The following is a 60948-nucleotide window of genomic DNA, read 5'->3' on the forward strand; positions in this document are numbered from 1 at the left end:
CTGCTTCCCAGAGGATGCATTCATGGATTGAATGGCCATGGTGCTGAGAATAACTTAAAGCTGAATTTTTCTTAGTTCTGTAGAAAATAAAAAAAACAATTCTTAACAGGCTGTTTTCCCAGGGCTCAGCATAGAGGTAGCAGACAGAAATGCCCATCTCCCAATCTGTCCATGAAAGAGGCCTATTTGCACACTTTAAAAGCTGCTACCTGATATATATATACAATGGAATACTATCAACCATAAAAAAGGACAAAGTCGTCCCATTCACAGCAACATGGATAGACCTTGAGGGTATTATGTTGAGTGAAATACGCCAGACAGAGAAAGACAAACTCTGTATGACTCCACTCATAGGTGGTAGTTAACATATAGACAAAGAGAACTGATCGGTGGTTACCAGGGGAAAAGAGGGGTGGGGGGAGGGCACTAAGGGTGAAGTGGTGCACCTACATCATGACTAATAATAATGTACAACTGTAATTTCACAAGGTTGTTAACTATGATAATCTTAATTAAAAAAAGAGAAAAAAAAAACCCTGCTACCTGAGCTCTGGCTTCCAATCAGCCTGCATGCAGTGGTGAGATCTTGTCTTTCCAGCCACTAACAACTTTTGTCACACCCTCAACTACTGGGAGCAACTAAGAACAAAGAAAATGGCTTGAAAATCACAAATGCTTGAAAAATCACAAAAATAACCAAGAACTCAAGCTACACTAAACAACCAGATTCATTCCTACACAGTACAATCAAGACTGGGAGAGGTGGCTATTTTAACTAAAGCTTAGAAGTCAACACAGAGAGTCAACGACAATGAAGAAATAGAAGAATATGTTCCAAAGAAAAGAACCAAATAAAACTCCTGAAACGTAACTCAACAAATCAGAGATAAGTGATTTATCTAATACTAAGTTAAAATAATGATATGCTAACCACGGTCGGGAGAACAATGCATGAACAAAATAAGAATTTCAACAAAGATATAGAAAATATAAGAAAGTAGCAAACAAAAATCACAGAGCTGAAGAATCCAATAATTAAATGGAAAAATTCAATTGAGGGGTTCAAAATAAGATTAGATCAATCAAAAGACAGAATCAGTGGATTCAAAGAAAGGGCAGTTAAATTAATCCAATCAGAGTAGCAAAAAGAAAAAAGGAATAAAAAAGAAAAAAGGAATAGTTGAAGGGACTTATGGGGCAACATCAAGCAGACAAATATTTGCATTATAAGGTTTGCAAAGGAGTAGGGAGAAAGAAAGATGCAGACATCTCATTCAAAGAAATGATGGCTGAAAAGTTTCATAATATAGGGAAAGAAAGAGTCATCCAGACCCAGGAAGCCCAGGGAGAACCAAAAAAGATGAATCTAATAAGACCCACACCAAGATGCATCATAATTAATTTTTCAACAGTTAAAGACAATGAGAGAATCTTGAAAGCAGCAAGGCATAAGCAACTTGTTACATACAAGGCAACCTCATAAGCCTATAAGCAGATTTTACAGCAGAAATTTCGCAGGCCAGACGAGATCACACTATATAGTCACATTAGTGAAAGAAAAAACTGCCAATCAAGAATATACTGCCTGTCAGGATAGTCCTTCAAAACTAAAGGAGAGATATTGAAATTTCCAGACAAGAAAAGCTGAAAGAGTTCATCAACCCTAGCAAGCTTCATAGGAAATGTTAAGGGAAGTTCTTCAAGCTTAAACAAGAGGATGCCAACTAGTAACAGGAAAAGATATAAAAGTATAAATCTCACTGGTAAAGGTAAGTATGTAGTTAAATTCACAATACTCTGATGTAATGATAGTGGGTAAATGATTTATGAATTTAGTATGAACATTAAAGACAAAAGTAATACAAAATAATTGTAACTACAAAAATTTGTTAATGGCTACTCAAGGTAAAAAGATGTACGCTGCAACTTCAAAAACACAAAATTTGAGGGGCAAGTAAAAATGCAGAGCTTTACTATGCATTTGAACTTAAGTTATATTAGTTTAAAATAGGTTTGCTATAAATATAAGATGTTTTATGTAAGCTTCATAGTAACCACAGAACAAAAATCTATAAGAGATGTGTTAAAGATGAACAGAAGGAAACCTAAGCATACCACTACAGGAATCATTGAAATGCAAAGGAAGAGAGAAAAAGAAGAAGAAAGAAAAATAACAATTATAAAATATCAAGAAAATAATTAACTAATTGGAAATATAAAGTCCACACCTATCCATAATTACTTTAAATATAAACAGACTAATTACCCAATCAAAAGACAGAGTGACTGAAATGATAAAAATGCAGATCCAATAATATACTGCCTAAAAGAGACTTAGTTCAGTTTTAAGGACACACATAGGCTTAAAGTGAAGGAATGGGCAAATTGACAAACATTTTGTTAGACTCACTAAGAAAAAAAGAGATAAGGTTTAAATAAAGAGAATGAGAATAAAAGGAGAAATTACAATGGATACCACAGAAATACAAAGGTTAATATGAGAATATTATGCAAAGATATATGGATACCCTGGAAGAAATGGATGAATTCTTAGAATTATCCAACCTCCCAAAACTGAATTGAGAAGAAATAGAGAATCTGAATGGACCAAACACAAGTTAAGACATTGGAACAGTAGTCAAAACCTCCCTAAATTCAAAAGTCGGAGACCAGACAGCTTCTTTGGTGAATTCTACCAAATATTCAATGATGATTTAATACCTATGCCTCTCAAACTATTCCAGAAAGTTGAAGAGGCTAGCGTGCTTCCTAACTAATTTTATAAGGGAAATGTTACCTTGAAACCAAAATCAGACAAGAACAACAAAAATAGGAAAAACTACAGGTCAATATCACTGATGAACATAGATGCAAAAATCCTTACCAAAATATTGTCAAATTGAATACAACAATATGTGAACAGGATCATACATCACAATCAAGTGGGATTTATTTCAGAGACACAGGGATGGTTCAAAATCCATAAATCAATGTGATACACCACATTAACAAAATGAAGAATAAAAAATCACATGATCACATCAATAGATGCAAAGAAAGCATTTGACATATTGCAACATCCATTAACGATAAAAACTGTCAATAAAATGGGTATAGAAGGAGGGTACCTCAACATAATAAAGGCCCTATATGACAAACACACAACCAACATCATGCTCAACAGTGAAAAACTTAAAGCTATTTCTCCAAGAACAGGAACAAGACAAGGATGCCCATTATCACTACTCTTATTCAAGTAGTATTAGAAGTCATAACCAGAGTAATTAGGCAAGAAAAAGAAATAAAAGAGATACAGATTGGAAAGGAAGAAGTAAAACTGTTACTATTTGTGGATGGCATGACTCAATATTTAGAAAACCTCAAAGACTCCACCAAAAAACTATTAGAAATACAATTAACTAATACAGAAAAGTTGCAGGGTACAAAATTAACAAACAGAAGTCCCAGTTACAATCACAACAAAAAAGAAAAAAGAAACCTAGGAATAAATTTAGCAAAAGAGGTGAAAGATCTGAACACTGAAAACTATAAGGCATTATTAAAATAAATTGAAGAAGACATAAAGAAATGCAAAGATATTCCATGCTCATGGATAGGAAGAATAAACATAGGTAAAGTGTCCATATTACCTAATGCAATCTACAGCTCAATGCAATCACAATTAGAATCCCAATGACATTCTTCATAGAAATACAGCAAAGAATCCTAAAATTTATATGGAACAACAAAAGACCCCAATTTTCCAAAGCAACCCCAAGGAAAAGCAACAAAGCTGGAGATATCACACTCCCTGACTTCAAAATATACTACAAAGCTATAGTAAAAAACCCAGCATGGGGGGCTGGCCCCGTGGCCGAGTGGTTAAGTTCGTGCGATCTGCTGCAGGCGGCCCAGTGTTTCGTTGGTTCGAATCCTGGGTGCGGACATGGCACTGCTCATCAGACCACACTGAGGCAGCATCCCACATGCCACAACTAGAAGGACCCACAACAAAGAATATACAACTATGTACCAGAGGGCTTTGGGGAGAAAAAGGGGAAAAAATAAAATCTTAAAAAAAAAACCAGCATGGTACGGGCACATAAACAGACCCACAAGTCAATGTAACAGAATTTAAAGGGCAGAAATAAACCCACATATCTATGGACAGCTAATTTTCCACAAGGAGCCAAGAATATACAATGGAGAAAGGAAAGTCTTTTCAATAAATGATATTGGGAAAAGTGAACAGCCACATGCAAAAGAAAGTAGATCATTATCTTACGGCATACAAAAAAATTAACTCAAAATGGATTAAAGACAATGCAAGACTTCAAATCATAAAAGTCATAGAAGGAAACATATGAAGTCTGCTCTTTGACATCTGTCTTAGTGGTATCTGTTTGAATACCATGTTTCCTCCATCAAGATAAAAAAAATAAACAAAAGGGACTACATCATATGAAAAAGTTCTGCATGGGAAATAAAACCATCAACAAAATGAGAAGACAACCCTCCAACTAGGAAAAAATACTTAAAAATCATATGTCCAGTAAGGGGTTAAGTTCCAAAATATATAACGAACACGTACAACTCTACACCAAAAAAACAAACAAACTGATCACAAAATGGGCAGAGGATATCAGCAGACATTTTTCCAAAGAAGATATGTAGATGGCCAACAGGCAAATGAAAGGATGTTCAACATCACTAATTATTAGGGAATGTAAATCAAAACCACAAGAAGATAACTCACCTCCTACTCATCATAATGGCTGTTATTAAAAAGACAAGGAATAACAAGTGTTGGAGAGGGTGTAGAGAAAAAGGAAACCTTATGCACTGCTAGGAATGCAAAGCAGTGTAGTCACTATGGAAAAGAATATGGAGACGTCAAAAAAATGAAAATAGTGCTACCATATGATTCAGCTATTCCACTTCTGAGTATTTATCCAAAGAACATGAAAGTAATAATTTGAAAAGATATTCACCCCTATGTTCATTGTAGCATTATTCACCATAGCCAAGATTTAGAAGTAACCTGACTCCCATCAACAGATGAATGGATAAAGAAGATGTGATATATTTATGCAATGGAATAGTACTCAGCAATAAAAAAGACAAAATTGTGCCATTTGTGACAACACGCATGGACCTTGAGGGTATTATAAGAAGCGAATTACATCAGACCAAAAGTCAAATACCCTGTGATCACTCTCATAAGTGGAAGATAAAAACAACAACAAAAACACCACATAGACATAGAGATTAGATTGGTAGTTACCAGAGGGGAAAGAGAAGGGAGGAAGACTAAAGGGGTCATAGGGCACATGCATGCAGTAACAAATGGTTATTAGTATTTGAGTGGTGAACATGATGTAGTTTCCATGGAAATCAAAATACAGTGGCATACACCTGAAATTTACACATTAAACCAATGTTAGTTCAATAAAAAATAAGTAAATAAATAAATAAATAAATACAAATGGAAGATTTCACCTACAAAAAAAATCCTTTGAACCATCATCCAGGAAATTCTGAGTCAGCTGTAAAACAGCTCTATCTCTGTTTCTCCAGTCAAACAGACTACAGGTACAGTCACCTCTCACTTCATATAGTTGTTACACTCATCTGTAATATATTACATAACACAGTGTCTTGTATATGCAAGGTCATCAAGTTTTAGTTAGATGATAGCATTTGTAGACATTAAACAGATTTATATAAAAACAAAGTCATCGGGGCTGGCTCCGTGACCGAGTGGTTAAGTTCGTGCGCTCGGCAGCAGCAGCCCAGGGTTCAGATCCTGGGCGCGGACAGGGAACCGCTCGTCAGGCCACACTGAGGCGGCATCTCACATCCCACAGCTAGAAGGACCTGTAGAACTAAGATATACAAATCTGTACGGGGGGTTTGGGAAGATAACGCAGGGAAAAAAAAAAAAAAAAAAGATTGGCAACAGTTGTTGGCTCAGGTGCCAATCTTTAAAAATAAAAACAAAAGAAAACAAAAACAAAGTCATCTACCTGTCTTTTTGACTTGCTGTAATAGTGCTCTGACTGTTCATATAATGTATGTACTTTGCGGTGTAGGAGTTATATTTTAACTTCCTGATTGATTCTTCCTCAGATAGAAGCATGAGCAATGGCAAAAGGAAACAGCAATTTGAAAAGAAGCATTGCATTCCACCAGGATGGCTATGAAATGGATTTAAATTATGCTGCTGCAATGGCTGAGTTGTTACTTTAGCCCTGGGAGTGCTGGAAAGGTGCTGGTGTGGCCCACAGAATACAGCCACTGGATCAATATGAAGACAATCCTGGATGAACTTGTCTAGAGAGGTCATGAAGTGAGTGTTCTGACGTCTTCAGCTTCCATTCTGGATAATCCCAACAAACCATCTGCTATTAAATTTGAGATTGATCCTACAACTTTAAAAATAATATGAACACTTTTTCATGCAGATAACCTCTAAATGGATTTATGATCTTCCAAAAGATACAGTTTTGACGTATTTTTCACTAATGCCAGAAACCCTTTGAGAATATTCTGGTTGGATTAAAAAGTTCTGTAAAGATGTAGTTTTGAAGAGGAAACTTCCCAAAAAAACTCCAAGAATCAATGTTTGATCTCCTTCTTGCAGATGCCATTGGACCCTGCGGTCAGCTGCTGGAGGAGCCACTTTAAACACCAGCAGCGTATACTTTCTGCTTCTCTCTTGGCTGTCCTTTTGAAAAGCATAGTGGGGACTTCCATTTCCTTCAACACACATAGTTATTTTTTTTTAATTAATGTTATGATAGATTACAACCTTGTGAGATTTCAGTTGTACATTATTGTTAGTCATGTTGTGGGTACACCACTTCCCCCTTTGTGCCCTCCCCCCACATAGTTATTTTTATGTCAGATTTAAGTGATCAAATGATATTCATAGAGAGGGTATAAAATATGATTTATGTACTTTATTTTGACTTTTGGTTCCAAATGCTTAGTGAGAAGTGGAATGAGCTTTACAGTGAAGCACTCGGTAAGTCATGGTTTTAGTTAGCACCTTGAAGTCCTGACTCTCTTAGTGTCTTGGAAGGTGTGTTTATAAAGTCAGAGGAATGTGTTTCCTATAAGTGGAATGAAGAAATTATAAAATGATCTCTCAAGCTGATAAATGTTACGGAAATGTTTAAATTTTAGGTCACTGAGGAATTGTTTCCTATGGTATAGCTTAGTTTCATTTAAAAATTAAGCTTATTTACCATATTAGTTGAAGGATTCCTTTATAATAGAGAGATTTATTGGCTCTTAAGCAGACTCAGGAACTTATCCTTTGAGGTTTCTAATGGTTTCACATTTCTTCAATAAGTATTTATACATCATCTCTTTAAAGATCTAAAATTATTTTGAAGGTGGATATATACATTATTAAACAATATTTCTTGAAAATTATATATTCATTAAATAAAAAATGAGCCAAAATTCAGAGTGAGCACATCCATTGCCATAATTTATAAAAATTTTCCACATTTATTTGCAAAACATTTTATTTAGTAAGAAAATAATATTAAGCTTCTAACAAAGCAAACGCGAGAGTAACCCTACTTTCCAAAACCTCACAGTTTACCTGGAAAATCTGGGATCAAGGGAATAGCTTGTTAACTTGTAGGAACTAAATTGAGTCCTCTGGGGAAAGATGTTCCCATGCACATGGTAAGGTTAACTGAGGAAGTGAAATCATTGTTTACATGTGCATTTGATACTTCTGCGCTTTACTGAGTAAACAAGTGTATGTTTAATTCTTTAGGGGCTTAGGTATAATAAATGTTTTATGATTCTGAGAGATCTGATGTAACTTTAGAGACAAAGTCTGTTACACTTTGTCTTTGTGTATATATATATGAAAAACAAGTGTAAAACATAAACATATACAAAACATATATATATATATATATATATTCAAACCACAGACAGGTTTAAATATCTTTGACTATGTCATTCTAGGTTCTTTTAGAAAATTACCTGTTATATCCACATTATGATATTCAAGTTTCCTCTACCTTTGCTTTCCTTTTTCCCTTCAGGAAGACCCACTAGAATAACTGAGTTAATGAAGAAAGCTGAAATGTGGCTCATTCGAAGCTACTGGAATTTAGAATTTCCTCCTCTACTCTAATCACATTTTGAATTTGATGGAGGACTCCACTCCAAACCTGCGAAACCTCTGCCTAAGGTGACCTATTCCTGTTTGCTTTTTTTTTTTTCACTTTGCATTTTCAGTAAGATTGATTCTGGGTTCTTCATTTAGAATGTTTGACTCACAGTGAGAGAGATAGAGAAAGTGACCTGGCAATGAAAATCTCATATATTTCTAAGTTGCAATTATATAAATTTCCTTATCATGACAGAATAAAGAATTATACTTTGGAGACTTTGGGAATAGGGTCAGTTAAATCAAGGCCTCATTATTCAAAACATAAGAAAGTGTCAGCAATTTATTCGGAAAACAATCTTAAAGTGACTAGCATAGGTGAGGCACAAGTGAAGGATAAGCAGAGAAACGTTGCAGAGCCTGCTTGTGCCCCACCGCACCAGACATTTAACTTTCAAAGAGAGAATATAATCAAGTAATAAAAATTGGGTGAAAGGTAAAACAAGGACAAAACATAAAGCTACCATAATGCTAGAGAACATCCCATAGGATTGGATCATAATACCTCAGGAGTGACGTCAGCAATCTGGTGGCATAATGAAATGTCTGGGGTTTCTCCCCCGCTTCAGCAACAAACATTGTTATCTACCCATGAACAAAAGGGCCTTAATGGGAGTTTGGGGATCCAGCACCATAGCCAGGGGACCGTGGAAGAGTCTCATGCATCTGTGCTTCTGGTAATAGGTAGACAGACTCCATATTGGCCGTGGTACCTACAGAAGACTGGGAATTGTTTACAGCTCCTCACGGCTGCAGTCCAGGAGCACCTACAGAACACTGACTTGGGCAGTCACCTGTGTATTAGAGAGCCTTTGGAAGCCCAGATTTCCAGAAGAAGTCCCAGCATTTGGTTGGAGCACAAAATACATGAGTTTCAATGCTTTGGAGTGGGTGAGAGGAACAACTGGACTTTGCCAGCATCACCCCTCCCCTAAGGGGCAGCACAGCTTAGGGCTAAGAGAAGTCTCAAGATTTCTCCTGCAAGGGAAAAGGAGAGCCGGTGAATGGATGCCAAGCTTCGCCACCTGTTAGGATGCTTCCAAAGACTCGTTTCTCTCTCACAGCATACAGAGTATTAAATTATCTCTTCAGGGGCCAGCCCCATGGCCAATTGGTTAAGTTTGGCCCCTCCGCTTCAGTGGCCCAGGGTTTTGCTGGTTCAGATCCTGGCTGCGGACATGGCACCACTCATCAGGCCACACTGAGGTGGCATCCCATATAGCACAACCAGAAGGACCTACAGCTGGAATATACCACTATGTACCTTGGGGGCAGGCTTTGGGGAGAAGAAGAAGAAAAAAAAAAAAGAGAAGATTGGCAGCAGATGTTATCTCAGATAGATACCAATCTTTAAAAAAGAAAAAAATATGAATTTGGTGACTGGTGGGAGGGAATAGATCAAGAGAGTGGCATATAAGATTCCCTGAGGGAGTTAAAGGGACTTGGTTCCTCCTGCTGTGTTCCAGACTCACCAGGAAGCCGGAGCACAAGCCACAATGAAAATCTCTCCTACAGATACCCCAGCTGGCCTGTAGGCACCCACAGAGCACTGAGTTCTAAACTCACAACTCCTACAGTCAGTTCCCTGCAAGAGGAAGCTTTGACAGACGGCTAGGGAGCATGAGCAGGAAGCAGTTAAGGGTCTGGGGCAAGAGAGAAACCACAAACTTGAGCTGTAGCAACACCTCAGGGAAAGAAAAGGGAAGCCAACAGCATCTGGACAGGTGCTTTATAGGGTGGTGAGAAGACATACAGTCTTTAGAAGCCTTCCACAGGAGGGAGCAAGAAGCATGATGCAGGTGTGTCCGTAAAAGCTCTGTGAAAACCACATCTACAGCAGGACCAAAGAAAGTCTTCTCTGCCTGAAGACTGTTAGCAGAGATGGAAGTAGGTGACTGCCAGTTTAAGTGCAAAAACAACAACATAAAACTCCAAAGAACAGGAACAATCAAGGAAATATGAGATGAAAAGTTGACATTAATCCTCCAGTAACCCAATGCAAAGATATGGAGATATACTACTCACTCAACAAAGAATTCAAAATAGCAGTTTAAGGAAACTCAATGATCTTCAAGAAATTCAGAACACTTGTACACTGTTGGTGGGAATGTGAATTGGTACAGCCTCTATAAAAAGAAATATGGAGCTTCCTCAAAAGCAGAACTATCCTATGATCCAGAAATCCTACTTCTGCATATATATCCAAAGGTTAGAAAAACAGAATATCCAAAAGATATCTACAATACCATGTTTATTGCAGCATTATTCACAATAGCCAATATATGGCTAAAACCTGTGGATGAAGGAGTAAAGAAGATGTGATACACACACACACACACACACACACACACACACACACACCGGAATATTATTCGGGCATGATAAAGAAAGAAATCCTGCCATTTGGAACCACATAGATGCCCTTGAGGGCATTATGCTCAGTGAAATAAGTCAGAGAGCAAAAGACAAATAATATTTGATATCACTTATATGTGGAATCTAAAAAAGTTGCACTTGTAAAAACAGAGTGGAATGGTCATTACATGGGCTGGTGGGAGGGAGGGGATGGAGAAGATGTTGGACAAAGGGTACAAACCTGTAATTCAAAGATACATTCTGGCAATATAATGCACATCATAGTAATCATAGTCAACAGTAGTCTATTAAATACTTGAAACTTTCTAGCGAGTACATCTAAAATGTTCTCACCACACACACAAAAAATGATAAATATGTGACCTGATAGAGCTGTAACCTAATAGTACAGCGGTAATCCTATTGCAATATATAAATGAATCAAATCCGCACACTGTATACCTTAAAACTTACGGAGTGTTATATAACAATGATATCTCGGTAACTCTGAGGAGAGGAGGTTGCTTGCCCTTTGTTGGGAAACATTTACATTTGTAACGGAGACCTCCATCTGTAAGGATGCCTCCCTCTCTGTGCCAGGAAGACGGGGGATGACCTTATCTCTAGAAACTCTTAGTGGGGATGATGGACTTAAGTTGGTTACTGTCTGGCAACCTCATGTAACTGACCACCCCCCAACATCCTCCTTTGTCTTTAGCTGAAGATAATATTTAAGTGGTGACTTCTGCCATTTACTCAATCCGGTTTGATTCTTATCTAAAAATTATAGGACCACCCAATAACCAGAACCTACAGGCACTGATATCATTTTAACAACTTTTTTACATATTCTTTCCTTCATCTTGTAAAGAGATAACTCAGATACCTATGCTTTAAATTTAGCCCTATGCTCAGCTCATTTTTGCAGCAGCTGCAGTGGCAGCAGCAGCAGGGGCAGCAGCGGCTCCTCCTGCCCATGGGTCCTGTCCCGACGCAGCAGCTCTGACTGCCCTTGGGTCCTGTCCCCATGCACCAGCAGCAGCTCTGACTGCCCATGGATCCTACCTCCTCGCTATTCCACACTATTTTCTAAATAAAAGAGCACTACTGCCAGACCTTGAGAGTCCAAGAAATCTTTCTTTCGACTCCTCGGCTCACCAATCCCGCGTCAGTAATCATATTGCACTATATAAATGAATCAAATCCGTGCATTGTACACCTTAAAACTTGCATAGTGTTATATGACAATGATATCTCAGTTTTCAAATATGGAGATTTAAACAATGATTAGGCTAAGACAGTAAACATTTTATGTTGGAAAGCTTAGGTCATTAATTTCCAGGGGGAAAAAAATCAATTTAAAACAAAAGCATCAAAAAAAACGAGTAAGAAGTTTTCACCAGGTATCCAGGAAACATTTCGCGCCTTACATTTTTGAGGGAGGTGGAGGGGCAAGATCTGCATTGAGCTATGAAGAATTTACTTGGTATAGAATGTAATAAAATTTGGAAGCTGGTAAGGATCAGGGACCACAAGTAAGGACAATTCTGAAACAATTACACGTGAACAGAGCTTTATCAGGAACTTTATATATTATATATATGCTATATATTTTTATATATATTGAGCTACTCGGGGAGGTGACCAGCTCTCTGCCGCAGGAAGCCTGCTGTATCTCTCCCACTGTGAGGCAGCTGCTCCCTGGGGGACTCAGTGAGGTGAGGATGAGGACCTATCACTGTCAGTTACACATAGCCCATTCTACCAGGACATCCACTTTACAGAATGATTTCAGGGCCAAATATGTCATACATAAACAAGTCAGAAATATGGTCACTCATTTAAATAACAAATATATTTCTGCATTACAAACAGAAATCTGAAGGCTGTCTAATGGAAACTCCAAACAATAATATCAGACTCATGAATAACAGTGATTCCTAACTTCCAGCCTTTAAAGAGTGATTTAGGGGAGAGCTTGGGAAGTACTGACAAAGATTAAAGTGAGGTATAAATTATTACAGAACTTAGAGGAAAAAGATACAAGTCATCCCAATCATAATTAACTTTTACCTAGTGCTCATTGTCAGAGAAATAAAATACTAATGACTAAACTAAAATAATTCTCCAGAAAACCTGCCGGGAATAAACACAAATGTTTTAGTAGAACTATAAGAATAAAGAACTAAAGGTGAGTTAATATTCTGCTGTGTGGCCTCCTTCCAAGGATCTACATTCATAAGTATTAGCAGTATAAATGTAGAGTCTGAGTATACTATTTTCCAAGAGTTATCTCCTCCTCACTACTGTGTAGCGGCTCTCTTCAGTTTCTTGCTTAACAAACGCAAATACACACATACTTGCAAAAAGATACATAGTAAAGGAAATTAATCCCATATTACTTGTATCCTTACAAACTGAGAGATTAGGTCTGTTATGTAACAGACACTGATGAAAACATAATGGAGTTTCCTCAAAAAATTAAAAATAGAATTACCATAAGGTCCCAGAATTCCACTTCTGGGTATTCATCCAAAAATTGAAATTAGGATCCCAATGAGATATTTACACGCCCATCTTCATAGCAGCAGTAATTGCAAGAGCCAAAACATGGAAGTAACTCACGTGTTCAACGACGGATGAATTAATTAAAAAAAAATGTGATATTTACACACAATGGAATATTATTCAACCTTCAAAAGCAAGGAAATTCTGACACATCCTACGACATGGACAAACCTTGGGATATTATGCTGAGTGAAGTAGGCCAATTACAAAAAAGACAAATACTGGATGATTCCACTTATATGAGCTAACTAGACTAGTCAAATTCATGAAAACAGCAAGTAGAATTAAGATTGCCAGGAACTGGTGAAGAGGGGAATGGGGAATTGTTGTATAATGGGTGGTCCCAGTTTGGCAAGATGGGAAATTTCTGGAGATAGGTTATACAACAAGGTGTATATACTTAACACTATGTAACCGTACACTTAGGAACAGTTAAGATGGTATATTTTGTTATGAGTATTTTACTACAATTAAAAAAAAACAGCCACTACTTTGTAATTCTTGATAATTCCTGATTCCCTCTCTTTAGCTGTTTTCAGCAATCATTTCAATAGTGTTTGCTACACTTTTGCTCTTTCATAATGGAGCAAATCTTTCTCTTCAAGAAATGGAAGAGTTTGCCCGAGCTCTGGAGAAAATGTTACTGTGGTGTTTACTCTGGGGTCATTGGTCAGTAACATGACAGAAGAAAGAGCCAATGTGATTGCACCAGCCCTTGTCCAGATTCCAGAAAAAGTTACATAAAGTATCTTACAGTGGACAACTACTTAACCAGTCTGTTAAACTCTGTAAAGGGTCTGATTACAAAAATTTCTTGCATAAAAGTTACCTATTGTGATCGTTCCAATTTAGCTCAGATATCAGTTTAAAAACCATAATATGAATGGCAGGTACTAAAGTAGTACAGAGACTCTTTTTGATGGACAATAACTTTGGCATTCACATTATGATCAAACAGAAACATATTTTGGAGGTGCAGTGGGAAGTTTCAACATTATAATGATATTGCAGGCAGGTACAAAAATCGCTGAATTCTGCCTTGCCGTTTTCTCCTTTTACTTGCAGCATTCCTGAGGGCATTGTACACACTACAGATTCTCTCAGAAAGAACTTAAATTTCAAAAGTAACATTAGGCAGGAACTGATAACAGTCTGAAAGGGATCCTGCAGTTGAGGCTTCCCAGGTAATCCAGGCCTCATTTACTTCCCCTCAATTTCAGAAAAGGACTATTCAATGTGCTGTTCAGGGAGCTATACAAAGAAAAGACGGCCAAGGTTTACCAAGCAGCATTTACAGACCTATCCAGACATGATAATATAGAGAGGAAACAAAACAACATGACAAAAAGAAAGTGAAAAGCTGCCCTGGTGGACCTGGGCCCTGCTGGAGTTTGAAACAGGAAAACGCAGAAGAAAGGGTGGAGGTGGGTCGGCCATTAAGGTGACCCTGTGTTTTACAAAATATGGATCTGCAAGGACCCTGCTTGCAATGCATCTGAATAATTACTCCTCTCAACTGAAGAAGGAGAAGGGAATCTAAAAGGGAGTCGATTAGAAGCCAGGGTAGCATAGGAAAGTTTGAGTCAGTCTTTTGTCAGTAAACTATGGTAGTAAATTATTTCTAATATATAGAATATACCTGGAGTCTCTGTGTATTTGTGAAGTACATTTCATTTTCCTAAATGATAGAGCTTTCTGCTTATCACCTATGCTGACTTGCTGAGAACTGAAGTTGCTTTAACACTCACTTAGCAAATAGACGTTAACCACTGGTAATTTAGAATCCATCTTATGAGGATTGTTTAGCAATTTCAAAATCTGTAACTAATTTTGGTACTACTTGAAAATGGCTCGATATAAGAAACCATATTCATCAATGCTGTCCAAGTTTGGAATGCATCCTTAAAGTGTTAACAGTCAGTTGAATAAAATTTAGCACCATCCTGATATTCAAGTTTTTTCAACAGCTATACTGTTATTTATGATGTACTAAGAGGCTCTTCTTTTCTACATTTAAAGAATTGTCAAGTCTGGCAATAGTGATAATACTCTGGAGTTTTGTAAAAAATTACTACGTGAATTTTTTCTTGGAAGTAGTGATATTGATAATTAGTAATTTCAAAGGAGCTAAATGTACTTACCAAGCAGAAATTATTTGTTATTAAAATAAATTGTTAATAATCAGAATTATTTTGTTCTCACAATGAGATTGCACACATTTCCCATTTGGCAAATCAAAAGATGTAAAACTATAATGATATAACTTACAGAATAAGTGGATATAAGTAAGCCACTTCTCCCAACACACAAAAGGAAATAAATACACTAATATTAAATTTGGAAGGTGAGAGCTAGTATAATAAATAGTTAAAATAAATTAGCAGATTATTCGTAATTTGCAATTTTTTGCACTAAAATTAAAATGACTGCCTAAAAATGTTTATGTGCTTGAATTTGTTATTGAAAATCTCATTTGTCTAATCCAAGTGAGAAACATCATGATTGCAATCATAGGTGATTGAATGTAAAATAAGTGCATGGAGGATGAGAATTCCTATTAGATGAGTGTTACTGGTTCTCATTACTTAGCATTTCTTCTCCTCATTTCCTCATCTGTCATAATGAACAGGTTTAATTAGAGACTTCTTAATCTATTTACATCCTAACATGCTATCTCTTAGAAGTTTGACTCACGGAATCAGGCATTTTCTTTACTCTAGCATGTTATATGGAGATCGGATGGCAAGAAACCATATACCTTAGGGCCAAATACCTGACTGTAAGTGGATTTCCCAGAATGAACTTATTGGTAAGATTCTGGAAAACGAACATTCAAATAAGAACAACTCCAACCAGATCATAATAGTTCAGCAGGAAAAAAATTTATTTGAAATTCATTATTGAAAATCTGAAAATTAAAAATTAACTGTCTTATATTTATTTCCCAGTCAGAGGGAGAAAGGATAAGTGTAACCTTTCCTTCTTCTGATTCCTGCACCACCACCATCAACTTCCTGCTGTCTTGACACGATACTTCCAAGACTGAGTCACTTCACTAATTCATTAAGAGAATATATTCTAATATACCCCCTCCCCGATTTTTTTCTGACCTATTCTTCTTTTATCCAGCATGTTCTCTTTCAATTTTGTCCACCCGGCAATCTTGTATTTAGTTTTCACATCTCAGGCCGTACACTAATCTTCTATATAGTCTTCACTTATCTTGATAGCAGATTTAGATGTTTCTTCCTCTAAGCTCTGAAAGACATTTTAATGTAGATTCATGGGTATAATAATCTGTTATTTGGAATACAATGCCTCTTTCAGTGTCTTATATTGCCCTACTCTCATTTTATTCTAAGACTTATACTTAATAGTTTGCCAAAATTCACTCAATCGTAGGTCATCCCAAATCCAAAGCCTTTATAACTCATGGTGGAGCCAATGTCATCTATGAGGTGATTAACCATGGGATCCCTATGGTAGGAGGAATTATACTAATTGAATTCAAAGCCAACTACAAACTACACTACGCAAGAGAGTGTAATACAGGCATACACAAAAGCAAATAAATCCATAAAGTAGACATTAGAATCCAGAAATATACTCACACCTTGATGGTCAATTGATGTTTGACAAAGGAATGGGCACTCTTCTAAACAAATTCTTTGAGACAAACAGATTATCTACATGTAAAAGAATGAAGTTGGACTGTCTACCTCAAACCATACACAAAAATGACTCAAAATGGATCCAAAGCCTAAAAATAAAAATAAAACTATAAGACTCTTAAGGAAAAACATAGGTAAACATTTTGGTATTGAATTTGGCAATGATTTCTTATATGACACTAAAAGCACAACAACCAAATTACAAATAGAGAAACTAGACTTCATCAAAACTTAAAACCTTTGTTCTATAAAGGACATCATCAAGAGAGGGAAAAGATAAGCTGCATAATTGAAGAGATATTTACAAATCGTATATCTCATAAGGGATGTATATCCAAAACATATTTTGAAAAGCTCTTATAATTGAATAATAAGAAGAAAAATGATCCAATTACAAAATTAACAAAGGTTATGAATAGACATTTCTCCAAGAAAGATATACAAATTTTGAACAAGCATATGCAATGGTGTTTTACATAATAAGATCAGAGATGTGACTCAAACCACAATGAGATATGACTTCACTCCAACTAGCATATGTACAATTAGACAAAATAGCAAGTGTTGGCAAGATTATGGAGAAATTCGAACCATCAGATGTTGCTAGTGGAAATAGAAAATGGTGCAGTCACTTTGGAAAACACTATGCCATACCCTCAAAGGTGAAACATAGAGCTACAATATGACCCAGCAATTCTACTTCTAGGTATATATGCAAGAGAAAGGAAAACGTGTCCACTCAAAACATTCATGTGGACGTTGGTAAATAATATTATTCATTATAGGCGGAAAATGTGAGTAAAAAATGTTGATCAACTTACAAATGAGTAAACAAAAGATGGGATAGCCATACTATGTAATATTATTTGCCAATAAAAAGGAATTAAGCTCTGACATGTTACAACATGGATGAACCTTGAAAACGTTATGGTAAATGAAGCAGCCAGTCACAAAAGACCATGTATTGTATGATTCCATCAACCGGGAAATGTTCAGAATATGCAAATCTGAAGACAGCAACTAGATGAATGGTTGAATGAGGCTTGGAGGAGGCAGAGATTAGGGAGCTCTGACTAAAGGGTAAAGGTTTATTTATAGATGATGAAAATGACGTTCAATTGATTGCTGTGGTCATTGCACAGTTCTGTGACTACACTATGAACTATTGAACTGTATACTGTAAGGTTCAAGAAGACTGCAGACACAGTTTCCTCTCACTTGCCACTGTTCTTAACAGTCTTCCAAATACAGTTGACTTACACATACAAGGGCATCGCCACTTAGTAGATGACAGCACTTTTACCCTTAAAACATATACGAAACACATGTACACAAACAAAGTCATCAACCTTTTGCTTTTTACACTTGCTATCCAAATTCTCTGAATGTCCAGGTCATCTATTTACTTTGAGCTGTAGGAGTTATATTTTAACTTCCTGATTGATTTCTCCTTGAATATAAGCCTGAGCAATGGTACAAGAGATCAGCAATTTGAAAGGAAGCATTGTGTTCCACCAAGATGTCTCTGAAATGGATTCCACTTCTGCTGTTGCTACAACTGAGTTGTTACTTTAGCCCTGGGAGTGCTGGAAAGGTGCTGGTGTGGCCCACAGAATACAGCCATTGGATCAATATGAAGACAATCCTGGATGAACTTGTCCAGAGAGGTCATGAAGTGACTGTTCTGACAGCTTCAGCTTCGATTCTTGTGGATCCAAACAAACCATCTGCTATTAAATTTGAGATTTATCCTGCATCTTTAACAAAACATGATTATGAGGTTATGTTCAAAACACTGGTTGATACATGGACACGTCTGCCAAAAGATTCATTTTGGACACATTTTACACTAATGCAAGAAATCATTTGGCAATTTTTTGATAATGCTCTAAAGCTCTGTAACGATGCAGTTTTGAACAAGAAACTTATAAGAAAATTACAAGAATCAAAGTTTGATTTAATTTTTGCAGATGCCGTAGGACTGTGTAGTGAGCTGCTGGCTGAGCTACTGCAAATACCGTTAGTGTACAGTCTCCGCTTCTCTCCAGGCCATACAATTGAAAAGTATGGTGGAGGACTTCCATTCCCACCGTCTTATGTACCTGTTGTTATGTCAGAATTAAGTGATCAAATGACATTCATGGAGAGGGTAAAAAATATGATATATGTGATTTATTTTGACTTTTGGTTCCAAACATTTAATGAGAAGAAGTGGGATCAGTTTTACACTGAAGTACTAGGTAAGTCATGTTTTTAGGTGGTAGCTTGAAGTCTTAATTCTCCTAGCGCCTTGAAAAGTGAGTTTGTATAAAGTCAGAAGAATTTGTCTTTTATAAGTGAAATGTTGAAAGAAAAGTAGAAAATGATCTCTCAAACTCACAAATATTATGGAAATGCTTAAATTATAGGGTCAGTTAGAATCCCACGGTCCATTCCTAGTACAGGACCCTCCAAGAAATCATAAACTAAAAGTTAAAGCACTGAGGAGTTTGTTAAGCAATTGCAGGTCAATCCTTGCGTATTTGTTTGCTTGTAAGAGGCTTTATTTCATAGAGGTGTTTTCAGTCTGGAGCAATACTGAGTAGAGATTTTTCATATATGCCTTGCTCCCTTCCATGCATTGCCTCCCCTATTATCAACATCCCCCACAGAAGAAGTACATTTGTTACAGTTGATGAAACGATATTGACACACCGTTATCACCTAAAGTCCATATTTTATATTAGGGTTCTATCTTGGTGATGTACATTCTTGGAGTTTGGACAAAATTATTTTGTCACCTGTCCATCATTAGAATATCACAAACCTAGTTTCACTGCCCTAAAAATGCTCTGTGCTCTGCCTAATCATCCTACACATCAACTTTACTATATGTTTTTTTCATCTTCAATAAAAGTCATTGGAAATTTTACCAAATATCTTGATCAAAACCGACATATAGAGTGAGGAGCAATATATTTTTAGCACAATAGTGGGTGGAGCATTGAGAAATTGTTCCCCTTATGTAGTTAGGATTCATTTAAAAAACATTTTCTGCCATATTACCTGAAGGAGTCCTTCACAAATGAAAGACATAATGGCTCTATCTCAAACATGTGAAACTATTATTAGAGATTCTAATGATTACACATTCCTGCACTAAGTACTGACAAAATATCTGCTTCGAAGGCCCAGAATTTTGTCGAAAGGTGGACGTACAAGTGACTAGTCCATATTGTTTAAAAACAATGTCTCTCCATTAAAGATAAAATGAGCCACAATTCATGGTGAGCACATCTATTTCCATACTTTATGAAAACTTTCCAGCTATTTTTTGCAAGGACATTTATTTAATATGCAAATATTATTAAGCCGCTTACGTGAGCCAAATACCAGAGCAACCATATTTTCAAAACCTTAGTTTACTTGGAAAATCTAGGATTAAGGGAATAGCTTGCTAAATTGTAGAAACAAGATGGAGCACTTCAGGGAAACATGTCTCCATGGGTATGGTAGGGAGAACTGATTGAGCAGTTGAAATCACTGTTTACATTTGTGTCAATTAACTTTTGCAGCCATACAGAGTAAACAAATGCATGTTTAATTCTTTGGTGTCTTAGGTCTAATAATTGTTTATGTTTGTGAATGCACTGACGTGATGTTAGAGATGAAAGTCTCTTATGCATTGCAGTATATATATAAACAACATATATAAAACATATATATTATATGTAGACACACACATAATACTATTGTGAAACCACAGAAACTTTTAAACATCTTTGAGTCTGTTATTCCAAGCTCTTTTCAGAAAACTACCTGATATATTCACATTACAAAACACTCATTTCCTTACTTTTATTTGCTTTTTTCCCTTCAGGAAGAGCCACTAAATTATATGAGTTAATGAGGAAAGCTGAAATGTGGCTCGTTCGAACCTATTGGGATTTTGAATTTCCTCGCCCATTCTTACCACATTTTCAATTTATTGGAGGATATCACTGCAAACCTGCCAAATCCCTGCCTAAGGTGACGTACTTCTGTTTGTGTGGTTGGTTTACTTTGCATTCGCAATAGAAATTATTCTGTGTTCTTTATTTAGAATGTTTGATTACAGTGAGAGATATGGGAAGCTGCGTAAAGGGACCTACAAATTGGAAACTCATATATTTCAATACCATTACAAGACTCTGAGTTTCATTATCATTGAAGAATAAAGTATTATCCCTGGAAGGCTTTAGGAATAGGGTCAGTTAAATTAAGGCCTCATTATTCAACACATAGGAAAGTATCAGTCACTCATTCAAAGGTATTCTTGTTTTTGTTTTTTCTGGCTGAAGAAGATTTGCCCTGAGCTAACATCTGCTGCCAATCTTCCCCTTTTTGCATGTGATTTGCCACCACAGCAGGGCCACTGACAACTTGAGTGGTGTAGGTTCGTGCCTGGGAACCATGCCCAGACCACCAGAGTGGAGTGCACCAAACTTAACCACTAGGCCACCACAGCTGACCCTCAAAGAATATTCTTAAAGTGACTAGCATAGTTCAGAGATATGCTGGATATGCAGAGAAGCAGTGTAGACACAATTTTTCTACACAAACACTTAACATTCTACTTGGAAACATAGGATATGAGCATGTAATAACAGCTGTGTAAAAAGTATTATAACAAGGAAAGACCACAGCGCTAAAGGGCATCCAGTGGGCATCATAGAACAACATTGACTCGAATCAGAAAGTATACTCTTTATATTGGAAAGGTTCTGTCATTAATTTCCACAGAGAAAAGAACTAATAATGAATTTCAAAACAGAAGGACTGGAGAAAAACAAAGGATGAATATGCAGTTGTGACAAGATAGCCAGGAAATTTTTGGCTCTTCTACAGTTGTTTTTTGGGTATAAGAGTATACTGAGCCATAAGGAATATTCCAGTTCTGAAAGTAATACATGGATTTTATAGTGGGAATACAAATCAGAATAATTCAGAAACAATTGCAAGCAAGACGGTGACCAGCTCTCTGCTGCAGAAAGCCTGCTGTATCTCTCCCACTGTGGGCCAGCTGCTCCCTGGAGACCTCAAGGAGGTGATGAGGGCCAATCACTGTCAGTTACAGATAACATATTCGACTAGGGCATCCTTTTTACAATATGCTTTCAGGGCAAAAGGTGTCATACATAAACAAACCAGAAATATGGTCACTCAAGTAATATACATGTATATTTCTGGATTACAAATAGGAATCTTAGGGAGATTTCATGGAAACTCCAAACAGTAGTATCAGACTCACGTGTCTGATGAGTGTGAAATTACTCATCAGCAATTCTTCAGCCTTTAAGGGTGATTTATGGGGAGCTCAGGAAATACTGACAATGGTTAAGGTGAGGTATAAATTATTATAGAGCTGAGAAAAAAAATATGTAAAGGCATCCCAATCATAACAAAATTTTCATAGTGCTCATAGTCGGCGAAAGAAAATACTAATGACTAAACTAAAATATTCCTCCAGAAGAGCTGCCTGGTATAAACACAAGTGGTTTAGTAGAACTAGAAGAATAAAGAATCAAAGGTGAGTCAAGCTCTGCTGTGTGGCCGCCTTCCAAGAATCCATATTAGTAATTAATGACAGTGTAAATGAAGAGACTAGGTATAATACTGTCTAAGAGCATTTCTTCTGCACTACTGTGTACTGGCTCTATTTCACTTCTTTCTTACACACAGGCACAGACACACACACACATATTTGCAAAAATTTACATAATAAAGGAAATTAATCTCAGATCTATTGAATCATTCCAAAGTAACTAAGGGATTAGATCTATTGTAAACAGTCACTAAGTAAAATAGAATGGAGGTTCCTTAAAAAATCAAAAATAGAATTACCATAAGGTCCATCGATTCCACTTCTGGGTATTCATCAAACGCAATTGGCATTAGGATCAAACCGAGATATATGCATACTTATCTTCATAGCAACGCTTTTCACAAGAGCCAAAACGCTGAAGCAACAAAAGTGTTGATCTACAGAAGAATTAATAAACAAAATAATCTATTTACACACAATGGACGATAACTCAGCCTTAAAACTGAAGGAAACTCTAACACGTGCTCCAACATGGCTGAAATTTGCGGACATTTTTCTAGGTGAAATGAGGCACTCACGAAATGATAAATACCATATGATTCACTTATATAAATCATCTAGGTTCAAATTCATAGAAACAGGAAGTAGAATGATAGTTGCCAGGTCATTATTGCAAAATGGGTATAGTGTCAATTTGCAAGGTGAAGCGTTCTGGAGGTTGGTTACATAGCAATGAGAATGTACATACTACTGAAGTGTACATTTAGGAATAGTTAAGATGATAAATTTTATGTTATGTATATTTTACCACAATTAAAAATAAACAGGAACTACTCTAGTAATTCCTGATAATTTATGATTTTCTCTGCTTAGTTGTTTGCAGCAATCCTTTCAATACTGTTTGCTATGCTGGTGTTCTTTAGTGATGGAGCAAATTACTTCTTCACAGGAAATGGAAGAGTTTGCCCAGAGCTCCGGAGAAAACGGTATTGTGGTGTTTACTCTGGGGTCAATGGTCAGCAACATGACAGAAGAAAGAGCCAATGTGATTGCATCAGCCTTTGCCCAGATTCCACAAAAGGTTAGATAAAGTACCTTATAGTGGACAACGATTTAATGTATCTGTTAAATTTTGAAAAGGATCCGATTACATAAATTTCCTTCATGAGAGGTAAACTACAATGTATTATGATAGATTCAACATATCTCAAAAATGAGTTTAAACGCAAAAGTATACATGGCAGTTGCCAACAGTACAGATGGTGTTTTGATAGACAGATAATTTTGACATTAACATTTGGATCAGATTGACATATGCTTAACAGATGGAGTGCAGGTTTGGTAATATAATGACATTGTGGTAATATTATGATGATATAATAATGAGAATAATCATATAATAATGGTATCATGATATTATAATGGTAGAATGATGCCATATCATCAAATTTTTCCCTGTCATTTGCTCCTTTTCCGTGCAGGATTCCTGAGGGCACAATACATGCTACAGATATTCTCATAAAGGGGTTAGGGGCTGGACCCTGGCATAGTGGTTAAGTTCGGAGCGATCAGCTTCAGTGGCCCGGGTCCATGGGTTTGGATCCTGGGTACAGACATACACTACTCATCACTCATCAGCCATGATGTGGTAGTGACTGACATACAAAATAGCTGAAGATTGGCACAGATATTGGCTCAGCACTAGTCTTCCTGAGCAAAAAAAAAGAGAAGAAAGAAAGAAAGGAGATAAATTTTAACAGTAACATTAAGCAAGAAGTGATAACAATCTGAAAGGCATCCTGCAGTTTAGGCTTGCCAGGTAACCCAGGCCTCTTTTACTTCCCCTCAATTTCAGAAAACCCTGTTCAATGTGCTCTTCAGGGTGCTATACAAAGGAAGGATGGCCAAGGCTCACCAACCTGCATCCAGCTACCTATCCAGACATGATAATTTAGAGAGAGAAAAAAACACAACAAGAAAAAAAGAAACTGAAAAGCTGCCCTAGTGGACTGGACCCTGCTAAAGTTTGAAAGAGGAAAACACAGAAGGAATGGTGGAGGTGGGTCGGCCCTTAAGGTGACCCTGTGTTTCACAAAATATGGCTCTGCAAGGACCGTGCTCCTAATCCATCTGAATAATAACTTCTCTCACTTGAAGAAGGAGAAGGGGATTTAAAAAGGAATCAATTAGAAGACAGGCTAGCATAGGAAAGGTTGAGATGGTTTCTTGTCAGTAAAATACGGTAGTAAATTATTTCTAATGTATAGAATCTACCTGGAGTCTCTGTGTATTTGTGAACTACTTTTGATTTTCCTAAATGGTATAGCTTTCTGCTTATCACCTATGCTGATTGCTGAGAACTGAAGTTGCTTTAATACTCACTTAGCAAATAGATGTTAACCACTGGTAATTTAGAATCCATCTTATGAGGATTGTTTAGCAATTTCAAAATCTGTAACGAATTTTGGTACTTGACTTGAAAATGGCTTGATATAAGAAACCATATTAATCAATGCTGTCCAAGTTTGGAGTGCATCCTTAAAGTGTTAACAGGCAGTTGACTAAAATTTAGCACCATCATGATATTCAGGTCTTTTCAAGAGCTATACTGTTATTTATGAAGTACTAAGAGGCTCTTTTTTTCTACATTTAAAGAATTCTCAAGCCTGGCAATAGTGATAATACTCTGGAGTTTTGCAAAAAACTTACCACGTGAATTTTTTCTTGGAAGTAGTAATATTGATAATTAGTAATTTCAAAGGAGCTAAATGTACTTACCAAGCAGAAATTATTTGTTATTAAAACTAAATTGTTAATAATAAGAATTACTTTGTTCTTACAATTAGATGATTGCACACAATTCCCATTTGGCAAATCAAAAGATGTAAAACTCTAGTAATATAACTTGCAGAACAAGTGGATATAAGTCACTTCTCCCAACACACAAAAAGAAATAAACAGACTAATATTAAATTTGGAAGCTGAGAGCTAGTATAATAAATAGTTAAAATAAATTAGCAGATTATTCGCAATTTGCAATTTTTTTAGACTAAAATTAAAATGACTGCCTAAAAAATGTTTATGTGCTTGAATTTGTTATTGAAAATCTCATTTGTCTAATCCAAGTGAGAAACATCATGATTGCAATCATAGGTGATTGAATGTAAAATAAGTGCATGGAGGATGAGAATTCCTGTTAGATCAGTGTTTACTGGTTCTCATTACTTAGCATTTCTTTCCCTCATTTCTTCATGTGTCACAATGAACAGGTTTAACTAGAGGCCTCTTAATCTATTTATATTCTGCCATTCTATATCTTACAAGTTTGACTCATGGAATCAGGCATTTTCTTTACTGTAACAGGTTATATGGAGATATGATGGCAAGAAACCAGACACCTTAGGGCCAAATACGCGGCTTTATAAGTGGATTCCCCAGAATGATCTTCTTGGTAAGATTCTGGAAAACGAACATTCAAATAAGAACAACTCCAACCAGATCATAATAGTTCAGCAGGAAAAAAATTTATTCGAAATTTATTATTGAAAATCTGGAAATTAAAAATTAACTGTCTTATATTTATTTCCCAGTCGGAGGGAGAAATGATAAGTGTAACCTTTCCTTCTTCTGATTCTTGTGCCACCACCATCAACTTCCTGCTGTCTTGACATGATACTTCCCAGACTGAGTCACTTCAGTATTTCATTAAGAGAATATATTCTAATATAGCCCCTCCCCGATTTTTTCCTGACCTATTAATTTTTTATCCAGCATGTTCTCTTTCAATCTTGTCCACCCAGCAATCTTGTGTTTATTTTTCACGTCTCAGGTCGTACGCTGATCTTCTCTATAGCCTTCACTTATCTCGACAGCACATTTAGGTGTTTCTTCCTCTAAGCTCTGAAAGACATTTTACTGTAGTTTCATGTGTATAATAATCTGTTATTTAGAATACAATGCCTCTTTCAGTGTCTTATATTGCCCTACTCTCATTTTATTCTAAGAGCTATACTAATAGTTTGCCAAAATGCACCCAATCCTAGGTCATCCAAAAACCAAAGCCTTTCTAACTCATGGTGGAGCCAACGGCATCTATGAGGCGATCTACCATGGGATCCCTATGGTGGGCATTCCTTTGTTTGCGGATCAACCTGATAATGTTGCTCACATGAAGACCAAGGGAGCAGCTGTAAGACTGGACTTCGACACAATGACAAGTTCAGATTTGCTCAACGCATTGAAGACGGTCATAAATGACCCATCGTAAGTATCACAATTTTTAATAAGTAGTATTTATAGATAGATTCTTTTCCCAATGATGAGTATGAGTTTCATCTCAGTTTTAAGAGGCTAATTTTGAAATTATTAACATGATTTAACCATTCTAAAATGTACTTTATTTTCACCCAGACTTACATTTATTTCAAACTTGCTTCTTAACTCCATAGATTTAATAGGTAATGAACTGAGGCAACAATTTTCTCCTCAAATAATGGAAAGCTACATAGGTATTTGTAAGAAGGACACATTTTTTAAAATATGTTAGAACCTGAGCAGGAAAGAATGATGAAGAAAATATCATAAATTCTTTCAACTCAGTAACTAACATCTCTGAAACTGTAAATCTCTTTATCTCAAAAATTTATTTTATTTTTATTGTTTTAGCAGATTTTATAATGAGATATAATTTACATACTATAAAATTCATTAAAATTATAAAATTGAAATATGTGTAGTATGTTTACAGTGCTCTAAATCCATCACAATATTATAAATTTAAGATATTTTTATCACCACAGAAAGAAATGTGACGTTCCTTACAAGTTACTTCCCATTCCCCCCTGCCCAAGTAACCATTAATCAACTTTCTATCTCTGTGGATCAGTCCTTCTGGACATTTCATATGCATGAAATCATACATTATATAGTCTTTTGCCACTGGCTTCATTCAGATAGGCTGATGTTTTTGACCTCCTTCCCTGTTGTAGGTTTATAATTCTGAGTAATATTCTATGATAAGGACATAACATATTTTTATTTACCCATTCATAAGTTCATGGATATTTTGGTTGTTCCACATTTGGCTATTATGAATATTGCTTTATATGATTTTGCGTCAAAATATATAAACATAACACTACGTACAGCAATTCTAAACAGAGTAAATGATTTAAAGACAAAAATTCTCAAAATGGATTTTAAAAAATAACTTTATATACTATTTACAAGTCATGCTTAAATAGAAGAGTACAGGAAAATTGTAAGTACAAAGATAAGAAAAGACCTTTTTAAAAAATAACTATAGAAACATGTAAAGTAAACTAATACCAGACACAGTAGACCAGAAACAATATTAAAATAAAAAATAAATACTTCATAATGATAAATAGGTTAATCCTTCAAAACAACACAAATTACTAATTTGTAACACCTGCTAATAAATCCTCCAAATAAACAAAGTAAAAGTAGACAAAAAGCAAAAATAGGTGGGGAGGGTGTCAAGACGGTGGCATAAGTGGACACTGAACTCATCTCCTCGCACAAATACAACAAAGTTACAACTATTTTTGGAAAAATTACCACTGAGAGAGAACTGAAAACTGCATACAAAGAATGCCCACAACAAGGGACAGTCCTGTTTGAGGTGGAAGCAGCAGAAATTAAAAGTAAAAATAAATCTACCATATGATACAGCTATTCCACCGTTGGGTAATTATCCAATGAATATGAAAACATGAAAGCATAAAGGTATAGGAACCCCTATGTTCATTGCAGCATTATTCACAATAGCCAAGACTTTGAAGCAACTTAGGTGCCCATCAAGGGATGAACGGATAAAGAAGATGTCATAGATATACAGAACGGATTACTAGCCAGCCATAAGAAAAGGTGAATTCTAGCCATTCGTGACAACATGGATAAACCTTGAGGGCATTATGCTAAGTGAAATAACTCAAGGGGAGAAAGTCAAATAATGTATGATCTCACTCATAAGTCCATGATAAAAACAACGACAAACACACACATAGAAACAGCCATTAGATTGCTGGTTACCAGAGGGGAAGTGGGGAGGGAGGAGGGCGAAAGGGGCGATTAGGCATGTGTGTGGTGATGGATTGTAATTAGTCTTTGGGTGGTGAACGTGATGTAATCTACACAGAAATCAAAATATATAATGATGGACGTCTGAAATTTATATAATGTTATAACGAATGTTACCACAATAAAAAAATAGAAAATTTTTAAAGTACACAAATCTATAGTCCGAATAGGATGTTTTTGAAGACTTTTTTCTATAATATTCTAAAAGATTACAAAATAAATAAGTACATAAAATGTTTGAAGAATCTAATTTTAAAAAGCAACCTATTTGATATATACATTATATTATATATATATATACACATATATATAAAGCGATGGTGAAAACACGTTTTTCAACAGCATATAGAATAATTAATGGTACGGACCATGCATGCTGGGGCAAAACTTAGCCTTACTATTTGAAAATTTTCAACTTATAAAGGGCATATTATCTGGCCAGACAAGAATTAAGTTAGAAATGATGAAAAACAAGAACTAAAGACAATCACTAAATTTTGAATATTAAGCAATACATTTCTAAGTAATTTAGAACCAAAAAAGAAATTATAATCATTCATGCACCATCTTCTCAGCGATTCCCTTCTAGGAAATACGCAACAGAAATGTATAAATATGCCAACCAAAAGACAATTAAAACAATATTTGCATCAGCATTAGTAGAAATGGCCAAAATATTATTAACAATCCACATGTCCGTGGATCATTATGAAGAGATAATCTGTGGTATTGTCAGACATTGGATACAATACAGCAATGGAATTCACCAACTGCTGCAGAAAGGACAAAACAAATGAATACTACTATCTGATGTCAATATACAAACCAGAAAAACAAATCTATGATGTTAAAAATAATGATAGCAGTTAATTTGTAGAAAGGATTAGTGAGTGAAAAGGTCCGGAGAATGGGGAGCTTCTAGTAGCTTGTGGTGTCCGATACCGATACGTAGGTGGTAGGTATATTTAATATCCACTTCAGGATGATTTTCTAGCTGATTATGAAATTTTGAGCTCTTCACTTAGGATATATGCGTTTTTCTTCTGTATTTTACAAAATGTATTTAGAAATCTAGAAATCAAATAGAAAAAAATTAAAAATATAGAAGAAATGCCTAGGGCTGCTATTAGGGTGGCAAGGAAAAGGCTCTCTGAGATGTGACAGCGAAGTCAAAGCCTCCATCAGGAGTTAGAAGCAAGCTTTGGGGTGTTGCAGGGAAGAGTGCTCCAGGAGAGGCACAGAAGGGGCAGAAATTGCAAAGGTGCTAAGATGGGAACACAGCTCAACGAACCAATTCCTCTTTGGAAACTTCAAGAGCACCATCCTAAAATGGCATTCATCTGGCTTACAGCCCTTAGAATGGCTCCTATAATTTACCTCTGTTAGAAAGGATTTAACTTTCCCACCTTATGTTCATCTTCAATTTTGAAAATATTAGTCATCAGAAAATCCCAATTTAAAAACCAAACTGCGATGAAGACTCCACTAAAAACACATTTCTGCAATACTATGACATTTATTTTGAAACTTAGGTATGGCACTCCAAAAACCTTTCATGGGAATGATATGCTTAAGCAAATGAACGTCCTTTCACTGTTGCTATCTTTGTGTTCCTCCTTTAGATACAAAGACAATGCTATGAAATTATCAAGAATTCAACATGATCAACCAATGAAGCCTTTAGATCGAGCAGTCTTCTGGATCGAGTTTGTCATGCGCCACAAAGGAGCCAAACACCTGCGGCCAGCCTCCCACGACCTCACCTGGTTTCAGTACCACTCTTTGGATGTGACTGGGTTCCTGCTGGCCTGTGTGGCAACCACTGTATTTGTCATCATAAAATGTCTGCTTTGTTGCTGGAAGTTTGCTAAAACAGGAAAGAAGGAAAAAAGGGAGTAATTGTATCTGACTGAAGGTGGGATGCCTCATAGAGGGGACTCCCGCAGTTAATTCCAGCAAGACGTTGTGATGTAAAGATCCCTTCCTCTTAAGACGAAACAACCTTTCAAAATTTAGCTTCTCAGATCAAAATTTGTTTTCAAGTGTTTTGCTACCTGTTTAACAGTTAGAAATATGTCCTCCCAAAGAGAAGAAGAGGCAAAAATTAAACAAAAATAAAACTATATGGGTATATTAACATTTATTATTCTAATACAAAGTTGTGCCAAAAGAAAATTGTTGAACTTAATTGTCTTTCAAACTTTACATACGGACACAAGAGCATTAAGCAGTGTATTCACAATATCAACATTATTGTGCAAATACTCAGGATATTTTCACTTGATATTGGTGCAGATTTTGTAATTTTATCTTTGGATCAAGAACTACTCAATGGTTAGAACTGCATAAAATGATTCACCCTTCTATTTCCTTTAAGAGACGAATAATGCTGCTTGGCGTTTACTGTGCATCCAGCCTCAGCATCACTCCTTGCCTAAAGACATGGCAAGATGTTTGCCTTCATCCAGTTTAACTCCATATCCAGTGGAAATACATGGATTTAGAAATACAACAACTGCTATCTGCTTCCTATTATACAACTGAGCTATTAGAAAGACTTTGGTTTCACTAGCTTATTCTCCTTACCTCATAGCCCTTTAAAAAGTTTCACCTGGTTGCTTTAACTGTCATTTTAGCCTTTGATAGAAGATGCAAGGTCCCGATTGAAGGTTTGATAATACAGAACCTGTACTCTAAAGGAATTCTGGAATTTTCATTCTCTCCAAATGTATGTGTACATATATCTATAGATATGCATAGATATATTTCTAGATATATGTCCACTCTTCCAAACAAGGCATAACATCACTCAGTTACTTACCGATATGGTGAGCAATTCAATGTGTTTGTTGAAGGCAGTTTGAAACAAGATTCTTATTCTATATAACCACACTAGATCAGCATGCCTCATTCCTTCTCTCTTTCCTCAGAAGCCTATTGTTTCAACAACCTCATTAACCTAACATGGAAACATTAAATCCTTTGGCATGACAAAAAGAGAATACAATCACCAATTTCTTTTAGGCCTAGCCACACTATGACTGATCAGAATCAACAACAAGGCAAAGAATACAAAAATTACGTAACTTTTTGAGAATATGTAAATCAAACCACAAGGTTGCACAAGGCCTTCCTGAAACATACACATCAGGGAATCACTTTAGGACCCAAGCAGACCATGAGACAGATACATACCTATCTTTACTGGTCAAGAAGTCCATCGTCAAAGTCTCACAACAAATATTCTCCAGCATCAGGCATGAATTTATTTTAAAAACACAGTAAAACTCTGAAGCTAGGAGATCTACAGGAAGAGTTCACCAAAGATATTTCCATACTACTCATCTAGATAATTGACACACTTTTATGGAAATTAAATAGTGCCATGGTAGATAATATTACTAAATCATGCATATAGGCTTAATTTTCCTCAAATCTATCCTGTATCACACGTAACCTGTAAAGGCTGGTAATCATTGTACAGGGAGAAATATCACAAACAACAAACTGAAAACAGTCCAATGTGAAAACAGATTCAGCATGTGAACAGGCAACTCACTAGAGTAAAAATGGTCACTAACATACAAATGATCGCAAAAGGCACTGACTCTGGGAGAATATAAATTCAGACCATAAATCGCCCCCCCCCCCCCAAATATGTATCAAACAAAAGAATCTGAGAGGACAGAGGCCACCATTTCTGCCAGGGAGGAAGTCATGGCTTTGCAGGCTGAAATGGCCCAGCAAGAGGAGGAGCTGAGCTTCCTGAAGCAGAGGCTGGCCGTGGCTCTTCTGGAGGAGCAAGAGCCACAGCAGCTGGTTGTGGTGTCACCCTGCCCAGGAAGGCCGCTCTGTCCGCAGATGAGATTATATGCAGAGCCGGCAGAAAGTCCTGCCTGCGCTGGCCGTGCCTGGACAGCTGTGCCTGTAGATCGCGTCCATACTGGTCGTGGGCTGTGGTGGGCATGGTGGCAGCTCGTGTAGCCGCCTTGGCCTTGTGGCTATGCGCTAGTAGAAAGGAGCAACCTGGCCCTCCAAGTGCTCCATGAGGAGGCACTGGCATGGCAGCCCAAGGTGTTTTGGGCCAACAGAATGAAGAAAAAAATTGCATAATCATCTCAATAAATACAGAAAAATCATTTGACAAAATCCAATACCTTTCATGATAAAAATTCTCAGTAAACTAGGAATAAAGGGAAACTTCATCAAATGGATAAAAGGCATCTACGAAAAACCCGAATCTATGAAAAACCCTTACAACATTAGACTTAATGGTAAAAGACTAAATGCTTTCTTTCTAAGATGTGGAGCAAGATGAGGAGGTCCACTTTCAAAATTTCTATTCAACATTTTATTGGAGATTCATTGAAGACAATTAGAGAAGAACATAAAAAAGAAATCCACATTGGAAAGGAAGGGGTAAAACTATCAGCAGATCACGTGATCTCACATAGAGAAAAATCGTTGGAAACTCACTAGAAAATATACAATTGCAATGAACAACCGAAAATAAAATTAAGAATTTCACTACAATATCTTAAAAAGAGTAAAATACTTAGGAAAAAATTTAACAAGAAAAGTACAATACTTATACTGTGGAAACTACAGAACATTATGGAAAGATGCTTAAAAATTTCTAAATAAAAGGAAAGACATCTTATATTCACAGATTTAACACAATATTGTTGTAATGACAATTCATTACAAATTAATGTACAGATTCAACACAATCTCTATTAAAATCTCAGCAGACTTCCTTGCATGAATTGATAAATAACCCTAAAATTCATATAGATATTAAAAGGAACTAAAAATAGTCAAACAAGCTTGAACAAAAACTTGATGAGGGGAATTACACTAACTGATTTCAAAGCCAACTACAAACTACAGTAATCAAGAGAGTGTGAAACAGGCATACAGATAAGCATGTAGATCAATAGAATAGATTTTAGAAACCAGAAATATTCTCAGACATGGATGGCCAATTGATTTCTGGCAAGGGAACAGACATTTTCAAATAAATGCTTCTGGAAAAACTGATTATCCACATGTAAAAGAATGAAGTTGGATTGCTTACCTCAAACCATAGGCAAAAATTACTAAAAATGGGTCGAAAACCTAAATGTAAGGGTAGAACTATAAGTTTCTTAAGAAGAAACATAAGGGCAAAACTTTGTGATCTGGGATTTGGCAATGATTTTTCAGTTAATAATTTCTTAGAGTACAAACAACCAACTTAAAATAGAGAAATTTAAAACTTTTGTTCTGATAGAATAAAGTGAAAACACAGCCCACAGAATAGGAGAATATACTTGCAAATCATATATCTCCTAAAGTATTTCTATCCAAAGACTATCAGAAAAAAACTCACAATTAAATAATGGGATGAATAATACAATTTTTAAAGTCAACAAAGGCTCTGAATAGACTTTTCTCTAAAGAAGATATACAAGTGGTCAACAAGCATATGAAAAGGTGCTTAACATCATTAGGTATCTGGCAAAGGTAACTCAAAACCACAGTGAGGTATGACTTCAGTTCCACAGGCATGGCTAAAAGACACCAAAGACACAAACAATAACAAGTGGTGGCAAGGATATGGAGAAATTGGAACCATCATACCTTGCTGGCAGGAATGGGAAATGGTGAGACTATGTTGGAAAACAGTATGCCATATCCTTGTAGATCAAATATAGTTACAATATGACCAAATAATTCCATTTCTAGGTATATATGGAAGAGAAAGGAAAATATGTCCGTGAAAACATTTTACATGAATGTTAATAAACAATACTATTCATAAAAGCCAAAAATTGGGAAGAAACCAAATGTTCATCAACTCACGGATGAATAAAGAAAAAGTGGTGTATCCATACTATGGAATATAATTTGGCAATAAAAAGGAACGAAACCCTGATACGTGTTACAACCTGGATGAACCTTTAAAATATGATGCTAAGTGAAAGAGGTCACTCACAGAATACCACATGTTGCATGAGTCCACCTACAGTAAATGCTCAGGATAGGCACATCTGTAGAAAGAGAAGCTAGATTAATACTTGGCTAGGGCTTGAGACATTCAAATATTAGGGAGTCACATCTAAAGGGCAAGCGTTTTTTGGGGGGAGTGATGAAAATGTTCTTAAATTGATTATCATGGTGGTTGCACAATTCTGCAAACATACTGTGAACTATTGAATTAGACACTTTAAATTCGGCAATTGTATGGTATGTGAATTACATATCAACAAAGTTTGTATAAAAAATAACAAAACAAAAAAATGAAAAATCCCCTTAACCATCATATCCAAGAAATTCTGATTCACTGTGTGATAGCTTTATCTCGGTGTCAGGAGTGAAGAAGACTAAAGACAACCCTGCCTCTCAATTGCCATTGTTCTCGTTACTATTCTAAGATATATTCTATAATGCAAGTGACTTGCACATGCAAGATCACTGACTAATAGCTGAATGATAGTACTTATAATCATAATACAGATAGTAAACACATTTGTATAAACTAGAGGTCACCAGGTCACCTATCTTTTACATTTTCCACTTGCCGTAAAAATGCTCTGACTGTTTATATAATCTATTTTCTTTGAGGTATAGGAGTTATATTTTAACTTCCTGACTGATCTCTCCTTGGATATGAGCATGACCAATGGAAAAAAGGAACAACAATTGAAAAGAAGCATTGCTTTCCACCAGGATGTCTATGGAATGGATTTCAGTTCTGCTGCTGCTACAGCTGAGTTGTTACTTTAGCCCCGGGAGTGCAGGAAAGGTGCTAGTGTGGCCCACAGAACACAGCCATTGGATCAATATGAAGACAATCCTGGATGAACTTGTCCAGAGAGGTCATGAAGTGAGTGTTCTGACATCTTCAGCTTTCATTCTCGTTGATCCCAACAAACCATCTGCTATTAAATTTGGGATTTATCCTACAACTTTAACTAAAGAAGATTTTGAGGTTTTGATAATGCGACTGATCAATAAATGGACATATGATCTGCCAAAAGTAACATTTTAGACATGTTTTTCACTTTTGCAAGAAATCTTTGAGGAAAGTTCTGATTGTCTGGAAAATATGTGCAAAGATGTCATTTTCAACAGAAAACATAACAAAACTACAAGAATCAAGGTTTGATCTCATTCTCGCAGATGCCATTGGACCCTCTGGTGAGCTGCTGGCTGAGCTACTGAAAATACGTTTGGTGTACAGTCTCTGCTTCTCTCTAGGACATAAAATTGAAAAGTATAGCAGAGGACTTCCACTCCCACCGTCCTATGTACCTGCTGTTATGTCAGAATTAAGTGATCAAATGACATTCATAGAGAGGGTAAAAAATATGATATATGTGCTTTATTTTGACTTTCAGTTCCAAACATTTAATGACAAGAAGTGGGATCAATTTTACAGTGAAGTACTAGCTAAGCCATGTTTTTATTTGGTGGCTTGCAGTCCTAACTTTCCTAGTGCCTTGTAAGGTGAGTTTGTATAAATATGAACTGTTTTATAAGTGAAACGGTGAAATTAAAATATTAAATCATCTCCCAACTTCACAAATATTATGGAAATGCTTAAATTACAGCATCAGTTAGAACTGCATTGTCCATTACTAGTACAGGACACTCTAGGAAGGCAAAAATCACAAACTGAAGCAGCGAAGAGTTCTTTAAGCAATCATATATCCATGATTCTTTTTTTGTTTGTTTTTAATAGGCTTTATTTCATAGAGGAGTTTTAGGTCCACAGCAATATTGAGTAGAGATTTACCGCTAATGCCCTGCCCCTCCTATGCGTTGTTTCCCCTAACATCAACATCCCCTACCAAAGGAGTACATTTGTTACAATTGATGAAACTATATTGACACATCATTATCATCCAAAGTCTGTATTTTATATTGGAGTTCTCTCTTGATGATGTACATTCTGAGTTTAGACAAAGCTGTGATGTCATGCATCCACCATTATAGTATCAAATGGAGTAATTTCATTGCCCTAAAGATCCTCTGTACTCTGCCTATTCATCCTATACATCAATTCTTCTGTAATATTTTTCAACTTCAATAAAAGGCATCATAAATTTCACTAAATTCCTCCATCCAGGTGGACACTGAGAGCAGAGGAGATTACATTTATTAGGGTTATGTAGATTGCGTAGTGCAACCATCTATGGAGCACTGAGGAAGGTCTTTCCCCTTGTATAGTTCAGATTCATTTAAAAGTACACTATTTTGCCATAATACCTGAAATATTCCTTCACAATTGAAAGATATAATGGCTCTATGACAGACAGAAAAATCTATAATTTGAATTTCTAATGACTACACATTCCTCCACTAAGTACTTACAAATCATCTGTCTTAAAGGCCAAAAGTCTTGTTGAAGGGTGAACACACACGTTATTAGTCTATATTTTTAAAAACAGTGATTCTCCATTAAAGATAAAATGAGCCAAAATTAAGGGTTAGCACATCTATTTCCATATGCTATGAAAACTTTGCAGCTTTTTTTTGTAAATATATTTATTTAAATGAAAATATTATGAAGTTCTTAATATAAACCAAGTGTAGGAGTAGCCAAACTCTCAAAAACCTCACAGTTTACTTGGAAAATCTAGGATCAAGGGAACAGCTTGCTAAGTTGTAGAAATTGGAATGAGCTCTCTAGGGAAAGGTGTTTCCATGGGCATGGTAGGGTTCACTGACTGAGCAGCTGAAATCATTGTTTACGTTTGCATTTGTTACTTTTGCAGATTTACAGAGTAAATAAATGTATGCTTAATTCTTCAATGGCTCATGTTTAATAATTGTTTATGATTTTGAAAGAACTGATGTGATGTTAGAGATGAAGTCTCTTATACTTTCTCATATATATATAAAAACATATATAAAACATGTATAAATATACACACACATACATATGTATATAGATTTATATTTTCACACCACAGACAGTTTTAAACACCAATGGCTGCATTATTCCAAGCTCCTTTCAGAAAATCACCTGGTATATTCACATTACAGTGTTCTCATTTCCTCTACCTGTTTGCTTTTTTTTCCCTTCAGGAAGACCCACTTCATTATCTGAGCTAATGAGTAAAGCTGAAATGTGGCTTACTCGAATCTATTGGGATTTTGAATTTCCTCGCCCACTCTTACCACATTTTGAATTTGTTGGAGGACTCCATTTCAAACCTGCCAAACCTCTGCCTAAGGTAACCTATTCCTGTTTGTTTTGCCTAGTTTACTTGGCATTTCCAGTAGGAAAATATCTGTGTTCTTTATTTAGACTGCTGATCACAATGAGAGAGATATGGGAAGATGGGTAAAGTGACCCGTCAATTACAAACTTAAATATTTCAATGCCATTGCAATTATCCGAATTTCATTATCATACAGACTAAAGTACTATACTTTGAAGACTTTTGGAATGGGCCAGTTAAATTAAGTCCTTATTATTCAACATATAAGAAAGTATCCATCATTCATTCAAAAAATATTCATAGGATAGTCCAAGGATAGTGTTGGATATGCAGAGAAACAGTGCAGAAATGATCTCCACAAATACACATATAACATTCAACTTGGAATGGTAGAATAGCAACAAGTAACAAAAATTGCATGAAAAGTATTATAATAAGGAAAGACTACAAGCTAGAGAACATCCTGCAGGACCTCAGAGTCATTGATAATTAAGGGGGACCTGAAGGATGTGCAGTAATAAGAGGAAGGGCTGGGGAGAGAGACAGACACAAAGTTAAGCAGGTAGAGTAATAACAAGTTGCCAAGAATTCTAGGTTTAGTCTAGTGGGAAGAGGCTGAGTAAAGAAGCAGATGATGCTGGAGAAGTAAGTTAGAGAAAAATAATTATAAGGATGTTGAAGCATCTAGTAAGAGCATGAGGGAGCCAATGAAAAGGAGAAAAGGGAGACAATGATCAGATTTCCTTTTTAAAAAGTTCTCAATTGCAGTCACTGTATTGGGCTGCAGAGGGAAAAGAGTGGAAGGGGGGGATCATTTAGGAGGCTGTTGCAAGAGTTTCGACAACATATGATGGAAAACTAGACATTAAAGATATGACTACACTTAAAATTATATCAACCTCCTATTTCTATTCAGTGGAAAAAATTACTTAATACATATAAAATGCTTAAAATGTCTCTGGCATATTGTTGGTGATACAGATGTAATAGTAAGCGTTGTTTTTATCATTATTTTTGTTACTATCATAGATATTATTAATACTTAGTATGTGTCAGCTGATTTTGATATGATTTCTCATCTCATAAGAACTGTTTGCTGGTGGATTCAAGACTGTATTTTCTAGCAAAGTCACAGAGAACAGATATCCTGTGCAGTACTTAAAAGTAAATGTATAATCTGGCAATCAGATGAGCAAATGGGAATGCTAAATATTTTCTGAGGGTGGAGGCTCTTCATCAGTATTCTAGCATTAAGGGAAGACTGTTCCTCAACAATACGAATGTGCACCCCAGCAATATCTGCAGTGAAACCCAACACTTACTTGCCTTCACTACAGAATTTAAACAACTCCTCATTTGAGACCCAGTGTTTAACATCCAAAGCGTAAAAGAAATTTGCTTATTAGAGCAAGTGTGTTCTGCCACACATCAAGCCTGTATGAAATCTCAGTAAAGAGCCCTCAGGGCACATGGTTCTCAACATCATAGCTGCCTGTCACAAAAATCAAAGAAAGAATGTACACTGCATATATATTGAGGACCACAAATTCTGCATACTTAATAAAAACCACATAATTTCTACCACTTGGATTGGAAAATTGCCCATAGTTTAAAATTATAAATAGTATAAAATTAAAAATAATTCTGTTAGTATATAGGATGATATTTCTTACGAGAGAAAGAAAGAATCTATATGTTTTAAACTGACATCATACCTTTGAGACATAAATAGAAAGCAAGCATTCTTTAATGAATTATTAAATGATCTACTAAGAGATCTTTTTTTGTCTACCACTTGATTTGAAGCACCATAAAAATTACATCTTAGTCAAGGGTTAATATCTCTTTCGATTGCAAATTGTTTAGGCTCACGAAAACATTCACAAGGGTAAAGGGTGAGGTAAGATAAGTTAAAGTTCTATTCAATCTAAATCTGTTCTTGAAAGAAGTCCTCCTTCACATCAAGGGAAAATGGCAATGCCAGTAGGAGTGAAAAAAGAGGAGAAGGAGAAGAATGAATAGCAGCATAATCATAATAATTGGTAATAGCAGCTGTTGTTACTAAGTTGCAGAAACAAGATTTGAAATCAAGTCAATGACTGTGAAGACTGTCCTTATTGTTTATAACAGAACGGAAATTGTTCCCCCAAACTACTTGCTTTCCATTAGCTATTAGAATCACAGGTAATTTCTGTATTTTCCTTTTAAGAAATTTCATTGGACAAATTGCAACAAAATCCTTACAAAAGCTTATAGTCTTTGACCTCATAGTATACTCATATGAAATTATACAGAGACAAATAATCAAGATATGCAAAAATGCATAAAGCTTTCACACGAGGAATATACCCGGATAAAGAGTAGGGGTGAATGTTACTTCCTTTTCGATTATTTTTCACATTTTTCCAAATGTTCTTTCAATGAGTATGTGTTATTGTTGTAAGGACGTCACAGAATGAAGACAACCTGTCCAACTGAGTGATTAAGCTATAAAGAAGTTTTATTACTGTAGTAGTCTAGGGATCCATCTTCCACAGCATGGTTGAAGGAGGCTATTGGCAGAGTGCTAATGAGGCAAAACATTGAACAGAGGTACCATTAGTGGTGCTAAAGGTTACTGGACTTGCACAGATTACCAGGATGCACAATGTTAGTCATAAGAAAGTACAGTGACCTTCATATGAAACTAATGTCATCAGAGTGGAATTATACTTTAGGAGAATTCTCTGGACAATGTAGAGTCTGTAAGATAAAAGTTTGGAAATTTATTCCTTTTTTCTTTATTCTGTAAAAAACAGCTTTGAAAAGAAGCTTACAATAATTAGGATGAGATAGTATACTTATAATATTGGAAGGATTAAGTCATTAATTTTCAGAGAGAAAGGAACAAATAATGAAGTTAAAACAGAAGGACCAAAAAAAAGTTGAATGTGCAGTTCTGGTGAGATATTCAGGAAACTTGTGGCTCCTCTGCATTTGTTTTTTTTGGTAAGAGAGTACACTGAGCAATGAGAAATTACTCTAGTACAGAAAGTAATAATTTTTTTAATTGTCAAATATCTGGGACTACAAATCAGAATAATTCTAAAACAATTTCAGGTAAATACAGATTCACCAGAAACTTTATATAGTTTGACCTGAGCTCCTAAAGGAGGTGATCGGCTCTCTGCTGCAGGACGCCTGCTGTACCTCTCCCTCTGTGGGGCAGCTGCTCCCTGGGGTACTCAGGGAGGCGATGATGAAGGCCCCTCACAGCCAGTTACACCTAGCACATTCCACTAGGACATCCCCTTTACAATATGATTTCAGGGCAAAAGGTGTCATACATAAACAAGTCAGAAATGTCTTGTATACAAGTATATTTCTGGATTATAAGTGGGAATCATAGGGCTAGTTCATGGAAATCCCAAATACGAATACCAGACTCATGAATAACAGTGATTCTTAACCTCTAGCCTTTGAAGAGTGATTTAGGAAAACAGCTTGGGAAATACTGATTAAGTTTAAGTTAGATATAATGTATTATATAGCTGAGTGAAAAAAGATATAAAGTCATCCCAGTCATAAAAATCTTCTTCTTAGTGCTCATAGAGAAATAAAATGCTAATGACTAAACAAAAACAATTCTCCAGAAAACCTGCCTGGAATAAAAACAAATGTTTTAGTAGAACTACGACAGTAAAGAATTCAAGGTGAGTTAAGACCCTGCTGTCTGGTATCCCTTCAGAAATCTTTAGCAGCAATTAATAACGTTGTAAGTAAAGAATATAGATATAATATTGTTTACCATGTACTGGTTCTATCTCATTTTTTGCTTACGTATACACACAGACACACAGAGACACAAAAACACTTTTACACAAATATACATAATAAAAGAAATCAATTTCGTATCAACTGGATACTACCGAAGGAAAGGAGGGATTAGGTCTGTTATAAACAGCCACTGATGAAAAAGAAATGGAGGTTCCTCAAAATATTAAAAATAAATTGCCACTTGGTCCAACAATTCTACTTACAGGTATATATCCAAAAGAATTGAAATTAAAATCATTATAAGATAGTTGCACACCTATCTTCATAGTAGCACTATTCACGAGAGCCAAAAGGTGGAAGCAACCCAGTGTGTATAGATGGATGAATCAATAAGCAAAATGTGGTTTATATATACAATGGAATATTACTCAACCTTAAAATAGAAGGAAATTCTAACACATTCTACAACATAATGAAACTTAAAGACATTATGCTAAGTAAAATGAGCCACTCACAAAAAGACAAATATTGTTTGATTCCAGTTATATGAGGTATCTAGATGAGACAAATTCGTAGAAACAGAAAGTAGAATGATGGTTGCCAGGACAGGTGAAGTGGAAAATGGAGAATTATTGTATAATATATCGAGTTCCAATTTTGCAAGATGAAAAAGTTCTGGAGATTGGTGACCCAGCAAAGTGAATTTACTTAATGCTACTGAACTGTATACTTAAGAATGGTTAAGATGGTAAATTTTATGTTATTAATATTTTACCACGATTTAAAAAAGAATCCACTGCTCTAATAATTCCTGATAGATGATTTTCTCTTCTTAGTTGTTTCTAGCAATCCTTTCAATTGTGTTTGCTATGTTGTTGCTCTTTAATGGTGGAACAAATCTTTCTACATAAGAAATGGAAGAGTTTGTCCAGAGTTCCGGAGAAAATGGTATTGTGGTTCTTACTCTGGCGTCAATAGTCAGTCACATGACAGAAGAAAGAGCCAATGTGATTGCATCAGCCCTTGCCAGAGTCCTCAAAAGGTTAGATAAAGCACCTTATAGTGGAGGACTTCTTAAGAGTCTGTTAAATTTTGTAAAAGGCCTGATTGCAGAAATTTCCTCTATGAAAGGTAAACTATTACGTCAGCTCCAATTTACTTTAGGTGTCAGTTTAAAACAAAATATGCACTGCAGGAGCTAGAGTGGTACAGAGGGTGTTCAAACTGATGATAACTTTGGCATTAACATTGTGATCAGAAATAAAGATATTTAAGAGGTGCAGTGTGAAGTTTTGGTATTATAATGGTATTGTGGGCACATACAGATATCACCGAATTCTGCCCTGTCCTTTGCTCCTTTTCCTTGCAGGATTCCTGAGAGCACTGTACACACTACAGATGTTCTCAGAAAGCAGTTAACTTTTAAAAGTAACATTAAGAAGGAATTGATAATAGTCTGAAAGGAATGATGCAGTTTAGGCTTGTCAGGTAATCCAGGCCTCTTTTTCTTCCCTTGAAGTTTGGAATAAGCCTATTCAACGTGCTTTTCAGGGTCCTATTCAGAGAAAGGATGGCCAGGGCTCAACAAGCTGCATCCTGGCACCTATCCAACCACAATGATTTAGAGAAAGAAAGAACTGACCTGAAAAGAAAGGAGAAAACCCTGCCTTTGTGAACTGAACCTGCTAAAATCTCAAGCAGGAAGACAGAAGAGGGTGGAGGTGGGTCCACCCCTTATGGTGACCCTGTGCTTTATAAAATGTGACCCTGCAAGGACTCTGCTCTAATTCATCAGATAACAACTCCTCCAGATTGAAGAAGAAGGAAATACAAAAATAGTCAGCCAGAAGTAAGCCTAGCATAAAAAATTTTCAGATGCCCCTTCTCCATAAAATACGGTAGTTAATTATTTCTAATATATAGAATGTACCTGCAGTCTCTGTGTATTTGTGAACTACTTTTTAGTCTCCTAACTGATATATCTTTCTCCTTAACACCTATGCTAATTTGCTGGAAACCTGAAGTTACTTTGACACACACATAGCAAATAAAATTTAACCACTTGTAAATTAAAGTCTAGCTTATGAGGATGGCTTGGGAATTCCAAAATCTGCACTAATTTTGGTACAACGCTTAGAAGTGGCTTGGCTTTAGGAAATCATATCAATGAAAGCTGGCAATGCATTGTATCACATCATTGACGTGTTTAACAGTCAATTGAATAAACTTTAGCATCATCCTGATATTCAATCGTTTTCAATGGCTATACTATTATTTATGAAGTGCCAATGGGCTCTTCTTTTCTACATTTAAAGAATTTTCAAACCTAGCCTTAGTGATAATACTGGGTTTATGTAAAAAAGTTACCACTTGAAATGTTTTCTTGGAAGTAGTGATTAATAATTCGTAATCTAAAAGAAGCCAAGCATACTTTTTAAGCAGAAATTATTTACAAGTATTAATAAATTGTCAAGTATCAGAATTATATAATTCTCTCAAATAGCTGATTGCACTGAGTTTTAAATCAAAAAATGTTGAAGTAATAACTTATGAAACAAGAGGATGTATCTAACCCACTTCCTATATCAATGAGGAAGAAATGTTAATAATAAATCTGGAGGATGAGAGCTAGTATAATAAATAGTTAAAACAAAATGAATATGCAGATCGTTAGTAATTTGCTTCTGTTTTTTGCACTAGAATTTTAATGACTACCTAAAAATTTGTACGTGCTTAAATTAGTCACTGATAATCTCGTTGTGTAACCCTTAAGTGTGAAACAACATAATTACATTCATATCTGATTAATATAAAAATAAATACACGTAATATGAGTATTCCTATTATATCCTGTTATCATTATCTAACATCTCTTGTCTTCATTACCTCATCTGTCATATGGAAGGGGTTTAAGAAGATGACTCATCGGTTTAGATTCTGACATGCTGTATCTTAGAAGTTGACTCCTGGAATAAGGTATTTTCTTTAACAAGTTAGATCCAGACTGGATGGCAAGGAACCAGCTACCTTAAGGCCAAATACTCGGCTCTATAAGTGGATCCCCCAGAATGACCTTCTTGGTAAAATTCCGGAAAAAAAAAAAACACTGAAATGAGACAAACAGCCAACTGGAGTGATAATAGTTCACCAGGAAAGAAATTTATTGAATATTTACTACTGGAAACCTCAAAAATAAAACTTAACGGCCTTATATTTATTTCCCAGTCTCAGGGAAATAGGATAAGATATAACAGTTGGCATTTTACTATACACAGTCACATTCCTTATGGCCAGAATGAAAATACCTTTATTTTAGGTGTAATTACCTCTTACAGAGCATTTTTCGACACCTTTCTGGGTTGTCACTCTGTCTCCTAATTTCTCCCCTTGCACCAATCCTTTGCCCCACTGTGGGGATATATCAGGTGCCACTGTCAAATACAGCTATTCTTTTATTACCAGTGAGTTTATGTTTTCTATAGGAAAAAAATCTACATCTTTTTCAAGAAGTAATAATACTTTTCATGATCAAGTATACTCTTTCCTTCCTCTGATTCCTGTGCCACCACCACAATGCTTCCTGCTGCCTTGACACACTTCTTAGCAGACTCAGTGACTTCACTGTTTCATTAAGAGAATATATTCTAACATGCTCCTCCCACCTTCTTTTGCACATACTCTTCTTTTAATCCAGAATGTTGTCTTTCAACTTTTCCAGCTGGCAGCTTGTATTTATCTTTCAAGTCACAAGAAACGCTTCAATCTTCTACGTAGCCTTTCATTTACCTCTCCAGCATACATAGATGCTTCTTCCTTTGATCTCTGAAAGGCATTATTTTGCACTTTCATGTGTATTCTAATCTCTTATCTAAATACATTGCCTTTTCAATGTCTTATATTGCCCTCCTGTCACTTTATTCTAAGACTTATAATTAATAATTTGCTGAAATTTACCCAATCCCAGGTCATCCAAAAACCAAAGCCTTTATAACTCATGGTGGAACCAATGGCATCTATGAGGCGATCTACCGTGGGATTCCTATGGTAGGCATTCCTTTGTTTGCGGATCAACCTGATAACATTATTTGCATGGAGGCAAAGGGAGCAGCTGCTAGACTGCACTTGAACACAATGTCAAGTATAGATTTGCTCAGTGCATTGAAGATAGTCACTAATGATCCTTGATGAGTATCACAATTTTTTTCCATAGACAATATTTACAAATAGGTTCTCTTGTTAATGGTGAGTAGGATTTTCATCCCACTTTTAAGAAGCTAATTTTGAAATTATTAACATGGTTTAACCATTCTTAAATCTACTTTTATTTTCAACCACACGTGTATTTCAAAGTTGCATTTTTACCCTATTCATTTAATGGACAACCAACTAATGCAACAATTTTCTACACAAAAAAAATGTAAATTTCTACAGGTAATTTAAAATGACACACTTTTAAAAATGATATAATCCATGGAAGGAAAGAAAGATGAGCTGGAAGAAATATGATAATTTATATCAATTCAGTACCTAACATTTCTGAAATTATAAATCTCTTTTTTGCTCAAAAATTGATTTCCCATTACTTTAACATATTTTATAATTAAATACAATTTCCATACCAAAAAAGTTACCTAAGTGTAAAATTCAAAAATATGCAGTATGTTTACAGAGCTGTGAAAGTCACCATAATATAAGTTTAGGACAGTTTTGTCACCACAAAAAGAAATCTGACCTGCCTTAGAAGTCATTTCTCATTCCCCCTCCCCAAAGCACCATTAGTCAACTTTCTGTCTCTATGGATTATTTCCCCTGGAAATGAGATCATACAATGTATGGTCTTTTGCAAAGGGCTTCTTTCACATCAGCTAATGTTTTTGAGTTTCTTCTCTGTTGTAGCTTTGTATTGCTGAATAATATTCTATGATACGAATATAGCTCATGTTACTTATCCATTTGTCAGTTCTTGGGCATTTTGGTTATTTCCATATTTGGCTGTTATGAATATCACTATTATGTTTTTGTGTGAACACACATTTTCATTTGTTTTGAGTAGTTTCTACAAGTGGATTCTGGGTCATATGGCAACCTTATGATGAACTATCAACCTGATGTCCAAAGAGGCTGCACCATTATACACTCCCACCAGCAGTGTATGAGGGTTCAAGACTCCACATCATTGTGAATACTTGTTATTATCAGCCCTTTTTATTATAGCCATCCTAATGGATGTGAAGTGGTCTCTCTTTGTCTACCCTTGAAAGCAAAGATGTTGAGCATCTTTTCTTGTGCTTGTTGGCCATTCATCGATGTAACATGTAGAAACGCCTATTTCATTCCTTCGCCAATTTTTTAATCGGGTTATTTGTCTTCCATTATTGGATTGTAAGAATTCTTTATACAGTATGAAGGTACTGAACTTATCAGATATTTGATTTGAAAATATTTTCTTCTAATCTGGCTGGTAGATTTTTCACTCTCTAATTGGTGTCTTTTAGAGCAGAAAACTTTTTAATTTTGATAAAATAAATATTTAACAATTAAATCTTTCCATACTCCAAAGGATAATAATACTGTTCAATTTGTAATGCCTAGTCTGGCAACAATCAATTCAGGACTTGTTACTACTATCAGCATTATTATTATATTAGAAGGGTATCACATAAGAATACTTTAAACATATATTATCAAGAAGAAAACAGTAGTACAATTAACTTTAAAAAGACTTTTAAAGGGGCTGGCCTGGTGGAGTAGTAGTTAAGTTTGCATGCTCCACTTCCACAGCCCAGAGTTCGCAGGTTTGGATGCCAGGTGCAGAGTTAGTCCCATTCATCAAGCCATGCTGTGGTGGCATCCCACATAAATTAGAGGAAGATTGGCACAGACGTTGGCTCAGCAGCAATCTTCCTCAAGAAAAAAGAGGGATATTGGCAACAGATGTTAGCTCAGAGCCAATCTTCCTCATCAAAAATAAATACTTTTAAAAAGGCAAGAAAAAATAGAAAAAGAAACGTGAAACAGGCTTGACAAATAGAAAAGAAAATACAGGATTATGTAGTAGATGCAAATGTGAACATATCAGTACTTACAGTTAATCTAAACAGATTAAATCATTTAAACACAAAGATTGTCAGACTAGATTTCAAAAACTAACTATATATATATACTGTTTACAAGACATGCTTACATAGAAGTATACAAGAAGATTGGAAGCACAAAGGAAGGAAAAGATCTATTCCAGCAGTAACCAAAGAGAGATGTTGTACCTATACCAACATCGGACACAGAAGACAAGAAGTAACATTGAAAATAAAGAAAAATACTTCACAATGCCAAATTGGTTAATCTTTCAAAGCAATACAAACTATTAATTGGTAATATCTACAAGTAAATCCTCCAATGAAACAAAGTAAAAGTAGACAAGAAGAATAATCAAAATACACAAATCTATAGTGGATGGCATGACTCAATATTTAGAAAACCTCAAAGAGTCCACCAAAAAACTATTATAAATACAATTAACTAATACAGTAAAGTTGCAGCGAACAAAATAAACAAACAAAAGTCAGTTGCATTTCCATAAAAATGCAGCAAAGAGAGAAATTGAGACTACAATTCCATTTACAATCACAAAAAAAAAAAAAACCCCAAAAAAACCTAGGAATAAATTTAGCCAAAGAGGTGAAAGATCTGAACACTGAAAACTATAAGGCATTATTGAAACAAATTGAAGAAGACATAAAGAAATGGAAAGACATTCCATACTCATGGATAGGAAGAATAAACATAGTTAAAGTGTCCATATTACCTAACGCAATCTGCGGAAGAATAAACATAGTTAAAGTGTCCATATTACCTAACGCAATCTGCAGACTCCACGCAATTCCAATTAGAAGCCCGATGACATTCTTCATGGAAATGCAGCAAAGATTCCTAAAATTTATATGGAACAACAAAAGACCCCAATTTTCCAAAGCAATCCTGAGGAAAAAGAACAAAGCTGGAGATATCACACTCCCTGACTTCAAAGTATACTACAAAGCTATGGCAAAAAAAACCCCAGCATGATACAGGCAGTTAAACAGACCCACAAGTCAGTGTAACAGAATTTAAAGGGCAGAAATAAACCCACACATCTATGGATAGTTAATTTTCCACAAAGGAGCCAAGAATATACAATGGAGAAGGGAAAGTCTCTTCAATAAATGGTATTGGGAAAACTGGACAGCCACATGCAAAAGAAAGTAGATCATTATCTTAACGGCATACAAAAAAATTAACTCAAAATGGATTAAAGACTTTAATGCAAGACTGAAAATCATAAAAGTCATAGAAGGAAACATAGGAAGTATGTTCTTTGACATCTGTCTTAGTGGTATCTTTTTGAATACCGTGTCTCACCCATCAAGGTAAAAAAATTAAAAAATAAATGAAATGGACTACATCATATGAAAAACTTCTGCATGGGAAATAAAACCATCAACAAAATGAAAAGACAAGCCAGCAACTAGGAAACAATACTTGAAAATCATATGTCCAATAAGGGGTTAAGTTCCAAAATATACAAAGAACACATACTACTCAACAACAAACAAACAAACGGATCAAAAAATGGGCAGAGGATATGACTAGACATTTTTCCAAAGAAGATACGTAGATTGCCAACAGGCAAATGAAAGGATGTTCAACATCACTAATTATTAGGGAATGTAAATCAAAACTACAAGAAGGTAACTCACCTCCTACTCATCATAATGGCTGTTACTAAAAAGATGAGGAATAACAAGTATTGGAGAGGGTGTAGAGAAAAGGGAAACCTCATGCACTGCCAGGAATGCAAAGCAGTGCAGTCACTATGGAAAACAGTATGGAGACATCAAAAAAATAAAAATAGTGCTACCATATGATTCAGCTATTCCACTTCTGAGTATTTATCCAAAAAACATGAAAATAATAATTTAAAAAGATGTTCACGCCTATGTTCATTGTAGCATTATTGACCAAAGCAAAGAGTTAGGAGCAATCTAACTGCCCATCAATAGATGAATGGATAAAGAAGATGTGATATACTTTTACAATGGAATACTACTCAGCAATACAAACGACAAAATTCTGTCATTTGTGACAAAATGCATGGACCTTGTGGGTATTATGAGAAGTGAATTAAATCAGACCAAAAGTCAAATATCCTGTGATCACACTCACGACTGGAAGATAAAAGCAACAACCAAAAAACCACATAGACATAGAGATTAGATTAGTAGTTACCAGAGGGGAAAGGGAAGGGAGGAAGACTAAAGGGGTCATAGGGCACATGTGTTCAGTAACAAATGGTTATTAGGCTTTGAGTGGTGAACAAGATGTAGTCTACATAGAAATCAAAATATAGTGGCATACACCTGAAATTTATATAATGTTAAACCAATGTTACTTCAATAAAAAATTAATAAATAAGTAAATAAATGCAAATGGGAGATTTCACTTACCAAAAAAAAATCCTTTGAACCATCATCCAGGAAATTCTGTGTCAGCTATAAAACCACTTTATCTCTGTTTCTCCAGTCAGAGACTACAGATACAATCACCTCTCACTTCATATAGTTGTTACACTCATCTGTAATATATTACATAACACAGTGTCTTGTATATGCAAGGTCATCAAGTTTTAGCTGGATTATAGCACTTGTAGACATTAAACATATTTATATAAAAACAAAGTCATCTACTTTTTGTTCTTTTGACTTGCTGTAATAGCGCTCTGACTGTTCACATAATGTATTTACTTTGTCAGGTAGGAGTTATATTTTAACTTCCTGATTGAGTCTTCCTCAGATATAAGCATGCCCAATGGCAAAAGGAAACAGCAAGTTGAAAAGAAGCATTGCATTCCACCAGGATGTCTATGAAATGGATTTCAGTTATGCTGCTGCTACTGCAGAGTTCTTACTTGAGACCTGGGAATGCTGGAAAGGTGATGGTGTGGCCCAAAGAATACAGCCACTGGATCAATATGAAGACAATCCTGGATGAACTTGTCTAGAGAGGTCATGAAGTGAGTGTTCTGATGTCTTCAGCTTCCATTCTTGTTAATCCCAACAAACCGTCTGCCGTTAAATTTATTAAATTTGAGACTCATCCTACAACTTTAAAGATAATATGAACATTTTTTCATGCAGATAATCTCTAAATGGATTTAGGATCTTCCAAAAGTTACATTTTCGACGTACTTTTCACTAATGCCAGAAACCCTTTGAGAAAATTCTGGTTGGATTGGAAAGTTCTGTAAAGATGTAGTTTTGAAGAGGAAACTTCCCAAAAAAACTCCAAGAATCAATGTTTGATCTCCTTCTTGCAGACGCCATTGGACCCTGCGGTGAGCTGCTGGAGGAGCCACTTTAAACACCAGCAGCGGATACTTTCTGCTTCTCTCTTGGCTGTCCTTTTGAAAAGCATAGTGGGGACTTCCATTTCCTTCAACACACATAGTTATTTTTATGTCAGATTTAAGTGATCAAATGATATTCATAGAGAGGGTATAAAATATGATTTATGTACGTTATTTTGACTTTTGGTTCCAAATGCTTAGTGAGAAGTGGAATGAGCTTTACAGTGAAGCACTCGGTAAGTCATGGTTTTAGTTAGCACCTTGAAGTCCTAACTCTTTTAGTGTCTTGGAAGGTGAGTTTATAAAGTCAGAGGAATGTGTTTCCTATAAGTGGAATGAAGAAATTATAAAATGATCTCTCAATCTGACAAATATTATGGAAATGCTTAAATTATAGGCCACTCAGGAATTGTCTCCTATGGTATAGTTTAGTTTCATTTAAAAGTTAAGCTTATTTACCATAGTACTTGAAGGATTTCTTCACAAGAGACAGATATATTGGCTCTTCACCAGACTTAGGAACCTGTAATTTGAGGTTTCTAATGATTTCATGTTCCTTCAATAAGTATATACACATCATCTCTTTAAAGATCTAAAATTCTTTTGAAGGTGGATATATACAGTATTAAACTACATTTTTTGAAAATTATCTATTTATTAAATAAAAAATGAGCCAAAATTTAGAATGAGCACATCTATTGCCATAATTTATAAAAATCTTTCAGATTTATTTGCAAAAAAATATTATTTAATAAGAAAATAATACTACGGTTCTAACATAAACCAAATGCAGGAGTAACCCTACTTTCCAAAACCTCACAGCTTACCTGGAAAATCTGGGATCAAGGGAATAGCTTGTTAAACTGTAGAAACTAAATTGAGTCCTCTGGGGAAAGATGTTCCCATGCACATGGTAAGGTTAACTGAGGAAGTGAAATCATTGTTTACATGTGCATTTGATACTTCTGCGCTTTACTGAGTAAACAAGTGTATGTTTAATTCTTTAGGGGCTTAGGTATATTAAATGTTTTATGATTCAGAGAGATCTCATGTAACTTTAGAGACAAAGTCTACTACACTTTGTCTTTTGTGTATATGTATATACATGAAAAACAAGTGTAAATCATAAACACATATAAAACATGTATATACATAAATACATTTTTATTTTGAAACCACAGACAGCTTTAAATATCTTTGGTTACATCATTCCAAGTTGCTTTTAGAAAATTACCTGGTATATGCATATTAAAATATTCTAGTTTCCTCTACCTTTGCTTTCCTTTTTCCCTTCAGGAAGACCCACTACAATAACTGAGTTAATGAAGAAAGCTGAAATGTGGCTCATTCGAAGCTACTGGAATTTAGAATTTCCTCCTCTACTCTAATCACATTTTGAATTTGATGGAGGACTCCACTCCAAACCTGCGAAACCTCTGCCTAAGGTGACCTATTCCTGTTTGCTTTTTTTTTTTCACTTTGCATTTTCAGTAGGATTGATTCTGGGTTCTTCATTTAGAATGTTTGACTCACAGTGAGAGAGATAGAGAAAGTGACCTGGCAATGAAAATCTCATATATTTCTACTAAGTTGCAATTATATAAATTTCCTTATCATGACAGAATAAAGAATTATACTTTGGAGACTTTGGGAACAGGGTCAGTTAAATCAAGGCCTCGTTATTCAAAACATAAGAAAGTGTCAGCAATTTATTCAGAAAACAATCTTAAAGTGATTAGCATAGGCGAGGCACAAGTGAAGGATAAGCAGAGAAACGTTGCAGAGCCTGCTTGTGCCCCACCGCACCAGACATTTAACTTTCAAAGAGAGAATATAATCAAGTAATAAAAATTGGGTGAAAGGTAAAACAAGGACAAAACATAAAGCTACCATAATGCTAGAGAACATCCCATAGGATTGGATCATAGTACCTCAGGAGTGACGTCAGCAATCTGGTGGCATAATGAAATGTCTGGGGTTTCTCCCCCGCTTCAGCAACAAAAATTCCTATCTACCCATGAATAAAAGGTCCTTAATAGGAGTTTGGGGATCCAGCATCATCGCCAGGGGACCGTGGAAGAGTCTCATGCATCTGTTCTTCTGGTAATAGGTAGACAGACTCCATATTGGCTGTGGTACCTACAGAAGACTGGGAATTGTTTACAGCTCCTCATGACTGCAGTCCAGGAGCACCTACAGAACACTGACTTGGGCAGTCACCTGTGTATTAGAGAGCCTTTGGAAGCCCAGATTTCCAGAAGAAGTCCCAGCATTTGGTTGGAGCACAAAATACATGAGTTTCAATGCTTTGGAGTGGGTGAGAGGAACAACTGGACTTTGCCAGCATCACCCCTCCCCTAAGGGGCAGCACAGCTTAGGGCTAAGAGAAGTCCCAAGATTTCTCCTGCAAGGGAAAAGGAGAGCCGGTGAATGGATGCCAAGCTTCGCCACCTGTTAGGATGCTTCCAAAGACTCGTTTCTCTCTCACAGCATACAGAGTATTAAATTATCACTTCAGTGGCCAGCCCCATGGCCAAGTGGTTAAGTTTGACCCCTCCGCTTCAGTGGCCCAGGGTTTTGCTGGTTCAGATCCTGGGTGCGGACATGGCACCACTCATCAGGCCACACTGAGGTGGCATCCCATATAGCACAACCAGAAGGACCTACAGCTAGAATATACCACTATGTACCTTGGGGAAGGCTTTGGGGAGAAGAAGAAGAAGAAGAAGAAGAAGGAGAAGGAGAAGGAGAAGGAGAAGGAGAAGGAGAAGGAGAAGGAGAAGGAGAAGGAGAAGGAGAAGGAGAAAGAGAAGGAGAAGGAGAAGGAGAAGAAGAAGAAGAAAAAGAAGATTGGCAGCAGATGTTAGCTCAGATACCAATCTTTAAAAAAGGAAAAAATATGAATTTGGTGACTGGGGGGATGGAATAGATCAGGAGAGTGGCGTATAAGATTCCCTGAGGGCGTTAAAGGGACTTGGTTCCTCCTGCTGTGTTCCAGACTCACCAGGAAGCCTGAGCACAAGCCACAATGAAAATCTCTCCTACAGATACCCCAGCTGGCCTGTAGGCACCCACAGAGCACTGAGTTCTAAACTCACAACTCCTACAGTCAGTTCCCTGCAAGAGGAAGCTTTGACAGACGGCTAGGGAGCATGAGCAGGAAGCAGTTAAGGGTCTGGGGCAAGAGAGAAACCACAAACTTGAGCTGTAGCAACACCTCAGGGAAAGAAAAGGGAAGCTAACAGCAGCTGGACAGGTGCTTTATAGGGTGGCGAGAAGACATACAGCCTTAAGAAGCCTTCCACAAGAGAGAGCAAGAAGCATGGAGCAGGTGTATCCATAAAAGATCTGTGAAAGCCACATCTACAGCAGGACTAAAGAAAGTCTTCTCTGCCTGAAGGCTGTTAGTAGAGATTGAAGTAGGTGACCGCCAGTTTAAGTGCAAAAACAACAACACAAAACTCCAAAGAACATGAACAATCAAGGAAATATGAGATCATGAAAAGTTGACATTAATCCTCCAGTAACCAAATGCAAAGATATGGAGATATACTACTTACTCAACAAAGAATTAAAAATAGCAGCTTTAAGGAAACTCAATGATCTACAAGAAATTCAGAACACTTGTACACTGATGGTGGGAATGTAAATTGGTACAGCCTCTATAAAAATAAATATGGGGGTTCCTCAAAAGCAGAACTATCCTATGATCCAGAAATCCTACTTCTGCATATATATCCAAAGGTAAGAAAAACAGAATATCCAAAAGATATCTACAATACCATGTTTATTGCAGCATTATTCACAATAGCCAATATATGGCTAAAACTTGTGTCTGTCTGTGGATCAATGAGTAGAGAAGATGTGATACACACACACACACACACACTGGAATATTAGTCGGGCATGATAAAGAAAGAAATCCTGCTATTTGGAGCCACGTGGGTGCTCTTGAGGGCATTATGCTCAGTGAGATAAGTCAGACAGCAAAGGACAAACAATGTTCGATATCACTTATATGTGGAATCTAAAAAAGCTGAACTTGTAAAAACAGAGAGTGGAATGGTCATTACATGGGCTGGTGGGAGGGAGGAGATTGAGAAGGTGTTGGTCAAAGGGTACAAACCTGCAACTCAAAGTGAAGTTCTGACAATATAATGCACATCATAGTGATGATACTCAACAATAGTCCATTATATACTGGAAAAGTTCTAGCGAGTACATCTAAAATGTACTCACCACACACAAAAAAAATGATAAATATGTGTGACCTGATAGAGCTGTAATCTAATACAGTGGTAATCATATTGCAATGTATAAATCAATCAAATCAATGCATTGTACACCTTAAAACTTACAGAGTGTTATATGACCATGATATCTCGGTTTTAAAAAATGGAGCATTAAACAATAATTAGGCTAAGACAGTAAACATTTTATGTTGGAAAGCTTAGGTCATTAATTTCCAGGGGAAGAAAATCAATTTAAAACAGAAGCATCAAAAAAAACAAGTAAGAAGTTTTCACCAGGTATCCAGGAAACATTTCACTCCTTACATTTTTGAGGGAGGTGGAGGGGTAAGAGGTGCATTGAGCTATGAAGAATTTACTTGGTATAGAATGTAATAAAATTTGGAAGCTGGTAAGCATCAGGGACCACAAGTAAGGACAATTCTGAAACAATTACACGTGAACAGAGCTTTATCAGGAACTTTATATATTATATATATGCTATATATTTTTATATATATTGAGCTACTCGGGGAGGTGACCAGCTCTCTGCCGCAGGAAGCCTGCTGTATCTCTCCCACTGTGAGGCAGCTGCTCCCTGGGGGACTCAGTGAGGTGAGGATGAGGACCTATCGCTGTCAGTTACACATAGCCCATTCTACCAGGACATCCACTTTACAGAATGATTTCAGGGCCAAATATGTCATACATAAACAAGTCAGAAATATGGTCACTCATTTAAATAACAAATATATTTCTGCATTACAAACAGAAATCTGAAGGCTGTCTAATGGAAACTCCAAACAATAATATCAGACTCATGAATAACAGTGATTCCTAACTCCCAGCCTTTAAAGAGTGATTTAGGGGAGAGCTTGGGAAGTACTGACAAAGATTAAAGTGAGGTATAAATTATTACAGAACTTAGAGGAAAAAGATACAAGTCATCCCAATCATAATTAACTTTTACCTAGTGCTCATTGTCAGAGAAATAAAATACTAATGACTAAACTAAAATAATTCTCCAGAAAACCTGCCGGGAATAAACACAAATATTTTAGTGGAACTATAAGAATAAAGAACTAAAGGTGAGTTAATATTCTGCTGTGTGGCCTCCTTCCAAGGATCTACATTCATAAGTATTAGCAGTATAAATGTAGAGTCTGAGTATACTATTTTCCAAGAGTTATCTCCTCCTCACTACTGTGTAGCGGCTCTCTTCAGTTTCTTGCTTAACAAACGCAAATACACACATACTTGCAAAAAGATGCATAGTAAAGGAAATTAATCCCATATTACTTGTATCCTTACAAACTGAGAGATTAGGTCTGTTATGTAACAGACACTGATGAAAACATAATGGAGTTTCCTCAAAAAATTAAAAATAGAATTACCATAAGGTCCCAGAATTCCACTTCTGGGTATTCATCCAAAAATTGAAATTAGGATCCCAATGAGATATTTTCACACCCAGCTTCATAGCAGCACTAATCACAAGAGCCAAAACATGCAAGTAACTCAAGTGTTCATCAATGGATGAATCAATAAAAAAAAATGTGGTATTTACACACAATGGGATATTACTCAACCTTCAAAAGGAAGGAAATTCTGACACATCCTACAACAGGGACAAACCTTGGGATATTATGCTGAGTGAAGTAGGCCAATCACAAAAACGACAAATACTGGACGATTCCACTCATATGAGCTAAATAAACTAGTCAAATTCATGAAAACAGCAAGTAGAATTAAGATTGCCAGGAACTGGTGAAGACGGGAAAGGGAAATTATTGTATAATGGGTGGTCCCAGTTTGGCAAGATGGAAAATTTCTGGAAATCGGTTATACAACAAGGTGTATATACTTAACAGTATGGAACCGTACACTTCAGAAGAGTTAAGGTGGTATATTTTATGTTATGAATATTTTACTACAATTAAAAAAAAACAGCCACTACTGCTAATTAATAGGAATTATAATTCCTATTAATACTTGATTCTCTCTCTTTAGCTGTTTTCAGCAGTCATTTCAATAGTGTTTTCTACACTGTTTCTCTTTCATAATGGAGCAAATATTTCTCTGCAGGAAATGGAAGAGTTTGCCCAGAGCTCTGGAAAAAATGTTATTGTGGTGTTTACTTGGGGTCATTGGTCAGTAACATGACAGAAGAAAGAGCCAATGTGATTGCATCAGCCCTTGCTCAGATTCCACAAGAAGTTAGATAAAGTAACTTACAGTGGGCAACTACTTAATGAGTCTGTTAAACTCTGTAAAGGGTCTGATTATAAAACTTTCCTGCATAAAATGTACCTATTGTGATCATTCCAATTTATCTCAGATACCACTTTAAAAACCATAATATGAATGGCAGGTACTAAAGTAGTACAGAGAGTGTTTTTGATGGACAATAACTTTGGCATTAACATTACGATCAAAAAGAAATATTTTAGGTGTGCAGTGGGAAGTTTCAACATTATAACGATATTGTGAGCAGGTACAAAAATCAATGAATTCTGCCCTGTCGTTTGCTCCTTTTCTTTGCAGGATTCCTGAGGGCACTGCACAGCCTACAGATGCTCTCAGAAAGAAGTTAAATTACAAAAGTAACATTAGGCAGGAACTGTTAACATTCTGAAAGGCATCATGTGGTTTAGTGTTGTCAGGTAGTCCAGGCCTCTTTCACTTGCTCTAAATTTTGAAACAGACCTGTTCAGTGTTCCTTCAGGGTGCTATTCAGAGAAAGGATGGCGAGTGCTCACCAAGCTTCATCCAGGTACTTATTCAGCCAGGAGGATTTAGAGAAAGAGAAAAGCAGACTGAAAAAGAAAAAGAGAGAGAGAGAGAGAGAATACCTCTCTTGTGGTCTGGGCCCTGCTAAAGTCTGAAGCGGGAAGATGAAAGAGAAGGCGTGCAGGTCGGTCCAGCCCTTTATGTGACCCTGTGGTTTGTAAAATGCTAACTCAAGAGCACGCTGATTCTAACCTATCAGAATATTAGCTCCTCCTGATTGAAGAAGTTGAGGGGAACATAAAAAGAAATCAACCACAAGCAAGTCTAGCATGGGAAAGTTTTAGGTGCCGCCTTCTCCATAAAACATGGTAGTACATTATTTCTAATATATGCAGAATACACTCGGAGTCTCTGAGTATTTGAGAATTACTTTTTGGTTTCCTAACTGATAGAGCTTTCTCCTTATCGCCTATTTGCTGAGATTATTTTTGCTGAAATTATTTTAACATTTACACAGCAAATAGATGTTAACCACTGGTAAATTAGAATTCAGCTTATGAAGAGTGTTTGCAAATTCCAAAATCTGACCTAACATTGATACTGGACTTAGAAATGACTTGGCTATAAGAAACCGTTTTAATCAATGCTGTCAATATTTGGAGTGCATCCTTAAAGTTTTAATCGTTAATTGAATAAAATTTAGCATCATCATGATATTTGATTTTTTTCCAAACTTATTCTGTTATTTATGTAGGGGCAAGGGGCTCTTCTTTTCTACATTTAAAGAGTTTTCCAACCTAGCAATAGTGATAATACTCTGGATTCATGTAAAAAATTACCATTTGAAATTTTTCTTGGAAGTGGTGATTAATAATTAGTAATTAAAACAAGCTAAATTTACTTATTAGTTATAAATTATTTGTTATTATTAATAAATTATTAAATTTCAAAATTACCTGATTTTCACAAATAGCTGATTGCATACATTTCCCTTTTTGTATATCAAAAAATTAAAACTCTGATAAAATAACTTATGGAACAAGTGGATACAAGTAAATCCCTTTCCATATTACTCATAAAGAAATAAACAAATTAATAGTACATTTTGAAGTGGAGAGCTACTATAATAAACAGGTAAAACAAAATAAATGTGCAGATCATTAGTAATTTGCTACTGTTTTATGCGCTAGTGTTATAATGACCTTCCCCAAAATTTTGTATACACTTGAATTGGTCATTCATAATCTCATTTGTCTTATCCAAGTGTGAAACATCATGATTGCATTCATACTTGATTGAATATAAAATAAGTATATGAAAGATGAGTACTCCCATTACATCAATGTTTCAATAGTTCTCATTGTTTAGAATCTCTTATCTTCATTTCTTCTTCTGTCATATGTAAGTGGTTTAAGTAGATGTCTCTCAATCTATTTAGAATTCTAACTGCTATATATGTGTATATATGTATACATGTATATACACATATATATACAACTTTTAAGTTCGACTCTGAAATAAGGTATTTTCTTTACTCTAACAGATTATACAGAGATTTGATGGCAAGAAACCAAGTACCTTTGGGCCAACTACTCAGCTCTATAATTCTACCAGAATGACCTTCTTAATAAGACTCTGTAAAATAAACACTCAAATGAGAGGAACCTGAATTAGATGATAATAGCTCAGCAGAAAATAAATTTACTGAACATTTATTATTGGAAACTTCAAAAATAAAAATTAATTTCTTTACATTTATTTCCCAGTCTTGGGAGGAAAGGAAAAGATATAACAATTGGCATTTTCTTACACACAGTCACACTTCTTAAGGCCAGAATCGAAGTATCTTTATTTTAGGTGTAATCACCTTTCACAAAACACTTTTCAACAACATTCTGGGTTGTCACTCTGTCATCTAATTCTCCCCTTACACAAATCCCTTCTCCGACTATGGGTATACATCAGATGCCACTGATAAATATCAGCTCCTCTTTTATTACCAGGGACTCTCCATTTTCTATGGGAAAAAAAATCCAAAATCTCTTTCACAAGTGATAGCATTTCATGATAAACTACAGCTTTTCTTTCCTCTGATTCTTGCCTCATCACTCTCACAGTACCTGCTGCCTTGAAATCCTTCATATCAGACTCAGTGACATCACGCTTTGCTTAAGACAATATATTCTAATGTATCGCCCTTCTCTTTTTTTTTTTTCCCACCACATCGTTTGTTTCTTTCTCAGACATGTTGTGTCTAACACTGTCCACCTGGCAATTTTGTATTCATCTTTGAACCCACAAGTCAAATACCAATCTTCTATGTAGCTTTCACTTACTTCTCCAGCAGACTTAGGTCTTCCACCTTTGAGTTGAAAGACATTTTACTGTAGCTTCATGGGTATAATAATCTTTTATTTAGAATACAATGCCTACTTCAGTACCTTATATTGCCCCAGTCTCATTTTATTATGACTTACGCATAATAATTTGCTGAAATTCACTCAATCCTAAGTCAACCAAAGACCAAAGCCATTATAACAAACACAGGATGGGACTAATGCCATCTATGAGGCAATCTACCATGAGATCCCTATGATGGTCATTCCTTTGTTTGTGGATCAACCTGATAATATTTCTCACATGAAGACTAAGTGAGTAGTTGATAGATTGCACTTGAACAAAGTGTCAAGTGCATATTTTCTCAATGCAGGGAAGGCAGTCATTAATGATCTTTTGTGAGTATCATATGAATTTTATAGTTAAACAGGTGAATTTTATGGTATGTAAATTATAATTATAAAATCTGTTAAATAATGATAATAAAATCAATTTTTGCATGCTAAGAGATTTACAGTTTCAGAAATTTAGGTAACAGAATGAAAGGATTTATGCTATTTCTTGTAGTTTATCAATTTTTCCTTCTATAGGTTCTATCATATTTTTAAAAATGTGTCCTTTTTACAATTACTTATGTAACTTTACATTTGTATCATAATTTTTATTTAATAGATAGTATTTATACATAGCGTTTTTTGTCAGTGGTGAGCAAGAGTTTCATCCAATTTTGAAAGCCTAACGTTGACATAATTAATATGACTTAATCCATCGTAAGTCTACTTTTATTGTCATCCAGACATTTATTTCTAATTTGAATTTTAGCCCCATAGATTTAGTGAG

The 60948-nt window shown here is 35.8% G+C and overlaps 1 protein-coding gene and 2 pseudogenes across 3 annotated transcripts; all 3 read left to right on the top strand.

The window, feature by feature from the left end:
* The first annotated feature begins 6196 nt into the window (after nucleotides 1-6196).
* Nucleotides 6197-16230, top strand: LOC100067903 (UDP-glucuronosyltransferase 2B31-like; annotated as a pseudogene).
* Nucleotides 16231-18247: 2017 nt separating this feature from the next.
* LOC100066501 (UDP-glucuronosyltransferase 2B31) lies at nucleotides 18248-30637 on the top strand. 3 transcript variants are annotated; one of them, XM_001501836.5, is made up of 6 exons: nucleotides 18248-19037; nucleotides 20657-20805; nucleotides 23310-23441; nucleotides 25724-25811; nucleotides 26404-26623; nucleotides 30085-30637. In XM_001501836.5, the coding sequence occupies exons 1-6, from the start codon at nucleotides 18317-18319 to the stop codon at nucleotides 30359-30361; spliced, it is 1587 nt and encodes a 528-aa protein (XP_001501886.4). In that variant the 5' UTR covers nucleotides 18248-18316; the 3' UTR covers nucleotides 30362-30637. The 3 variants fall into 3 exon arrangements, 2 of the variants coding, with proteins under 2 accessions (XP_001501886.4, XP_070118482.1); XR_011437100.1 differs by lacking the exon at nucleotides 25724-25811 and having other exon boundaries at nucleotides 18253-19037; XM_070262381.1 differs by lacking the exon at nucleotides 23310-23441 and having other exon boundaries at nucleotides 18272-19037.
* A 19657-nt stretch (nucleotides 30638-50294) lies between these two features.
* LOC102150179 (UDP-glucuronosyltransferase 2B31-like) lies at nucleotides 50295-59440 on the top strand (annotated as a pseudogene).
* Nucleotides 59441-60948: the final 1508 nt, after the last annotated feature.

Source organism: Equus caballus, chromosome 3, assembly GCF_041296265.1.
Source record: "Equus caballus isolate H_3958 breed thoroughbred chromosome 3, TB-T2T, whole genome shotgun sequence".
NCBI lineage: Eukaryota > Metazoa > Chordata > Mammalia > Perissodactyla > Equidae > Equus > Equus caballus.

Excerpts from the sequence above, each read along its gene's own strand:
- LOC100066501 (XM_001501836.5), top strand. The coding sequence starts at position 18,317 with ATGTCTCTGAAATGGATTCCACTTCTGCTGTTGCTACAACTGAGTTGT. Across the intron at positions 19,038-20,656 it reads GTTTTACACTGAAGTACTAG|GAAGAGCCACTAAATTATAT; the intron begins GTAAGTCATGTT and ends TTTTCCCTTCAG. Across the intron at positions 25,812-26,403 it reads TCCCCAGAATGATCTTCTTG|GTCATCCAAAAACCAAAGCC; the intron begins GTAAGATTCTGG and ends ACCCAATCCTAG.